Source organism: Pongo pygmaeus, chromosome 9, assembly GCF_028885625.2.
Source record: "Pongo pygmaeus isolate AG05252 chromosome 9, NHGRI_mPonPyg2-v2.0_pri, whole genome shotgun sequence".
Lineage (NCBI taxonomy): Eukaryota > Metazoa > Chordata > Mammalia > Primates > Hominidae > Pongo > Pongo pygmaeus.
The window spans coordinates 12,553,629-12,619,644 of NC_072382.2; the positions used below are offsets into that span (position 1 = coordinate 12,553,629).

The 66,016-nt window shown below is 45.5% G+C and overlaps 2 protein-coding genes across 2 annotated transcripts; both read left to right on the forward strand.

Annotated features, from left to right (window-relative positions):
- The first annotated feature begins 4,697 nt into the window (after nucleotides 1–4,697).
- LOC129027222 (mammaglobin-B-like) lies at nucleotides 4,698–8,573 on the forward strand. Its single transcript, XM_054473862.1, has 3 exons — nucleotides 4,698–4,814; nucleotides 6,118–6,311; nucleotides 8,353–8,573. Exons 1-3 carry the CDS (start codon nucleotides 4,760–4,762, stop codon nucleotides 8,389–8,391), a joined length of 288 nt encoding a protein of 95 aa, XP_054329837.1. The 5' UTR covers nucleotides 4,698–4,759; the 3' UTR covers nucleotides 8,392–8,573.
- A 21,488-nt stretch (nucleotides 8,574–30,061) lies between these two features.
- LOC129027228 (ADP-ribosylation factor-binding protein GGA2-like) lies at nucleotides 30,062–60,747 on the forward strand. The gene is made up of 17 exons (XM_054473860.2): nucleotides 30,062–30,141; nucleotides 30,734–30,809; nucleotides 31,654–31,752; nucleotides 33,298–33,421; nucleotides 36,357–36,460; nucleotides 38,300–38,380; nucleotides 38,938–39,075; nucleotides 42,122–42,203; nucleotides 44,347–44,472; nucleotides 45,232–45,354; nucleotides 46,199–46,221; nucleotides 46,606–46,736; nucleotides 50,045–50,202; nucleotides 54,856–55,025; nucleotides 56,033–56,143; nucleotides 57,337–57,353; nucleotides 58,279–60,747. The coding sequence occupies exons 1-17, from the start codon at nucleotides 30,077–30,079 to the stop codon at nucleotides 58,364–58,366; spliced, it is 1,716 nt and encodes a 571-aa protein (XP_054329835.1). The 5' UTR covers nucleotides 30,062–30,076; the 3' UTR covers nucleotides 58,367–60,747.
- Nucleotides 60,748–66,016: the final 5,269 nt, after the last annotated feature.

Below are 66,016 nucleotides of genomic sequence, written 5' to 3' on the forward strand. Positions count from 1 at the left end.
CATCACGTAGTTCTCGTGCTGTGGTTTTCAGCTCCATCAGGTCCTTTAAGGACTTCTCTGCCTTATTCTAGTTAGCCATTTGTCTAACTTTTTTTCAAGGTTTTTAACTTCTTTTTCATGGATTCGAACTTCCTCCTTTAGCTCAGAGTAGTTTGATCATCTGAAGCCTTCTTCTCTCAACTCGTCAAAGTCATTCTCCATCCAGCTTTGTTCCATTGTTGGTGAGGAGCTGTGTTCCTTTGGAGGAGGAGAGGTGCTCTGATTTTTAGAGTTTCCAGTTTTTCTGCTCTGTTTTTTCCCCATCTTTGTGGTTTTATCTACCTTTGGTCTTTGATGTTGGTGACATACTGATGGGGTTTTGGTGTGGATGTCCTTTCTGTTTGTTAGTTTTCCTTCTAACAGTCAGGACCCTCAGCTGCAGGTCTGTTGGAGTTTGCTGGAGGTCCACTCCAGACCCTGTTTGCCTGGGTATCAGCAGCAGAGGCTGCAGAACAGTGGATATTGGTGAACAGCAAATGTTGCTGCCTGATCGTTCCTCTGGAAGTTTTGTCTCAGAGGAGTACCGGGCCATGTGAGGTGTCAGACTGCCCCTACTGGGGGGTGCCTCCCAGTTAGGCTACTTGGGGGTCAGGGACCCATTGAGGAGGCAGTCTGTCCGTTCTCAGATCTCAAACTCCATGCTGGGAGAACCACTACTCTCTTCAAAGCTGTCAGACAGGGACATTGAAGTCTGCAGAGGTTTCTGCTGCCTTTTGTTTGGCTATGCCCTGCCCCCAGAGGTGGAGTCTACAGAGGCAGGCAGGCCTCCTTGAGCTGTGGTGGGCTCCACCCAGTTTGAGCTTCCCAGCTGCTTTGTTTATGTACTCAAGCCTCAGCAATGGTGGGCGCCCCTCCCCCAGCCTCACTGCTGCCTTGCAGTTTGATCTCAGACTGCTGTGCTAGCAATGAATGAGGCTCCATGGGCATAGAACCCTCCGAGCCAGGCGTGGGATATAATCTCCTGGTGTGCCGTTTACTAAGACCATTGGAAAAGCATAGTATTAGGGTGGGAATGACCCAATTTTCCAGGTGCCATCTGTCACTCTTTTCTTTGACTAGGAAAAGGAATGCCCTGACCCCTTTTGTTTCCTGGGTGAGGTGATGCCTTGCCCTGCTTCAGCTCATGCTCGGTGCACTGCACCCACTGTCCTGCACCCACTGTCTGACAATCCCCAGTGAGATGAACCAGTACCTCAGTTGGAAATGCAGAAATCACCTGTCTTCTGCATTGCTCACGCTGGGAGCTGTAGACTGGAGCTGTTCCTATTCAGCCATCTTGTCTCCACTGACTTTCTCTTAAACCTCACTATTTCTTACCAAAGACTATCATTCTTTCTAGAGACACCAGCTCACTCCAGATAGAGCTTGTAAGTAGTTTATCTTTGTATTGTGCTTGTCACAGCAGGTGATGAATAAATATTAGTGAAACCAAGAACAACACTGAAGGACACTAGAATTCTCCAGTTTGTGAACTTCGTTAAGAGACCCAAGCAAAGACCCTTTGTGAAGAGAAAAAACTGCACCAGCAACACGATTATGCTGAGCTCTGCGGCTCTCCTAGTTCTTCCTGGGAAGGCTGCATTGCCAGTGAGTGTTTTTAGGCTTAATTACTGTTATTTGACTCATGAGAGAATAATCCCCTTCAGATGTCCTGATGGAGGTTAAAGAAAACACAACCTTTTTAGTGTGGGCACCTGCACCTGTCACCTCTGGCCCAAGAGGTGACAGAGCAGGGCCATGGGGACTGTGGCATTAGGCAGACACCCAGTAAGTCTCAGCTAAAAAGACAATGCCCCATTTCCTGATCAAAGTTCTTCATGTCCCCTGGGAAGGAAGGATGCCAGCCATGGCCAACTGTTTACACAGGTAAGTACACACCCTTCTACTTTCTGTCCTCCCCAAATTAGGTTTGTTCTTGGCATCTGAGGCCCTGGCTGAATGATGGCAAAAATATGTCACAAGTAATCCAGACAGCAAATAATGCATTCATGAGTAATTAAGAAGGGACACATCATTCTGGCTGTCTCATTTGTTCCTGTTAAACTTGAGCCAGCTTTGTGTTTCTAGTATCTTTTGCCTTTATATTATTCCTAAATAAACTAGGGTTGGTTTCTATCATGTTAAGCCATCTTGTCCACAAAAGGTACACGTTCCCTACTTTCCTTGACCTTACCAAGTACTCTCTGCCCTCAGGTCTCTGTACTTGCTGTTCCCATCCTGGAACACTTCCTTGGATGTGTTTCTGTATGTCACTGTCCATTCATTCAAGTCTCCCTGAAAGAACACCTGCTTCTCCAGGGTGCCTGGGGCTGTACAGGACACTGCCCCTCACCCTCCAGTCCATGACAGCATTCTGCCATTATGGATATTCTGCTGTTCCTTGCAGCAATTCTGACTTCCTGATATCTCTGATTCATTTGTAGGGTTATGTTTGGCCTTTCTTCTGGGAAAGAAAATTACATGAAAGCAAGGACTTCATCAAATGTTTGTCTACAATGAAATTTGTCTGGCCCAGCTCATCGGAGAAGCCCATGGGTTATGGGGTCAACAATAGATGTGTACACAGATGAAAACCGCCATTTATTCAGAATTCTCTTATGCTACACCATGTTATAAAAACTTGGCATAGAGTATCCATCATCACTCCAAATTGTAGCATGGTATACCTATACCCATTTCACAAAAGAGAGAAAAAAATCCTAGAGAAACCAGCATTGCAATTTGCCCAGAGACATGGCATGACTACACATGGCCTCCAGGATCTAAGCCCACATGTGCATGAGCCTAAATCCCATCACTGCCCACTGCCCAGCACTGCCTGCCCAGGAAGTCAGTTACTCCATTAACTCACAGCATCCTTTCAAACAGTGAGAGGGAAAACTTAAAAAGCTACCAAATAGGCTGGGCACAGTGGCTCATGCCTGTAATCCCAACACTTTGGGAGGTTGAGGCAGGTGGACCACGAGGTCAGGAGTTCAAGACCAGCCTGGCCAAGATGGTGAAACCCCGTCTCTACTAAAAATACAAAAATTAGTTGGGCACGGTGGCAGGTGCCTGTAATCCCAGCTACTTGGGAGACCAAGGCAGGAGAATCGCTTGAACCCAGGAGGCGGAGGTTGCAGTGAGCCGAGACCGTGCCACTGCACCCTAGCCTGGGTGACAGAGCAAGACTATGTCTCAAAAAAAAAAAAAAAAGCTACCAAAGAGATAAACAAACATTAATTCATAGATTTCTACTACAGTGAATTTGTCAACTTGGGTTAATTTCTTATTTTTAAAACATTGAAAATTTCAGTGGCCAAGAAATACATGAAAAATAGCTCAACATCACTGATCATTAGAGAAATGCAAATCAAAACCACAATGAAATATCATCTCACATCAGTAAGAATGGCGATTATTAAAAAGTTAAGAAACAACAGATGCTGGTGAGGTTGCGGGAAAGCAGGAATGCTTTTACGCTGTTGGTGGGAATATAAATTAGTTCAACCATTGTGAAAGACAGTGTGGTGAGTTCTCAGAGATCTGGAACTGGAGATAACATTTGCCCCAGCAAACTCATTACTGGGTGTATACCCAAAGGAATCTAAATCATTCTGTTACAAAGATACATGCATGTGTATGTTCATTGCAGCACTACTCACAATAGCAAAGACATGGAATCAGTCCAAATTCCCAGCAATGATAGACTGGATAAAGAAAATGTGGCATATATACATCATGGAATGCTATGCATTTATAAAAAGGAAGGAGATCATGTCTTTTGCAGGGACATAGATGAAGCTGGAAGACATTATCCTCAGTAACTAACACAGAAACAGAAAGGCAAGTATCGCATATTCTCACTTCTAAGTGGAAGCTTAACAGTGAGAATACATGGACACATGGAGGGACACAACACTTACTGGGGCCTGTTGTGGGAGAACAGGAAGGGAGAGTATTAAGGAAAAGAGCTGGTGCATGCTTGGGTTAATACCTAGGTGATGGGTTGATAGGTGCAGCAAACGACCATGGCACACGTTTACCTATGTAACAAACCGGCACATACTGCACATGTGCTCTGGAACTTAAAAAAAAACAGTAAAAAACCCAGAGATTAGATATTAATGTATTTCCCTTTGAACTTGAAACATCTATAATGAAAAAGGAATGACTCTGGGTGAGGAAGGACTACCTCCCAGAGGGAGATACAGGTATCACACTTACTCCAACTATAATAGTTCCAGGACAGACAGACATACAGGATATGAAGCTGTCTGCACCTTGAAGAACAGGAGGAGAAGAAGAGGTGAAGAGAAGCAGAAGAAAGAGTTGAGGTGGCAGGAAGCTCAAGGCAGGAAGGAATAGAGAACACACAATTATAATCACAACAATGACGAGAGTACAAGGCCACACTGTTGGGCTTTGCTTTAAATTTTGAAAAACACTGTCACATCCAATTTACCTGAAGCCATGTGTCATTATGGCAGTCCTCAAATTGTCAGGGGTCTGAAAATACTGCCTTCTTGGTTTTTACAAACAGAGCACAGGCTGGCTGGGTTCCCCTTGGTGTACACTATTGTGTCCTGGTCCCATGCCAGGTTGACACATTGCTTCATTCCTGGAAGGGACTTAGGTGCCTACCTGGGGAATAAATAGAGCAGGGCTGGGTGCTCACCTCCACAGCAGCTTCCTTGATCCCTGCCACACACGACTGAACACCGACAGCAGCTGCCACGCCATGAAGCTGTTGATGGTCCTCATGCTGGTGGCCCTCCCGCTGCTCTGCTATGCAAGTGAGTTCTGGGTAGAGAGGGCTGCCTCAGAGTTAGGGGTTGTCACCTGGGCCCCTGTTAAAGAACTCCCAGACCCCAGTTCCTAGCACAGGTCAGCCTCAGTACAAAGGGTCAGGGTGTGACAGGCCTTAGGGTTCCCTTTAGATCCTGACAATCAAGCAGGCAGTGCCTTCAGGAGCTGTCCCCTGCATTGGAGCCTCAAGCTGTGTGTCTGGCACTCAGGGTCCCACCATGATCACAGTGACCATAGAAACCAGGATGAGTCTCAAGATTGAATATTGGAATTAGGTATTTCAGTGTTGCGAGAGAGAGACATGAATGAAGGCCCCATGACATATGCGTCCACAATCAATGCAACAATCATGGGTGTCCTTGAATGTGTAAAGAAACAGCAAACCTCTTAAAACAGAAGTCGCAGGCTGCAGAGGGTAATCCAGCATCTTGCGTTCTGTGGGCCTCACTCTGTGTTCTCAGAGTTTATCTGAGTTCTCAGGGTTTATCTGAGTCATTCTGGGATGCCCTTTCCATCCCAGTTCCTTCAGGCCCAAGGCAGTCTGGGGGGGAGAATTCACACCCCCTGAAGTCTTCTTCCAGTGCTGAACATCCAGTGGGAGGAAAAAGCCCAGACAGCTGGAATCAGCACTGATAGGTCCCGTCAGTGGCTTGCCTTGTGCAATTCACAAAGCTCACCCTGCATACTCTGCCTCATTTGTTGCCAAAGTAGGTGCAAATGGGTCAATAGCTAACAAGCTTACAGTCAACTAAATAGAAAACAGCAGAGCACAGAGCACAAGAAGCTCACAGGAATCCGAGTCCTGAGCACTTTCCACTCCCCGAAAGTGGGGGCCACCTCAGATTCTATCATGAGCAAGAAGTTCTGTTTCAGGCTCCTTTTTATTGCAGTAGAGTTAATGGAACTAATGGGCAATGTCTTAGACCCATTCATCTGAAGTCATTGAACCCCTACTTGATGCTGGGAATGATAAAAGGGAAGCATTGCACGATTCTGAACCAAAGAAGCTCAAGCAGTGTTTGGTGTGTGTCCCCAGTCAGAGCACCTCATTTCCCAAGGGTCCTCTTCACCGAGGATGCACAGGGTTGGGCTTATCTGAGCTACAGAGGTTGGGAGAATTTGCACAGACTGAGTTTATGCTCCTAGAATTGAGAACTTGGCATGCTGCACCATAATCTTTCTGAACCTTGGTCTCTCCTGGGAGGTAAAAAGATGACCAGCCTCACGGCTCATGCCCAAAATGAGTTCACCCCTCTGGGGATGGCCCATGTTCTTGTGTCTTTTTCTCAGGTTCTGGTTCTGGCTGCCAACTGCTGGATGATGTGGTTGCAAAGACCATCAATCCTGAAGTGTCTTTATCAGAATATAAGCAATATTTGCAAGAGTTCGCAGACAGTGATGCTGATCAACAGGCTGTAGGTGAACTCAAACAGTGTTTCCTCAACCAGTCCAATGAAACTCTGCAGAATTTTGATTTAATGATGGTAATTTCATTTTTTTCCTTATGTGCCCTTTAAAATCACTGTCCAGAAACAAACAGGCTCTAAATGTGCCACAAGGAGTGTTAAGCATCTGGTGAACAAGCTTTCTTTGTACATCATTTAATTTAATTTTGTCCTTATGGTGCTTTGACACTTCACTTTGAGAGTCTTCAGGGAGTGATAAAAGGAAAAGGCAAAAAAAAAAAAAAAAAAAAAAAAGCAAGCTCCAGAAAAGGCAGAGCAAATCATCAGCTCCCCAGTCCATTCTCTGTCTCTCACACACACATAGAAACATGTAGACACACACACATAAAAACACACACACACATAGAATCAGAGACACAGATGCACACGTACGTAGAAACACACACGCATGCACATAGACACACAAAAAGAAACACACACAGACTAACAGGCACACATGCACACACACGCACACACACACACTTTTCCTTCTTTCTTTAATTTTTGTGAGACAGGGTCTCACTCTGTCACCTAGGCTGGAGTGCAGTGGTTCAATCTCGGCTCACTGCAACCTCCACCTCCCAACTTCAAGGGATTCTCCCGCCTCAGTCTCCTGAGTAGCTGGAATTACAGGTGCCCGCCACCACACCAGGCAAGTTTTGTATTTTTTGGTAGAGATGGGGTTTCACCGTGTTGGCGAGGCTGGACATTTTCTATCAAGAGGAAGTATCTGATTCTCAAAGAACCGCTCACTACTAGGAGCAACCAACAATGTAATTTTTCCCTTTCACAATAATAAATAATACAAATGTTCTCAAAATTATTTTGCACAGTCCAGAAAATACCATTTGTGCAAATGCTACAGATTCTAATATAAAGAATTTAGAACTCATGCCCAGATTTGCTAGCATACATGACTGGGAATCATGCACCATTTAATTAAGCACCTCAGGAAATGGGAAGTGCACGTCATGGATGCAAAACAGCATGAGTGTGGGAATTCTTTAAAATAAAACTCAGTGGTTATAACAACAAGTATTTCTGCCTATTTTAAAAAACATGCTACCTACAGATTCTATTTTTAACATTTACGTAATATTTCAAAATTCCATTTGAAAGATTTTATGGTAGAAAATTTAAAGACCTACCAAACATTTGTAGAATCATTTCTTCTTTAAAAACCTGGAGCAGACTAATCATACCTAGCTCCAATATTTTTAAATCTATATCAAGGTAATGGTGGAGTGCCTCAGACTGTTACAATATTTCTCACTTGTAAGGCCACACAGCAACTCCAAACCATCACATTCATATATTTGAGCTGAGGTTTTTAATGATTCTGTGTTGAAAGAGTGGTCTCAGAATCAGTTTAAACTGGCAGGTCTTCATCAAATAGTGCATGTCACATATTTATTGGATAAACTATTTCAAAGAATAGGATTTCTGGAGAAGAAAATATTAAGGGGATCCTGTCAGGGAAAAGATCCTAAAACCCTGACCCCGGTTAGCACCCCTGTAGGAATAAGTGTCTCCCAGGCCTTGTGTGGTGCCTCATAACTGTAATCCCAGCACGCTGGGAGGCTGAGGTGGGTGGATCACCTGAGGTCAGTAGTTCAAGACCAGCCTGGCCAACGTGGTGAAAACCCATCTCTACTGAAAATACAAAAATTAGCTGGGCATGGTGGCAGCCACCTGTAATCTCAGCTACTTGGGAGGCTGAGGCAGGAGACTGGCTTGAACCTGGAGGCAGAGGTTGCAGTGAGCTGAGATCGGGCCACTGCACTCCAGCCTCGGAAGCAGAGGAAATCTTTGTCTCAAAAACAAAAACAAAAAAAACAAAACAAACAAGCAAAAAACCCAACAACACAAAACAAACAAACAAAATATAAAGGTGTCTCCTGGATGACAGAATAAATGAAAAGAGAATTCTTGTTTTGCTTCCAGTGCAAATTTTCCTGAGTGTTAGATGTTCATGGACAAATGCAGGAAAACAACATGAAGAAAAGTTTCTGTATCTTAATATTTCACCTTCTAAGAGTGATTTACAAATCTAAGTTGTCTATTTGCTTTTGTTTCCCAGCAAACAATATACGACAGCTTTTGGTGTAAGCACTCCTAACTTTATACAAGACCTTTGGCTCAGACATGACAAGAGAGAAGATGGCCAGAAAACTGTGGCCTACCGCTAGAAACTGCCATTTTTCTTATTTTCTTTTTCCTTTGAACCTTTTTTGTGAAAACTGCAAGGAAACTGTTGAAACCTCAAATTCATTCTCATTTCAATAAACTAACTGCAAATCATCAAGTTCCTTTTGTTGTTTCAGGAAAGGGAGGCTTTCCAGGCCTCACAGTCAGGCTGCCTGTGGGAGGCAGACACAGACAGGCCACAGACAGGCCTTGCAAGTGCCAGGTGAGGGACCGAGGCTTCTGTGAAGCACTTGCTTTCTCATCACCTCTTGCCCAGCATTGGGCCTCTCTCTGAAGACTGTTTCCTACCTCCATCCCACCACCTCCACACTTGACTCTCTCTGGGGTCCTCAGGCTCTAGGTTCTGAGGTGGAGTCCTGCTCAGAGGCCCTGCTTTCATTCCAGTCCTCTTGTGTGTGCTGAGCCCTGCTGGCCATGCCAGGCTCCTCTGCACTGTCCCTGGGCCTCCCCCAGGTGTGCAGAGTCCAGACAAGAGCCAGCCAGGGAGGGGAGATCTACAAAGCAGGGTGGATGGTGTCTGGCTTTTAAATTATGATTTTTGTTCATTATGGATGTTGGCCTCAGATTCAATTTCTTTAAATGTTGCATTAAAATATCATTTATAATATTATATTATTTTAGACATATAAAAATATAATTACCGAGTTTCATAGCACCCTCCTTAAATTATTGAGTTTCCCTGAGTCATGTCTCTGCAGTAAGAACGTGGTCCATCCTCCCCTGCCACACAGTGAGCTGCAAAGGCAATGAGGGTTGAGGGGAGTGAGTGTGCCATGCAGGGACCCAGAACAGCAGGGGATGTTTAAATGGAACCTGGGGTCTCCTTCATGTCCTGTCCCCAGCATTCCTGTCACCAGGGGTAGGCTATTACCACCTCTTCTGCTCTTGCTACAGCCTTACCCTCTTCTTTCTGGGGCCATCCACTCACCCAAGAAGACCCTATCTATTTCTCAGGACAACTCAGCTCCACTAGGGCTGACTCTTTTCTCAGGCAGGCAGGTGCAGGGATCCAGGCCCACAATATCTCTAAGGGACCATAAAAATGAAATAATTTTAAAGAATCATTTCCTAAAGTGAGTATAACAGTGATGAATATATATCAATGAATCTAGCCAGGAATATATACTCTATGTTACTAATGTAGTTGTAAAATACAAAGTTTAATTTTTTTTTGTGGATAAACAGCCTATGAAGGCAGTAAAATAACCGTGACCTGCAAAAGTCGCAATGAAGCCTTACGCCCAACAACTTCCAAAAACCACAGGCCACCCTCTTTGGTTTAAGGTCCTGAAAGAGAGGAAAAGGGCAAAGAGATTCAGAGCTAAGAACTAGAAGTTGGGCACATGGTAGCAGAAAATATAAATGTGTATAGAGAAGGCCCTGGCCCATTTGGTGAGGGGGCCATATACATTCCTGAGAGGCAACAGGCTGTAAGGGAAGGGGCCACTCCAGGATACTCATGCCACATGGGGAACATCTCACATCCAAAACCAGGCTTGCACTGGTGGATGAGCCTATGTACGAGCATGTCAGACCTATGCAGTGGAAAGGGGACCCTGTGCATGGTAGGTGACAGACATAAGAGCTTCTGAAACTGCTGACAAAATGAACATTCTCAAGAAGAGGTTTTTTTTCCCTTTGGTTTTTGTTATTTTTAAAGCATAACGAGTTCATTTAATCAAAGTTTTACTTGACATGGAAAGCTTCAGAAATGAAGTCACAAAGAACCAAGGGAAAACTGTTCATTTTAAAACTTAGATTTAATAGACAGTAACAGCCATGTAGAAATGTGATTGGAGAAAAAGGGAATAATCTCATGCGAATAGATGGAGTGGGAAAATCCAGCAAGGACTGCTGTTCAGATTCTTCTTGGCTTCTCTGTGTGGCATTCCCAGAGAAGGGCCTTAAGCAAACTTGAGGGTGGTGACAAACTATGCGTCAGATCTTTCGGGCATAAGGTAACCCACACCCAGAACTTCTTGAAGACCCCTGAGAAACCCATCACTGTTGCCCCCAGAGTGCTGGTCTACTATAGACACGGGACTCCAAGTGGCTAGACGGGGAACCAGGTGATACTCCAAATTGCTTAGAGGAACCATCCTGGGTGACTTAGGAAAACCACTGCCCTTTCTGGAACTGATTTTCCTAAGCAGGAATGACAGCCTTCACACTGCACACGGCCCTGCTGGGCTGCTGGGTTCTGCAGGTTCTGCTGCCACAATTACTGCAAGAGGCCATGTCAGAAGCAGAGAAACATGACTCCTGCCTCCTCCCAGCTTCCAGTCTCCCAGCAATACCTTCCACTGGAGACTCACAAGGAGCCAGCTGCCATGCGGTTGTGGGATGGGAAATACACAGGCCTCTACTTTAGCAATAGGAGGATACATAGGAAAAAGTAAATCTGGACCTAAGGAAAAATCAGCCTTATCTGGCTTCCCATGATGATAATCTAGAGTCTTGGTCTTAATTTTTCAGCCTGTTGGAGGCCATTTATCTGACCTATTGAAGAGTTAATAGCTGGAAAGTTTGTTGCCTACAATATAATACATGAGGCTTAATTAGCTCAATAAATACCTCCAAGAACAACCACAGGAGGCTTAACGGGCAATAACCAGATATTAGATCATCCTGGAATAGGAAAAAATTATGCAAATTTATGCCTTAGTGCCAAAGGGTGGCTGACCTACAGCCAGAGGCTGTTCAGGGAAGATGCTACATATGGCTAGGTGTACATAAAGTATCAGAGCTAATGGAATTAATGGAGGCCAATGACAAATAGCACAAAAGGTTTTATTGTCCACTTCATTGCAATGCACTTTATAGGAAGAAAGGGCTTTCTGCTAAGTAAACTATCAAGTTCAGTAAACTGTTTCTAGAAACCCACAATGAGGATCAGCCCATGTTTCCTGCTCTATCTCACATATCCTGAGGTTATTTATTCTGCTTCTCCATGCAGCTTTTCCAGAATTCATACAACGCTGCATCCAACCTGTTGTGGATGTCACAGGGTAACTGCTTTCCTCTCCAGAAAAAGATGGAGAAAATCTATTTATTTTATCTCCTAAATGGCACCTGTTTTGGCAAAGGACTCAAATACCCGCCTTTTCATTTGGTACCTTCAATGTGGTTGTGGTTTGCTGTTCTCATGTGTGTTGTTTACATGAGGGGCCAACTTACAAAGACATACAGGTACCTCATAGGTGGGTGAGCACACTTTATATACTGTGGGGATGGACAAGAAGAGGTGTGAGGACCCAACCCAGGTCACTGCTAGGCAGTTCTTTCTCTGGGATTCCTTATGTGGAAGCAAGGAGGTAAACATTGAGAACCAGGGTGTGATGGTTAATACTGTCAACTTAGGCCAGGCATGGTGGCTCATGCCTGTAATCCCAGCACTTTGGGAGGCCGAGGCAGGCGAATCACGAGGTCAGGAGATCGAGATTGTCCTGGCTAACATGGTGAAACCCCATCTCTACTAAAAATACAAAAAAAAAAAAAAATTAGCCAGGTGTGGTGGCAGGTGCCTGTAGTCCCAGCTACTCGTGAGGCTGAGGCAGGAGAATGGCGTGAACTCGGGAGATGGAGCTTGCAGTGAGCCGAGATGGTGCCACTGCACTCCAGCCTGGGCAACAGATCGAGACTACGTCTCAAAAGAAAAAAAAAATACTGTCAACTTGATTGGATTCAATGAAACAAAGTATTGGTCATGGGTGTGTCTGTTAGAGTGTTGCCAAAGGAGATTAACATTTGAGTCAACGGACTGGGAAAGGCAGACCCACTCTTAATTGAGACACTATCTAATCAGCTGCCAGTGAATATAAAGCAGGCAGAAAAACTTGAAAAGGAGATACTGGCCTAGCCTGGCAGCCAACATCTTTCTTCTGTGCTGGATGCTTCCTGCTCTCAAACATCGGACTCCAGGGTCTTCAGTTTTGAGACTCGGAGTGGCTCTCCTTGCTTCTCAAGCTTGCAGACAGCAGACAGCCTATTGCAGGACCCTGTGATCATATAAGTTAATACTTAATAAACTCATATAAATATAATATATATTAAAATTCTATTATATATAGTATATGTTATATAATAACAAATTCATATATATATCTATATATATCTACATATATCTATATCTATCTCCTATTAGTTTTTACTCTCTAGAGAACGCTAATACAGACTTTGGTACCAGGAGTGGTTCTAGAGGAACAGTATATTAAGGACGAAGTTCTTTCATTGTTTTGGGGGTTTCTGGAGTTAGCTACTTAATATAATTCAACCCCAAAGTGCTAAGGACTCTACTTCTAATAGTATGGAGAACACTGATAGTCTTTGGTGTAAACTGTTTAGAGACTTATACAAAATAAAAAATAAATGCATTTGACACTCCTGATTCACCACTCATGAGAGGCAAGGAGTTTAGTGCTGCTGGATTTAGTTTGCCAGTATTTTATTGAGGGTTTTTGCATCAATGTTCATCAGGGATACTGGCCTGAAATTTTCTATGACTATTTTGTTGTGTCTCTGCCAGGTTTTGGTATCAGGATGATGCTGGCCTCATAAAATTAGGGAGGATTCCCTCTTTTTCTATTGTTTGGAATAGTTTCAGAAGGAATGGTACCAACTTCTTTTTGTGCCTCTGGTAGAATTCAGCTATGAATCTGTCTGGTCCTGGATTTTTTTTTGGTTGGTAGGCTATTAATTACTGCCTCAATTTCAGAACTTGTTATTGGTCTATTCAGGAATTTGACTTCTTCCTGGTTTAGACTTGGGAGGTTGTATATGTCCAGGAATTTATCCATTTCTTTTAGATTTTCTAGTTGATTTGTGTAGAGGTGTTTATAGTATTCTCTGATGGTAGTTTGTATTTCTGTGGGACCAGTGGTGATATCCCTTTTATAATTTTTTATTGCATCAATTTGATTCTTCTCTTTTCTTCTTTATTAGTCTGGCTAGTGGTCTATCTTTTTTGTTGATCTTTTCAAAAAACCAGCTCCTGGATTCATTGACATTTTGAAGGGTTTGTTGTGTCTCTGTCTCCTTCAGTTCTGCTCTGATCTTAGTTATTTCTTGCTTCCTGCTAGCTTTTGAATTTGTTTGCTCTTGCTTCTCTAGTTCTTTTAGTTGTGATGTTAGGGTGTTGGTTTTAGATATCTCCTGCTTTCTCTTGCGGTCATTTAGTGCTATAAATTTCTCTCTAAACACTGCTTTAAATGTGTCCCAGAGATTCTGGTACATGCGTCTTTGTTCTCATTGGTTTCAAAGAACATCTTTATTTTGCCTTCATTTCATTATTTACACAGTAGTCATTTAGGAGCAGGTTGTTCAGTTTCCATGTAGTCGTGTGGTTTTGAGTGAGTTTCTTAATCCTGAGTTCTAATTTGATTGCACTGTGGTCTGAGAGAGTGTTTGTTATAATTTCCGTTCTTTTGCATTTGCTAGGGAGTGTTTTACTTCCAATTATGTGGTCAATTTTAGAATAAGTGTGATGAGTTGCTGAGAAGAATGTATATTCTGTTGATTTGGGGTCCACTTGGTGCAGAGCTGAGTTCAAGTCCTGAATATCCTTGTTAATTTTCTGTCTCATTGATCTGTCTAATATTGACAGTGGGGTGTTAAAGTCTCTCAGTATTATTGTGTGGGAGTCTAAGTCTCTTTGTAAGCCTCTAAGAACTTGCTTTATGAATCTGGGTGCTCCTGTATTGGGTGCATATATATTCAGGATAGTTAGCTCTTCTTATAGCATTGATCCCTTTACCATTATGTAATGGCCTTCTTTGTCTCTTTTGATCTTTGTTGGTTTAAAGTCTGTTTTATCAGAGACTAGGATTGCCACCCCTGCTGTTTTTTTGCTTTCCATTTGCTTGTTATATCTTCCTCCATCCCTTTATTTTGAGCCTATGTGCATCTTTGCACGTGAGATGGGTCTCCTGAATACAGCACACTGATGGAACTTGACTCTTTATCCAATTTTCCAGTCAGTGTCTTTTAAATGGGGCATTTAGCCCATTTATATTTAAGGTTAATATTGTTATGTCTGAATTTGATCCTGTCATTATGATGCTAGCTGGCTATTTTGCCCATTAGTTGATGCAATTTCTTCATAGTGTTGGTGGTCTTTACAATTTGGTATGTTTTTGCAGTGGCTGGTACTTGTTCATTTCCATGTTAGTACTTCCTTCAGGAGCTCTTGTAAGGCAAGCTTAGTGGTGACAAAAATCTCTCAGCATTTGCCTCTCTGTAAAGGATTCTATTTCTGAGGCAGGTGGATCATGAGGTCAGGAATTCGAGACCAGCTTGGCTGAGATGGGGAAACCCCGTCTCTACTAAAAATACAAAAATTAGTCAGGTGCGGTGGTGGGTGCCTGTAAGCCCATCTACTTGGGAGACTGAGGCAGGAGAAACACTTGAACCCGGGAGGTGGAGGTTGCAGTGAGCCGAGACCGTGCCACTGCACCCTAGCCTGGGTGACAGAGCAAGACTACGTTTCAAAAAAAAAAAAAAGCTACCAAAGAGATAATCAAACATTAATTCATAGATTTCTACTACAGTGAATTTGTCACTTGGGTTAATTTCTTATTTTTAAAACATTGAAACTTTCAGTGGCCAAGAAATACATGAAAAATAGCTCAACATCACTGATCATTAGAGAAATGCAAATCCAAACCACAATGAAATATCCTCTCACACCAGTAAGAATGGCGATTATTAAAAAGTTAAGAAACAACAGATGCTGGTGAGGTTGCGGGGAAGCAGGAACGCTTTTACACTGTTGGTGGGAATGTAAATTAGTTCAGCCATTGTGAAAGACAGAGTGGTGAGTTCTCAGAGATCTGGAACTGGAGATACCATTTGCCCCAGCAAACTCATTACTAGATATATACCCAAAGGAATATTATGATACCTTTGACCATATGTGGAGAACCAAGGAACACAATGAAGCTGGTTGGTTACTCCTAAGTTCAGTGGACAAAGTGATGAAAGAAAATGATGAACTCAGGGATTCTGTCTCCTGGGTTCAGAAGCAGATACTGAGCCTCCAATCTGCTAAGATTGCCCTGAGTGAGAATCTTATCTCCTGTAGAGACAGAGCTGAAATTGTGGAAAAACAGACACAAGCTCTTATTACACAAGTGGCTGACATGTAATGAAAGGTGCATGCACCGCCTCACCAGGTGTCCACTGTTAAAGTGAGGGCATTGATTGGAAAAGAATGAGACTCTGCAACTTGGAATAAAAATGTGTGGGAGGACCCTGATGAAGCTGGGAACACTGAATTCGTAGACTCTGATGAACCTTTTTTTTTTTTGCCAGAAGGAACAGCTTCCCCATCCCCAGTAAGTGACAACCTTCCCTCCCTGACCCATACTGCCATCAGCCTTTCCACATTTGTCTGATTCTATTTCTCCTTCGCTTATGAAACTTAGTTCAGCTGGATATGAAATTCTGGGTTGAAAATTCTTTCTTTAACAATGTTGAATATTGGCCCCCACTCTCTTCTGGCTTGTATGGTTTCTGCAGAGAGATCTGCTGTTAGTCTGATGAGCTTCCCTTTGTGGGTAACCCAGCCTTTCTCTCTGGCTACCCTTAACATTTTTTCCTTCATTTCAACCTTGCTGAATCTGATGATAATGAGTCTTGGGGTTACACTTCTTGAGGAGTATCTTTGTGGTGTTCTTTGTATTTCCTGAATTTAAATGCTGGCCTGTCTTGCTAGGTTGGGGAAATTCTCCTGGATAATATCCTGAAGAATGTTTTTCAACTTGGTCCCACTCTTCCTGTCAATTTCAGGTACACCAATCAAACGTAGATTTGATCCTATCACATAGTCCCATATTTCTGGGAGGCTTTGTTCCTTCCTTTTCATTTTTTTCTCTCATCTTGTCATCTCGCTTTATTTAATTAAGTTAATCTTCAATCTCTGATATCCTTTTTTCCACTTAATCAATTCGGCTATTGATACTTCTGTATGCCTCACGAAGTTCTGATACTGTGTTTTTCAGCTCCATCAGGTCATTTATTTTCTCCTCCAAACTGGTTACTCTAGTTAGCAATTCGTCTAACCTTTTTTCAAGGTTCTTAGCTTCCTTGCATTGGATTAGAACATGCTCCTTTAGCTCAGAGGAGTTTGTTATTACTCACCTTCTGAAGCCTACTTCTGTCAACTTATCAAACTCAAAATCTGTCCAGTTTTGTTCCCTTGCTGGTGAGGAACTGTGATCCTTTGGAGGAGAAGGGGAATTCTGGTTTTGGAATTTTCAGCTTTTTTGCACTGGTTTCTCCCCCATCTTTGTGGATTTATCTACCTTTGGTCTTTGATGTTGGTGACCTTCAGATGAGGACTCTAAGTGGACATGCTATTCCTTTCTGTTTGTTAGTTTTCCTTCTAACAGTCAGGGCCCTATGCTGCTAAAGTGCTGTTCAAGTGATTCTCCTGCCTCAGCCTCCCAAGTAGCTGGGATTACAGGCACCTACCTACCACTGTGCCTGGCTAATTTTTGTAGGTTTTTTTTTTTTTTTTTTTAGTAGAGACGGGGTTTCACCATCTTGGCCAGGCTGGTCTTGAACTCCTGACCTCTTGATCCACCCGCCTCAGCCTCCCAACGTGCTGGGATTACAGGCGTGAGCCAACGTGCCTGGCTGAAACAACTAATATTAACTATATATCCAGTGATGACAAAACCACGTAGAGAACTATTCCAAGTAACTTTAAAACACAGTAATTTGTACCATACGGTCCTAGTAGAATATATGCTATGGACAAAAAAACTACCAAATAAGTCTTAAGCCATTTTCAAATACTAACATTGTTGGTGGTAGTACTGGGATTATTATTCTGAGACTTAGGAGCATACTGTGGGATAAGGCAAACGACAATTTACGCTGGTGCTACAAATAGGATTTTCAGCATGGGAGGAACGAGCCACAGATATAAGACCAATGAGGGTCAATAAAACCCCGAAACCCTGTATTGGAATAATCAATGTGAATTCATGATTTAGCTTTAAAAGAAATCACCCCTTTCTTAGAAACCATGTGCATCCCTCATGCCTCAACTGTGGTCTCTCGGTACCACCGTACCAAAGGAACCTGATTCCAGTATCTGGAAATGACTAATTCCAGATCTGGTGCAAGAAATGATGAGCCTGGAACATCTTAACATCCTTGCATTCTCGTTTGACATGCCAGGCTACTAGTACAGTGTCAAAACGACTTGAGAGTCGACTTGTCCCACTGGACAAAAATGGGACAATTTTGAGCATCAATAAGGTTAAAAACTATAACTGACTGAATACATCAAATATGCTTAAACCCATGAGCTCATAAGGTTACAAAAATTCACTAAACACAACTGGAAATCAAGTAATAATTTTGAAAACTGGAAAATAAAGGAGGGGGAAAAATCAAGCTTTTATCTAGCCTTTCTTCTGCAAAATTTACTTCAGGGAAACCAAATAACTGGACAAGAGTCTCTGTAGAAGTGTTCCAGTTAACAAGTAAAAAAGGAATGTTAGAATTATAATTTCACCACTTTCAACCCTTAATAAATTAACGGGTCAGGGAACAATTACCAGTGATTCTTGGCACCACAAGAGATAGAACCAAACAGTGCAGGCTTTCTGATGGAAGTTTATAACACCACGCACAGAAAGTTTTGCCAAAAAGAGAAGGAGAAAAAAACCTCAAACGAGTCTCTAAACCTCTAGGTCTAACTACCATTTTACAGGAAATACATGGACAGAGGAACATCTTAATTGAAGTTACTGGAATATAATACAAAAAATCAAGACTATGAAGTTTCTGTTGCCAGTCCATGATGAGATTATAGAAATTGAGAGTAAGCATTTAGAAGTATTTGCAAATTAAACAATAACTTTATGTCTTCTGAATTTAACAATTTTTTTAATGGGGCTGGTCTTACATATGCCTTTTTAATGTCACTTTTCTATTAATTCATTTGTATTGTATTTTACAAACAGCCCACAATAGATTGGAAATTTTAAAAATTAGTCCTAAACCACAAATAATTTGAAGAGCTCTGCTCTACTAGACAAACATGCATTCAACAAATAAACTGCCAGAGGAAAAATGAAATAAATGAGAGAGAGAGGATGTGAGCGACAACAGATGTATCAATCCATTGAAATTCTGGAAACTTATTTGGATCCTTATATAAAGTGTAGGAAATATATATGCACAGTTGTACACATATATGTGTACGTATATATGTGTGTGACAGACAGAAACAATATCAGAGAAATATGAACACTAATTAAGGAATATTAGTTTTCCTTAGGCAGATAATGGCATTATGATTTTTCTAAACCATCCTTATCTTTTAGAGATATATACTTAAATATTTATGGATGAAATACATTTGGAAGCTGCTTCAAAAGTTTGGGGAGAGTAAAGGCAAAGGTTATATAGATGAAATAAAATTGCCCACAAATTTGTAGTTGTTGAAGCTGGGTGACAGGGAAATGCAGGTTCATCGTACTGATCTCCCCTCTTAGTTATATATAGTTGAAATGTTCACAAAGAAAGGTTTTCTGAACATTTGGCTATTATTACTATTATTTAAACATAACTAAGAAAGAAGTGTACAAGTACTTTAACATGGTTCCATGTAAAATGTTACCTGCTTTCAAATGAGGAAGCCATAACGTCCAACTACAGGGGCTAGGGGAACTTTAATGTAAGAGCAATTTCTAAAACTAGTAAAGTGGGGGTGTACTCTGGACCCAGGAAGGAGAAAACAGAAAAAGCACTACAGGTGGGAGGGTATAGGGAACAAACAATAGCCAGCAAAGTAGTCAGGGGACTGTGAAATAATAATGCTAACAGATTTCTCTATACCAGGCACCATATTAGGCACTTTACATACATTTCTCACCTATTCCTGGTTATCAATCCTATGAAGAATGCATCACTTGCCTCAGGTCTCAGAATCTGAACCAAAGTCTCTGATGCTACAGCTCTTTCCTCTGCCTTTCCGGGACAGGGGGGAAGACAAGGTTTCATCATGAGAAAGCTTAAATACCAAGCTAAGAAATTTGCATGGTACTTTCTGTATAAAAAAGCAATGGCAATTTTTGAAAAGAAAAATATGTAATTTCAAGTAAACTTTAATAAGATTCATCTGGCAGCAACCAAAACTATCAATTAGGCCAGGCGTGGTGGCTCACGCCCATAATCCCAGCATTTTGGGAGGCCAAGATGGGAGTATCACTTGAGGCCAGGAGTTCAAGTCCAGCCTGGTCAACAAAGTGACATCCCATCTCTAATATTTTTTAATATAATAAATAAAATTTTAAAAAAGAAAAACTACCAATTAGAAAGGACAGAGTTTAGCAATAGTGGAGGGGCTAGAAGACTACTGCAATTGTGTGACTGAGACATAATGAGGGCCAGAACTACAGGAGTTGGAATTATGTGCAAAGACAAATGCTTTCAATCAAAGTAATCCCCTCTCCCTGCTGAAAGATTCCTCTAGGGAGTCTTCCACCACCAACTCTAGACACGCTACAGTTTGTCAGCCCAGAAATTACATGATATCCTAGGTTTCCAGAATGACACGTAAACATAAAATCCTAGGTGTGGTCTGCCAGGAACAGCACTATCACCCCCCACCCCAGATCAAGATACTTCTTTGAAGGTAGCATAAAAACCTTAAACATTTTTGACAGATACATCAGCGTAAGTCACGTGCTAGTAACACACCCAGGTCCTTTCACATAGGTGCTATGGGGTAGTTAGTTCATTTTTGGATCCAAATGCAAGATGCAGGATTCTATTCCATTTTAGCCGTTAATTTTAATTAAAGATCTTAATGGACTTGCATTCTCTAACTTGGTGTATATGCTATACCCGTCAAGACATTTACAAATTCAGCTGGGCGCTGTGGCTCACGCTTGTAATCCCAGCACTTTAGAAGGCCAAGGTGGGAGGATCACTCAAGGTCAGGAATTTGAGACCAGTCTGGGCAACATACCCTACCTCACAAAAAAATACAAAAATTATCCAGGCATGGTAGTGTTGTGCACCTGCAGTTCTAGCTACTCAGGAGGCTGAGGCAAGGGATCTCAAGCCCTCCAATTCAAGGCTGCAGTGAGCTATGATCGTGCCTCTGCACTCCAGGCTGGGCGACAGAGCAAGACTGTCTAAAAATAATAACAATTTAAAGTTGTATTTTATTTTAGTTTTGTAGACACAGGATCTTGTTATGCTGCCCTGGCTGGTCTTGAACTCCTGGGCTCAAGCAATCCTCCACCCTCAGCCTCCCAAAGTGCTGGGATTACTGTCATAAGCCACCATGCCCAGTCAAATTTTTGTAGAAGACATTTACAAATTCAATTAATATACCTAGGTGAGGTCCTCATCCAATTCACTGGCAAAAATGTTGTTGGGGACAGGATCAAACACGGAAACCTGTTGTGTCACTAGAGTACTAAAGGACTGAAATGAGCAAGCAGTAAAATGAGCGTAGCAACGAATGGGAGGGCATTTGATGCTGAAGAACTCTAATGAACCATAAAAGGCACATGGAACCTGCCATCATCAGCTTGCTTTTCTCTCTGGGCTTGTGTACATGAATTCACTTTGTAAATGATATGGCCCTACACAAATAAGCGGCATTTCCATCACTGTGATTATTATTGTTTCTTAAATCTCCTGACAATCAGATGGCTCTCTGCCTTGCTTTTCAAGATCAAAAGAATACCAAAAATTAAAGCCAAAACATGTACTGAGCTAGTAATGCGTTTACAAAGAAGGGTTCCTTCCAGTAGAAGCAGATACCAACAAAGGCATTTCCTGACCAGTCCTATGAAATCTTCTAAAGCGTGAACTGTTTATTTGTGGACACACTGTTTGCTACCATCCGAACCCAACAGCTGGAGGGAAGAAGCAACAGATGTTCAGTGACTGGCCAATTGCACTAGGAAATGCCACAGTCCATGGCTTAAAACAATGATTTCTCCCATCCAAGTACTAACCAGGCCCGACCCTGCTTAGCTTCCGCGATCAGACGAGATCGGGCGCATTCAGGGTGGTATGGCCGTAGACAAAACAATGATTTCTAAATAGAGAAAGATCACAATCAAATGAAAGACAAGATATCCCGACGTGCTCCACTGCAAAAATGTTGTTTGTTAAACATAAAAGGTCATTTGAGGAACAGCCAATGAACAATTAATTAGCAGAGCAAACAATATTTTTGAAGGAAGAAGCAACAGAGGCCATAACTTTAAATTACTGAATTTTGAATGATTTCTTTTCCCCTACTAAATATAAAAGGTTTTTTTTTTTTTTTTTTTGTGGAAACTATGAGGTCATTGTTTTCCAGAGTCTTTACTATAGGAAACAGCTGTGGGGACTACACAAACAGAGAACACTGCCCTATTTAGCAGCCCCTCATTGTGACAAGTGTATAGAGGGGGACAGGAAAAATCCATCAAGCCACGCACAAATAAAACAAAAGTATCAGAGTCAAACTAAAAACTTTAAGTCACACAAAGGAAGATGTAAAAAACTAACTCAGGAAAAGCATCTATATGATTACAGCTGTATCTTGATTTAAGAGATAGTTCCATGTTTAGACTAGATCAGTTCCTTTCTACACGGGTCACCAAAAACTTAAATGATTCACATTGCACAGTACCTGAAAATGGTAACATTCAATAAATATAGCTTTTAATAAAAGTTTTCTTGGGATTCTTATGTTCAAATACTATATGACCCAACCAAAACGAAACTTATCCACCCACCTCCAGAATGGCTTTCCATTTTATTTTTCCAATCGTCAAGAGTGCCATCCCCAAACACCCTGTTTCAAAACCTCTGATATTTTCATCTCTTCCTCCTTATCCACTCTTCACACACCCATAAAGCTGCCAAACACTGTCAACACTGCTTCTAACATACATTTTTATAAGCTCAAAAGTCAGAAGAAAGCAGCAAGAGACAAAGAAAAGAAAGTAAGTGAATCCAGCCCAATCCACTATGAGGCATGTGACTGCCCCTTTACAGTATCACCCAAGACTCTGCTTAAGCTTGTGCGATGATAGGAAAAATACTATTATGTGAGGCAGCTCATCCTATTTTCAGACAACCTGCTCAGAAATCCAGTATACGAGGCCTGCCATTTCCTTTTCTAATTTCTCCTCTCCCCTCTCAAAGCTTAAAGCCCAAGAGTAATCACAGTCCTCAAGTGAGGTCTGACCCAAGCCCACAACAGAACTGGCCCACCACCAGCACATCTACATTTATAACATCAGAGGCTGGGGCTGGCTGCTCTGCAAGCTGTCTTTGGTTGTGCCATGTTCCTCTCAGATTAATCAACACATCGTGCACCTCCTACAAACCAGGCACAGAGATTCGATGTTGAATAAGACATAATCACTGCACATGAGGGAGTTGGGGGGAGACGGCAATGGATTTAGGAAACTGAATCATTTTGCCTCTGACAGTGATTTTTCTATGTTTTTAAACAGTTCATACAACATGGGGATTATCTGATCCTTGGAAGAATGCATGAAAAAATCCATCCAATCCTGCTACCCTTTGAGGGAACAGGCAGTTCTTTAATAGCTTTCCATTTCTTCCTCAGTTATCAGTCAATTCAGGCTTTCCTACTATAGCATTTTTAGTTGCTATTTTGTGGAAAGTTATTGATTTTATCAGTGACAGGCAGGCATTCAGCAAACGTGGTTACCTGCCCCAAATTAATGCATAGATTTAACATTAAAATTCACACAGATTGGCCAGGCGCAGTGGCTTATGCCTATAATCTCAGCACTTTGGGAAGAAGAGATGGGCAAATCACTTCAGCCCAGAAGTTCAAGGCCAGCCTGGGCAACATGACAAAATCCATCTCTACAAAAAAATACAAAAGTTAGCCAGGCATGGTGGCATGCACCCGTAGTCTAAACTACTCGGGGGGCTGAGGTGGAAGGACCATTTGAGCCTGGGAGGTCAAGGCTACAGTGAGCCAATATCATGCCACTACACTCCGGCCTGGGCAACACAGTGAGACCCTGTCTCTCACACACACACACACACACACACACACACACACACAAAATCGAACAGATTACTTTGTTTTTGAAACTTGACGAAATGATTCTAAAATTTGGAGAAACTTTAAATAGCATGAGAAAGAAGAATAAGCAACAATAACACCATACAGCACCAGTAAAAGAATTGATGAAACAGAATATGAAATTCAGAAATAAACCATAACTCTAAATACAGAGAAACCTTTTGTAAATAAGCAGGATGATCATAAGGTTGGAGTAACAATGGTAACAACATCAGTTAGCTCTCAGTGAGCCCTGATGGCATGCCAGGCCCCCTGCCAAGTTTTTCTCTCATTTATTTTCAAAACAGCCTTATAAAACAGATATACTCTTATCTCCACTTTACAGATGAGGAAACTAAGCCCAAAGAGTTAAGCGCCAAAGGTCCCGAGGCTAGCAAGTGGTGCAGCCAGGATCTGAGCACTAACCACTCACTATACTACACGAGATGGGAAATACCAAACCTTAAAGGAAATCCTCACTGTACACATGCACCAAAGTAAACTCCATATTCTAAAGAGATAAATATTTTAGAACACAGTAGAAAAAAAGCTAAAAAAAAAAGAAAGAAAAATTATCCTATATACAAGAATACCATTTTCAGCTATATAGTAATAAAAGCAGTAAGGGAAAAGGTCAGGTTAAAAAATATAAATTAAAACTTTCTGTAATATACAAAAGTACCAAACTAAAAGAGCAAGAGAATGAGGGAAATATTTTTATCAAATGTACCAAATGTTTAAAGTTGTTACTTTATAAACACACACACACACACACACACACATTCTATAGAGAGCTCCTATAAAGTTTAAAAATCAAAAACAGTCTTCAAAATCTAAATAGACATCATAATCAAATGGGATTTATTTCTGGAATGAAAGGAGGTTCAACATATGAAAATTGATCGTAACATTAACAAAATAATAAGAAAAAAGCAAACCATGATCATCTCAGTTGACGCAGAAGAAAGCATTTGACAAAATTCAACACTCTTTCATGATTTGAAAAAAAAAAACACTCAACAAATTGAGAATAGAAGGAAACTTCCTCAACATGATAGAAGCAGCATATAAAAAAGCCCCCAGCTAACATCATACTCAATGGTCAAAGACTAAAAGCTTTTCCTCTAAGCCCAAGAAACAAGACAAGGATGCCTACTTTTACCACTTCTATTCAACATAGTATGAGAAGTTCTAGCCAGAGCAATTAGGCAAGAAAAAGAAACAAAAGCCGTTAAAAATGAAAAGGAAGAAGAAAAATGATCTCTTTTCACAAATGACATGATCTTGTATGTAGAAACACCTAAAGATTCCACACCAAAATCTGTTAGCACTAATAAATAAATTCAGCAAATTGCAGGATACAAAATCAACATGCAAAAATCAATTGCACTTTGATATACTAGTAATGAACAATCCAAAAATAAAACAAAATAATTCCATTTACAATAGCATCAACAAGAATAAAATACTTAGGAATAAATTTAACCAAGGAAGGAAAAAACGGTACCTAAATCCGACTGGGCAGGCTCCACAGCAGTGGGGTGTGGGCTACTGCCACCTCCGCCTGCATGATGTTATAGCTGCCGGGCGGTTCCACCCACCACACCCTGCACTGGCGTTGCTTGGGGCTGGCATTGGGGAGCAGTATGTTCCATCTGCGGCGCCTCTGCTTCTCTCTGCCTTGGCCTGCACCATTGCTTGACGCTGCCTCATAGATGTCAGCACTGCAGGACAGCTCCCCAGGCCCCCCACGCTGGCCCCGCTTGGGGCTGGCATTGGGGAACAGCATGTTCCATCTGCTGTGCCTCCGCTCCTCTCTGCCTTGGCCTGCATCTCTGCTTGCCACCGCCTCATAGATGTCAGAGCCACAGTACAGCTCCGCAGACCCCCTGGGCCGACCCTACCTGGGGCTGGCATTGGCACTCAAGCAACAGCTCAGCGTGTTCCCCATGAGGCAGCTCGGCTCCTGGCTCCTCTCCGGCAGCTTGGGCCTTCCCTTGCTTCCAAGTCTGCAGAGCTCAGCACTTATACCTCTTCCCAGCAAAGGCACGCCGGCAGGGCCAGCCCTTGGCTGTGGGGCTACTCCCCACTAGCAGCCCGCACCCTGCCTCAGCTGCTTCCCCTGAGCTGCCTTGTCTACAGGGGTCCCTTGGAAACCTGTTTGGTTTCCTTAAAATGGGTCTAGATACAACAAGCCTGAGAGCTGTGATTGCGGAGAAGAGGGCACAGAGGGAGCTCCTCTTCCTTCCACTGCTTCCCACCAACTGAAGGAGGTTGCCCTGCCAACCACCAGAGCTCCGTCCTGGTTCCCAGGAACCAATCAGGCCCAGAGTCTCCTCCACATGCCCCGTTCCCTACATGACGCGGGAGCCTAGGCACGTGGCTCACCAGGCCCCGCCCTGCCAGCGGCCCCGCCCCTACCTTTCATTCATTGCTGGCTGCTGGGAGTTTTCAGGTTTCTACACTGTGAGGAAGATCTTATGGTTTCAACAAACTAAGAGGCTTATGTAAAAGAAAACCGAGCCGGGCGCAGTGACTCACATCTGTAATCCTAACACTTTTGTGGGGCCAAGGCGGGCGGATCACGAGGTCAGGAGATCAAGACCATCCTGGCTAACATGGTGAAACCCCGTCCCTACTCAGGTGATCTTCCTGCCTCGGCCTCTCAAAGTGCTGGGATTACCGATAAATCTTGATTGAGTCCTCATGTTACAAGCTCTAGCAAATAAGAAAGAAACCTCCTTACATTTTGTGGGTTGTATTGCTGCTTGGCCTTGGTTAAGGGTTTGGAATGTAATTTAACCTCAGAGAGGTTTTTTCTTTCTTTAAGAAAGCTGGTGCCGGCCAGGCGCGGTGGCTCACGCCTGTAATCCCAGCACTTCGGGAGGCCGAGGTGGACGGATCACGAGGTCAGTAGTTCGAGACTAGCCTGGCCAATACAGTGAAACCCCATCTCTACTAAAAATATGAAAAATTAGCCAATCATGGTGGTGGGCACCTGTGATCCTAGCTACTTGAGAGGCTGAGGCCGGAGAATCGCTTGAACCCGGGAGGCGGAGGTTGCAGCGAGCTGAGATTGTGCCACTGCACACCAGCCCGGGTGACAGAGCGAGACTCCATATCAAAAAAAAAAAAAAAAAAAAAAAAGATGGTGCCGGTCAGTGCTTTCACTTGGCAGCCAGGGAGGAGTGAGAAGGCTTTGGATTCTGTGAGGGGAGCTTGGGCCATGTCTCCTGTTCTCTGCCTCTCCTGTCCTGTCCCTGCCTCCCCTCCCCCTGTTCTCTCCCTGCCTCTCCTCTTCTCTCCCTCCAGGTCCAGTCCCATGCTGAGGTCACAATTCTTTTGAGGTGTCAACCTTGACCTTGTAGTGAACTGAAACAGAAGCTTAAATGGTATAGACTTCAGGTGATTCAGACACATAATCGCTGAGAATCACTGCTTTAAATAATTTATTTGATGAGTTTCTATGTTGTACCTATGGGTAAGGCACTGTAGGGAAGATACGGCTTCTGCCCTTAAGATTTCATTCTCTTTAGGTAGGACAAGACATGTCTACATATTACAGTAAAAGCCAGAGACTGTACGTAATAATAAACAATTATCCTTCGTAGACCTCTTACTGCATGCTGCTGTACTAAGCATTTTAGACACCTTCCCCTTTAAATCACATGACAGTCCCATGAGGAAGGTACTATTTTCCTTGTTTTATTTTTTGTAAATATATTTGTAGAGATGGGGCCTCACTATGTTGCCCAGGCTTGTCACAAAGTCCTGGGCTCGGGAGATCCTCCTACCTTGGATTACAGGCATGAGACACTGTGCCCAGACTGTTTTTATTATTATTTTTGAGACGGGCTCTCATTTTGTCCCCCCAGGCTGGCGTGCAGTTGCACAATCATAGCTCACTGTAGCCTCAACCTCCTGGGCTCAAGTGATGCTCCTGAGTAGCCAGGACTGCAGGTGTGTGCCACCATGCCTGGCCCTTTTTTTTTTGGAGACAGAGTCTCACCCTGTCACCCAGGCTGGAGTGCAGTGTCGCGATGTCAGCTCACTGCAACCTCTGCCTCCCGGATTCAAGCGATTCTCCTGCCTCACCCTACTGAGTAGCTGGGATTATAGATGCACGCCACCACGCCCAGCTAATTATTTGTATTTTGGTAGAGACGGGGTTTCACCTGTTGCCCAGTCTGGTCTCCAACTCCTGAGTTCAGGCAATCCGCCCTCCTCAGCCTCCCAAAGTGCTAGGATTAAGGCGTGAGCCACTGCGCCCAGCCTTCTGACTAATTTTTTAAAAAAATTTCTGTGGTGATTGGATCTCATTATGTTGCTCAGGCTGGTCTCGACCTCCTAGGCTCAAGCAGTCCTCCTCCTTTGGCTTCCCAGAGTGCTGGGATCATAGGCATGAGCTGCAGCACCTGGCCCTATTTTCTTTATTTTATAGTTGAGGAAATTGAGGCTCAGAGAGTCCAAGTACATGTGACTAATGGGTGTAGCTGGAGATCCCTATCAGAGAAGGGGCAGATAAAATATCTGTTCAGAGGAGGAGGAGACAGCTTTTGTTTTATGGGGGTGGGAGATAAAAAGGTCAGAGAAGTCTTTAGGGTGGAATGTGACTTGGGACTCCAAGGGTAGATAGGATTTTAAGATACGGAACATGGGGAGAGAGCTTTGTGGGGGTAGGGAGGAGAATGTAGGAATCAATCACTGATCCTTCCCTAGCCCTTGTGTTCTCTCTTCACTTAGAATGGAGTCAGTGGGCAGGAAGACGGTGATTACCTGTCCGTTGACTCTCCCTATCTAGACACATGACTTCCACGTGCCATAAATGTGACTGCAGTCAGGAAAAATTCAACTCTGACTGTGCTGTGTTGAGTAATCAGAGGAAGAAGCAGTGGGGCTGGCACAGCGGGAGGAAGTTTTCTGCAGGAGCTGGAAATTCGATGGGTCTGGAAGAATATGGATAGGGCACTGAGAGGCACAGAGTGGACACTCGGGCCAGGAGAAGAATAATGTCAGAAGTACTGCCCCGAGAAGCAACGCCTCATTTCCAGAGCCTAAAAGAGCTGCTCTGTCAGAACCAGTACGGTTTCTTCATCGGAGAGGCTGGGCAGGCCAGGACCAGATGGCCAGAGGGGAGTTGGAAGGGTTGTTTTTTTTGTTTTTGAGACAGAGTCTTGCTCTGCCGCCCAGGTTGGAGTGCAGTGGCATGATCTTGGCTCACTGCAGCCTCAGCCTCCCAGGCTCAAGCAGTCTTTCCACTTCAGCTTCCTGAGTAGCTGTGACTACAGTCACATGCCACCACGCCCAGCTAATTTTTTTTTTTTTTTAAGATGGAGTCTCACTCTGTTGCCCAGGCTGAGTGCAGTGGTGCCATCTCAGCTCACTGCAACCTCCACCTCCTGGGTTCAGGCAATTTTCCTGCCTTAGCTGCCTGAGTAGCTGGGATTACAGGAACACTCCCACCACGCCCAGCTAATTTTTTGTATTTTTAGTAGACACGGGGTTTCAGCATGTTGGCAAGGCTGGTCTCAAACTCCTGAACTCAAGTGATCTACCTGCCTCAGCTTCCCAAAGTGCTGGGATTACAGGCGTGAGCCATCGCGCCTGCTCTTAATTTTTTAAAATTTTAGTAGGTATGTGATTTCCCCATGTTGCCCATGCTGGTCTCAAACTCCTGGGCTCAAGTGATGCACCTCAGCCCCATGAAGTGCTGGGATTACAGGTGTGAGCCACCATACTGCCACTGGAAGTTTTATGAACGGGCAGGACGGTATTCCTTCTGGTGGTGTGTTCTTGTCTTCCTGTCACACAGCTGAGACACTTCCAGGTGGCCTCTCTTCTGTCTCCGCTTGTCACAGGCCAGGTGGGGGCATCCCAACTCGAGTGTGAAGACAACACCCGGGCCAACCTCTGCACTAAAAGTGGAGCCACTTTCAGGGGAATAACTTGTCAGTTAATTTTTTTTTTTTTTTTTTTTTTTTTTTTGAGACAGAGTCTCCCTCTCTCCTAGGCTGGAGTGCAGTGGCGCAATCTCGGCTCACTGCAACCTCCACCTCCCAAGTTCAAGCGATTCTCCTGCCTCAGCCTCCCAAGTAGCTGGGATTACAGGCAGGGATCACCACGCCTGGCTAATTTTTTTGTATTTTTAGTAGAGACAGGGTTTCATCATGTTGGTCAGGCTAGTCTCAAACTTCTGACCTCAAATGATCTGTCCACCTCGGCCTCCCAAAATGCCGGGATTACAGGCATGAGCCACTGTACCCAGCCAGCTTGTTAATTTGCTGGTTCATTCAATCAGCAAATATTCAGTAATGGCATACCCTGTGCCCAGTGCTGTGCGGGGTGGTGGCAGGCAGCGCAGGCACAATTCCTCTCCTTCCAGCTGTCTGCCCACTGGTCTGATCCTGCAGATCTGTGATAAGACAGCTCTTGGCCACCATGGTGGGGACGGGTGTAAATTTCTTCTTATTATGTACTCTCTAACTTTATTATTTATTTGACAGACAAAGCCACAGACCCAAGCATGTCGGAACAGGATTGGCCAGCTACCCAGAATTTCTGTGAGCAGGTGAACACCGACCCCAATGGGTAAGGTGACTTCTCACACACATAGTTGACTCTGGGGGCACCCCACACTGAGTGTAGGCCTTTGTCTCTCGAGACTGTTTTAGGGTGAAGCTCTCTAGGCAAGGATCGGTGGCTCATGCCTGTAATCCCACCACTTTGGGAGACCAAGGCGGGAGGATTGCTTGAGCCCAGGAGTTTAATGTTTAATCTGTGTGGTGTCGCATATTTGGCCAGTTTGAACCCAGAGTTTGATCGCACTTTCTGCTCTAGCATTTCCTAGGCATTTATCACAGCCATACAGGGCCTGTGCTGCTGTGGCTATGCATGGGACTGGGCTGGGACTGGCAGCTTGGAGTTTGGGGGCTGGGGGTTGGCTGAGGGGAGGGCAGTGTGCCCTGGGCAGGAGGAGGAGCTTGGGTGCTATAGGTGCAACCAGGATGGGTGCGAGGTGGCCCTCTCCAGGGCCCCCGCGTGGGCTGTTTGTCAGGCATGCTCCACCTCTGCTTTTGGACACCAGCCCTGGGAAGAAAAGTGATTTTACTGAGCATGCTCAGCCACTCGGGTTAGTTTCTTTTTGCCCGCCCAGAGTCTAGGTCTTTTTGTTTCCCTGTAGCCCCACACATGCGCCCTGGCTACTGGCCCACAAGATCCGGTCTCCGCAAGAGAAGGAAGCTCTTTATGCCTTAACGGTGAGTTTGGCTTGTCTTGTAGCCTAAGCTTTCCTGTCCTTGTGCTATAGAGAGCTGAGAGGTACTTTGCTTCCACGCAGATCCTTTTCACTGGGGAAGGGAGGTCCCCCGAGAGGTTTACCCTCACAGCAGGTTGGAGGAGGGAGATCTGGGCCAGGGTCCCCACCCTTCTTCCTCCTGTTTCTCATCTGTTTCTTCAGGGCAGCATTGAGTCTACTGTGGAAGAAGGAAAGGAAGGTTTTCTTTCATTTGCCCTTCTTAGACCAGGGTTGGCAAGTTCATGTGCCCTGTCTAGAGAGGGCAGTTCTAGCACAGGGCCCACTAGCTGTTGGCAGGTATGAGTATGGGCTCAGGATTGCTAGTTTAGGTCTTTGTATATGTTTGAGTGTTTAGATGTTGGTGACTAATTTGCAGTGTTGAAAGCCACAGTATGAACCAGAGGAGGGGTCTGCAGGCTCAGCTTGCCTCTTGAGTGCCAGTGGGTAACATCTGGCTGGTCTTGGGCACTGGATACCAGATTTCTGCCTCTGGGGCGGAGTTGGTTCTTTAGCCACTTTCCCCTCTCAAAGGGTCTCCTTAAAAGGCGGGGTGACCTCAGGGTTTGACATACCCCACTAAGCTATCTCCTGGGCATAAACCTCAGGCAGGTATAGCCAGATTGAACAGGGGACATTTTTTTCTTGATCTGAAAACATCCTCTTCATCAAAACTTCAGTGTCCTCATAGGCTTGAGGCAGGGTTAGCCTTGGTTCCAGTGCAGTCTCCAGCAAGTGATTACCAGCCTGGAGGGGAGCCTGGGACCACTGGCTTTCCACATTCTCATGGGGGTCCTGTGTCTGTGCAGGTGCTGGAGATGTGCATGAACCACTGTGGGGAGAAGTTCCACAGCGAGGTGGCCAAATTTCGTTTCCTGAACGAACTGATCAAAGTGTTGTCCCCAAAGGTGAGTACCTGGGCTTGGCTCTGCTGACTGTGCCGCACCTACGCCCACTGTCAAATGCCTGGCTCCCTCCTCAGGCCAGAGGCAGGCCCACGCATGGACAAAACCCGCTCCTGCCTGTGAAAGAAGCGCTCTCCTCTCCAAGCTCTAGGAAGAGGCTCTGCTCATTAGCTGACCCCTGCCCCTTCACAGTTCCCTTTTAAGAAGGCCTTGGGGGACATGTGGCCTAGAGGAGATGAGGAACTCCAGCTTGGAGGCACAGGTTCCTGGTAGAGACAGTGAGAGATCCCAGGGGTGGCCTGACATTTCCTATCACCTCCTGCCTTGTCCTCTGCACCTATCCTCCTGGCACCTGTCTTAGCTCAGCCAGTCTCAGGTAACCAACATTGAGCCCTACCTTGCTGTGTTCCCACAATAGTGCTGATGCTGGCCATGGGTCCTACAGTTCATTTCAGTTCTGACACTCCCCAGAGTTGCATGCTACCTGGACCCCACGCAGTGAGGGCTCAGTGCTGCTTAGGCTTCCTGTGTTTCAGCTGCCAGCCGTGAGTCTCATGTGTCCTCAAGCTGCTGCACTTCTGCATCCCCAGCTGCAGATTCAGGGGTTCCCATGACCCCCACCGCCCCAGATTCCATAATTCCCTAGAATGATTCACGTACACAGGAAAGCACTATACTTTCTATCCCTGTTTTATTGTAAAGGATACAAATGGAAGCAATACGTAGGCAAGGTCTTGGTGGGGCAAGAGGGGACAGAGCTGCTGTGCCCTCTCCTGGACTCTGAGCTTGCCATCCTCCCAACGTAGGTTCAACTGAGAGGCTCTCTGAGCTTCCTTGTTTCAGTATTTTCATCTGAGGTTTTTTTGTTTTATTTTGTTTTTTTACATATCATTGCTGACTTGAACTAGCACTAGGTTTTATTACCTAGGCATGATCGGTCAAATCATTGGCCACATAGTTGAACTCAATCTCTAGTTCACACCCCCCTGCCTGCCCCACCACCTTCGTGGGTGGGGGGATGTGAGGGCACGGGTCAGGGGATGGGGCTGAAAGTTTCAGCCGTCTGATCACAAGGTTGATCTCTTTGGAGTGGCCAGCCCTTGAAACTCTCTAGGCACTCACTGTAAGTCATTAGTGAAAACTCAGGTGCACCCTGCGAGTGTGTCTCTTGAATAACAAGACACTCTTGTGACTCAGGAAATTCCAAGGATTTTTGAAGTTCTGTGACAGGAACGGAAACAAAGACCAAATTTTATTATTATATTCTTGTCCGAGGCAAAAAATGACTGTTCCCAGTGGTGTAGAACAGGCTCTGACCTGGGCTCCTGCATGGTGGGGTTTAGTGTGAGTATTGGGGAGATGAATTCCTTGAATCCCAGGAAGGGCTCCGGGGCTGGGTGCCAGATGGCGTGGCCTCTAGTCTCTCCTCACATTCATACCGCGCCTGGGAGCTTGTGTCTCTGGGCCTCAGCAGCTACCTCTTTAGTTAAAGTGTCGGTCTCCCAAGTCCCTTCCAGATCTAGAATTCTCTTTCCTTTTTACTTTCAGTACCTGGGGTCCTGGGCCACAGAAAAAGTGAAAGGAAGAGTCATTGAAATACTCTTTAGTTGGACAGTCTGGTTTCCAGAAGACATCAAGATCCGAGACGCCTATCAGATGCTGAAGAAACAAGGTCTGACTTGCGTTACTGTGTCTTATTTCCTCTTGTCTAGGCCTGTATCTTCTTGCTATTTCATCTGCCTTATAGTTTTTTGTTGAAAGCTGGACTTCTTATATAAGCCATAGACACTGAGGTAGAGTTTTGATTTTTTTTTTACGCAATAAATCTTTTATCTGCTTACCTTTAAAAGCCATAGGGCAAACCTGGAAAGATGATGTAGGGTTTGCTTTTTTCCCTGTTGCCTGGAAATCATAGGAAACCACAGCATGAAAAAGGTCAAAATACAAGCTACCTATGTCACTAAAGCACTTATTTATCTTTTAAAAGTCTTGTTTGCTTAAAAACTAACCTTTTGGTTTTTTTTTTTTGAGACAAGGTGTTGCCCTGTTACGTAGGCTGGAGCACAGTGGTGCAGTCATGGCTCACTGTAGCCTCGACCTTCTGGACTCCAGCCATTCTCCTGCCTCAGTCTCCCAAGTAGCCGGGACTACAGGCATGTGCCACCATACCCAACTAATTTATTCATTTATTATTATTCTCCCACCCGCACCCCAACACACACACACAAACACACACACTCTCTCCTCTCTCTCTGTCTCTGTCTCTGTCTCTGTCTCACTTGCTGTCTCACTTACACCAAATATTTTTATTTTTTGTAGAGGCAAGGTCTTGCAATGTTACCCACCCTGGTCTCAAACTACTGGGCTCAAATGATCCTCCCACAGCCTCCCAGGCATGAGACACCATGTCCATCTTTAACCTCCTTTCCTGAAATAGTGGAACCTTACTATGAAGTACAGATAAATGCTACCTATGAGCTAGAGTTTGAAAAATACTATTGTGATAAAAGTAACAATGTGCAGACATATAATATTTTATAGTTACAAAAGATCTTTCAGTTCATTTAGTGGATTTATTTTTATTTACTTCTTTTTTTTTTTTCTTTTGAGACAGAGTCTCACTCTGTTGCCCAGGCTGGAGTGCAGTGGGGTGATCTCTGTTCCTTGCAACCTCTGCCTCCTGGGTTCAAGTAATTCTTGTGCCTCAGCTTCTCGAGTAGCTGGGATTACAGGCACCCGCCACCATGCCTGGCTAATTTTTGTATTTTTAGTAGAGACGGGGTTTCACCATATTGCTCAGGCTGGTCTCAAACTCCCAACCTCAAATGATCCGCCTGCCTCAGCCTCCCAAAGTGCTGGAATTACAGGCGTGAGCCACCGCTCCTGGCCATGGATTTATTTTTAATTGACACATACTTATACACATTTATTGGAGTACAATGTGATATTCTGGTACATGCATACAATGTGTGGTGATCAAATCAGGGTAATTGGCATATCCATCAGTGAGGTAAGGAGTTTTTAATCCCTGGAATTGGGTAGAGCTTTCCTTTTGGTAGACAGGATTTGAGCTGGGTGTGAGATTTGTTGTTGCTGTAGTTATTATATCAGACTTCAGATTCCTCTAGTGTTAGCCGATGTTTAGGTTGGGGGCTAGTTTGTTAGTTTTCTTCAGTATCTGTTCTCTCAGCTGTAGGTCTTCACTTTCCTCTGCACCTCAGAGAGAGCCTTTCTCCTTGTTCTTGCCACTCGTAGCAGTAGACAGCCATCCCCTGTCAGAGGGATAGGGTGACGGGCAGGGCCAGTCTCTGTTCTGATTCAGCCTGGTTCTTAGGCAGGCACTGCATCCTGGGTCTTGGTAGGATCTGTTTGTGATCCTGCCTCACCCCAGTGTAGATCTGGGCCCAGGACATAATTCCTGCTCCTCCTCCAAGGGTATTAGGGTTTGTTTTTGTTTTTTCTCCCCTATTTTTTCTCTAGCTGCAGTGGGTTCCACCAGTGCTCTAAGGCTGCAGGGTTTGTTACTCTTCTCCCTCTAATCCCGCCTTCAGGCCTTCCCGCTGTTTTCGTGAGCTTATTTTCTTTTTGTTGCAGCCTCCAGAAATTCTGTATTCTCTTGGTAGCTCACACTGGCCTGTAGACAATTTTTAAATAATTCTAGCTTAGTTGTTACTATTGGTATTGCCTTTTGTCAATCCTTGGAGGTTGTTTTTTTCCTTAGATTTCAGGTTACTTGGTTGTTGCCCTGTGATCTGAGCTCTCTGATGGATTCAGGGAAGCTGTAGGCTGGGCATGGTGGCTCACGCCTGTGATCCCAGCACTTTGGGAGTTTGAGGTGAGGAATCACTTGAGGCCAGGAGTTTGAGACCAGCCTGGGCAACATCGCGAGACCCCATCTCTACAAAAAATTTTTTAAAAAATTACCTGGGTGTGGTGGTGCCCACCTGTAGTCCCAGCTACTTGGGAGGCCAAGGTGAGAGGACTGCTTGACCTTAGGAGTTTGAGGCTACAGCAAGCCATGATCACACCACTGCACTCTAGCCTGGGAGACAGAGCAAGAATTTGTCTCAAAAATAACAAAAATGTTGTGAATTTGCACACTTTCCAGTGTTTTGTTGTTGTCACGGTGGGGGTGATAGTTCCTACCTTTGTGTGCCCTGTTTGGAAGATGGGAATCTGAATTCCTTTTTATGTTGGACTCTTAAGGAACTCAGGTTCAGGATGGACTGTTGTTCCCTGTCACATACACTCAGCATTTTCTGGAGCTTCATCAGGGACCCTCCAGAAACTTTTGATCCCTGGGAGGATATGTAGCTGGATAAACTGATCCATGTTTTTACAGCATAAGGCCCACAGACTGCAGGCCTTCAGGACTGGCTCTTCTCTGACATAGTTGGCTCTGCTGTCCTGGCCACCATGGTCCCTTGGATTCTCCTAAGAGATGATGCAAAACTTCATTCATACACTGGGTGTTGTCTTTGAAGGCTGTTGACAGTGCTTTGCTAGCATGGTATTAGGAACCAGGGGTTTTCAGACTTTATACTGGATTCTGACTGAAGTTTCTGGGTACCATATCGGCGTCTTAACTTTGTAAATTGCGTTTTTAGGAATTATAAAACAAGACCCTAAACTACCAGTGGATAAAATCTTACCCCCACCATCTCCCTGGCCCAAGAGCTCCATCTTTGATGCTGATGAAGAAAAGTCCAAGGTAAGGAAACAGACCTACATGGTGTCTGATCAGACCTTTTCTCTTAGGCACTGTAAATGCCCTTTGATGCTTGAATCGGAGTGTGGAGGGGGCCAGGTTACATGGGTTCTCCTCTCCAGACAGGCCCTTAGGAGTGAGGTAGCAGAAGGTTTGGGTGCGTTCTTCATGGATAAGTCAACTAATAAGGGCCAGTCTCTGTTTTGATTCAGCCTGGTTCTTAGGCAGACACTGCATCCTGGGTCTTGGTAGGATCTGTATGTGATCCTGCCTTACCCCAGTGTAGATCTGGGCCCAGTACATAATTCCTGCTCCTCCTCCAAGAGTACTTTGTGCCCTCTCTTTGTGCCTTCTCCCTTTTCTGCACAGCCTTCCTTGGGGAAAGAAGGTGCAGAAGGATAGCCCGTGGGGAGTGTGGGTGATGGATGGGTCATGTCCTGTGTGGGTGTGGTGTTGGGGTGGGGACAGTGGAAGAACTTGCTGCTATGTGTTGGTTCAGCTCTTTCTCAGTACCAGTGAGCCCGGCCCTATCCATTTTCCATCCACTATGAACTCCCCAAATTGTTATTCCTTGGACATCAGTATCTAGAGGGACAAGAAGAAGAAGGTGGCCAAGACCCAGGGATAACTATGGTGCCTGTGAGTGGGGAGCCCTTTGGCCTAGTGCTGGCAGTGCTTTTGGTTGTGACTGTTCTTGGTCAGTCACAAGGTCTAGTTCATGGAGCGTCGGAAGGCTACACGCTGTGTACTCATTTCTGCATGGTATGCTCTGCCTGTCAACTGCACCCTCTCCCTATACCCACTCCTTGGGCCTAGATACTCTGTGGCCATCAGGTCCCTGTTGTTAGAACGAGCAAGGCTAGTCTAGGTTCCAGGCCACCTTTCTCCCTGGCTTTCCTCCTGCTTGGTGCCTTAGGTTTGCAGAGGGTGGGAGGAGCTAGGAAGGAGGTGTGGTGTGACTTCTGAGAAAGAATCCTGTGTCACCAGCCCTCATTATGTCCACTTTTCCTGCCATCCGTCCCACAAAGATTGAGCGACTTCTCTGTGCCAGGCATCCTGCTAGGCGCTGGAAATGAAGGGATGAACAAGATCACCAGGGTCTGTCGTGTCATAAAGCACACGGTCCGGGGCAACTGCAGACCTAGTGCCCTCTTGGGCCAGAGAATTCTCTGTTGTTGGGGACTGTCCTGTGCACTGTAGGATGTTCACAGCATTCCTGACTCTACCCACGAGCTGCCAGTAGCACCCCTTCTCTAGTTGTGACAACCAAATTTCTCCAGACTTAGCCAGACATCCTCTGGGAGAAGTAATCCCCCACATCCCCCTACCCCACTGAAAACCAGTGGTGGGCCGGGCGCGGCGGCTCATGCCTGTAGTCCCAGCACTTTGGGAGGCCGAGGTGGGCAGATCGCGAGGTCAAGAGATTGAGACCATCCTGGCCAACATGGTGAAACCCCGTCTCTACTAAAAACACCAAAATTAGCTGGGCATGGTGGCACGCGCCTGTAGTCCCAGCTACTCGGGAGGCTGGGGCAGGAGAATTGCTTGAACCTGGGAGGCAGAGGTTGCAGTGAGCCGAGATTGCATCACTGCACTCCAGCCTGGCAACAGAGCAAAAAAAAAAAAAAAAAAAAAAAAAAAAGAAAAAGAAAGAAAAGAAAACCAGTGGTGTATTGGGATAGTCAGAGTGCCTGCATCGTAGTGTCCTTGGGACCATTTGGTGAGATGGTGCATGTAAAATGTATGCGCTGTTGTTAGTGTTAACTCTTCTGTTGCTGCTGCTTCTACTCTGGGCCTGAGGTAGTTGTGGTCTCACCTACTCTTCTTGTTCACTCTCTGCAGCTTCTGACAAGGCTTCTAAAGAGCAACCACCCCGAGGACCTTCAGGCCGCAAACCGGTTAATCAAGAATTTGGTCAAGGAGGTGGGCATTCTTCCAGTTGGTTCAGTAGAAGCAGCATTTGACAGAGGCTGAAGGACAGTACATATGAGCCTATGATTGAGGGGTAGAGGAACGGTTGCCTAGGAGAAAGAGTGGCTCCTAGCCCTGAACTCTGGGGAAGAGCTATAGGCTCCCTCAAGGGCAGCAAGGTGGTGATTGGAACCAGAAATCCCGCTGCCATACTTCTCAGCTGCTTTCATCCATGCTGCTCAAAGCATTTCCTAGACACCAGCTTGGGTCCCAGCAACAGGTATTGGTATGGACAAAGTCCAGGTTTAGGAATCTGCTTTTCAGAGGGCTTGAGGCTGGTGGCACAAAGGCAGAGGTCACGGTCACCAGTCCCCAAACTGCATTTTCCTCCCCAGGAATTCTGGGCTTCTGAGTATTTTTTCACCCACTATGTGAGTTCTCCCATGCACTTAACATCCTGGCGATGCCCCTGAGCGAGCTCTCTCAATAGTGACTCTTTCCCATCCCTTGTTCAGGCTTCAGCCAGGGTTTCTGCTCCCTCACTCCCATCCTCCTCTTTTTCCCAAAAGGAACAAGAAAAAGCAGAGAAGGTGTCCAAGAGGGTCAGTGCGGTGGAGGAAGTGCGAAGCCATGTGAAGGTGCTGCAGGAGATGCTGAGCATGTACCGCAGGCCAGGGCAGGCCCCGCCCAACCAGGAGGCCCTGCAGGTAATCTTCAGGTGTAACACAGGGTGCTGCACATGTTTACTAAAGTGGGTTTGAAATGCTTTCACCTGTTTGCACCCATGAAGCCATCTCAGAGTCAAGACAGTAAACCTATCTGACACCTCCCCAAATGTTCTTGTGCTGCTTTGTCCTCCCTTCGTCTCTCCCTTGCTCCCCAATCCCCAGGCAGCTGCTAATTTGCTTTCTGTTCTGATTGGCTGACAACTTCCAGACTCTCGTATAAATGGAATGACGCAGTACATAACCCTCTATTTTTGCTTGGTTTCTGGATCTCACTTGAGAGCCATTCACGTTGCTGTGTGTAGCAGTAGCTTGTTTCTTCTTATTGCCGGGTACTGTCCCGTCACCTGGATGTACCACAGCGTGTACCTGTTGATGGGCCTTGCGTTGTTTCCAGCTTTGGGTGATTATGAATCATGCTGCTGTAAACAATTGTGTACGGGATTTTGTGTGAACATCTATTTTCATTTCTTGTGGGTAGATGTCTGGGATTACTAGGTCATGTGCTAAGTATATATTTAACTTGTTAGGAAACAAAGTGGCTAAGCTATCTTCACGGGTGATTGCACTATTTTATGGTCCTAACAGCAGCATATGCAAGTTCTAGCTTCTCCACATCTTGAGATCTTGGATCTTATATAGCATCTTTATTGAGATAATTAACATACCATAAAAGCAACCATCACACCTACCTAGTTATAGAATTTCTTAATCACCCCTAAAAGAAACCTTGTACCCATCAACAGTCATTCCCCCTTTCCCAAACACCCCTTTCCCCAGTCCCTAGCAACCACTAATCCACTTTCTGTCTCTCTGGATTTGCCTATTTGGATGCTTCGTCCAAGTGCGGTTACACAATACGTGGGCTTTCGTGTCTGGCTTCCTTTACATAGCCTAATGTTTGCAGGTGCATCCATCTGGTAGTATGTGTCACTGCTTCATTCCTTTTCATGGCTGGATAGCGTTCCATTGTGTGGCTATGCCACATTTTGTTTCTCCATTTACCAGCTGATGGGCATTTGGGTTGTTTCTACTTTTTGGCTATTACGAATGATGCCTTTGAATTATTCATTACGAATAATGACTTCGAACTTTGTCCAAGTTTTTATGTGAACATAGATTTTAAATTCTCTTGGGAATATACCTAGAAATGGAATTGCTGGATCTTGGGGTAACTCCATATTTAACATTTTGAGGAACTGCCAAACTGTTTTCCAAAGTGGCCGTGCCATTTTGAATTCCCAGCAGCAATGTATTGGCTCCAGTTCTCTGTATCCTGCCAACATTTGCAGTTATCTTTTTGATTGGAGCCCTCCTGGAGGGTGTGAAGTGCTGTCTCATTGCAACTTTCTGTATCTTGATGGCTTATTTATTTCCTATGCTTATTGGCAGCTTGTACATCTTAGGAGACATGTCTGTGCAAATCCATTGCCCATCTTTTGGATTGTCTTTTTATTTTTGAGTTACAAGCGTTTTTTTTGTATATTCTGGATACAGGTTCCTTATCAGACAGTTTTCTCCCATCCTTTGGGCTGTCTTTTCACTATTTTGATAGCATCTTTTGAAGCGGGAAAGTTTTGTTTTGTTTTGTTTTTTGAGACAAGGTCTCGCTGTATCGCCCAGGCTGGAGTGCAATTGCTTGATCTCAGCTCCCCACAACCTCCACCTCCCGGGTTCAAGCAATTCTCCTGCCTCAGCCTCCTGAGTAGCTGAGATTACAGGAATGTGACAGCAGCCTGACTAATTTTGTATTTTTTTTTTTTTTTTTTTTTAGTAGAGACAGGGTTTCTCTATGTTGGTTAGGCTGGTCTTGAACTCCTGACCTCAGGTGATCCACCCACCTCAGCCTCCCAAAGTGCTGGGATTACAGGTGTGAGCCACCGTGCCTGGCCAGTAGAGACAGGGTTTCACCATGTTGGCCATGCTGGTCTTGAACCCTGACCTCAGGTGATCCACCTGCCTTGGCCTTCCGAAGTGTTGGGATTACAGGCATGAGCCACCATGCCTGGCCTTTTTTTTTTTTTTTTTAATGTCTTGCTGGTGCTTTTGTTATCATATCTAAGAAACCACAGCCCAGCCAGGCGCAGTGGCTCATGCCTGTAATCCCAGCACTTTGGGGGGCCGAGGCAGGTGGATGACCTGAGTTCAGGAGTTCAAGACCAGCCTGACCAATATGGAGAAACTCCGTCTCTACTAAAAATACAGTATCAGCCCGGCATGGTGGTGCATGCCTGTAATCCCAGCTACTCAGGAGGCTGAAGCAGGGGGAATCATTTGAACCCGGGAGGCGGAGGTTGTGGTGAGCTGAGATCACTCCATTGCACTCCAGCCTGGGCAACAACAGCGAAACTCTGTCTCAAAAAATAAAACAAACAATCAAAAAGAAACCACAGCCTGTCTGTTCCAGGTTCAAGGCAGCCATGCTGTTGGACTCCCTTGGAGCTCTGTTCTCCACCTCCTTCTGCAGGTCTGTTTCAGCCATCTCTCTCTGCATTCCAGTTTTTTTTTTTTTTTTTTTTTTTTATGTTTCTCTGCACAGGAGGAGAGCCAGCCTCCACATAACTTCTTTATTTACCTGTCCTTCCACTTCACAAGATTAGTAGAAATGAACTACTGTCTTTCCAAATTCCTAAGAGAAAGCCTCCCGAGTACCTGGAATTACAGGCACCCGCTAACTTTTGTATTTTTAGTAGAGACAGGGTTTCACCATGCTGGCCAGGCTGGTCTTGAACTCCTGACCTCAGGTGATCTGCCCACCTTGGTCTCCTAAAGTGCTGGGATTACAGACATGAGCCACTCTGCCCGGTCAGATTCTTTTATTTTCAAAAATCATACACTTGTAGCCTGTAGTCTTTTCCTGAAACTCTGCCATGTTACTTCAAAACTGCAGTCTCTAAGTCAGGACCAATGGGAGGCCTTCTGAAGCCCCAGACTCTGCCGTCTGCCTGATCGGAGGCTCCTGGGGCCCTGGAGGGGGGCTTTATGGTGTGCCCGGGCATGTGTCATGAACCAAGCTCTGCTCTTTCAGGTCGTGTATGAGAGGTGTGAAAAGCTGCGGCCCATGCTGTTCCGGCTGGCGAGTGACACCACTGATGACGATGATGCACTCGGTAAGTTTTCTTTCCTTGGGTGTAGCTAGCAGTCCAGTTGCAAGACAGACTCGGTCCCTCCTGTCACACTGCTGTGCCAGGAACAAGACAGAGTGGACTTTAGGTTCCGTGGAGTTTGGGCTTGGGGAGGGTGTGGCCTGAGTTGCCTCAGAACTGACTTCTAGCAGGATCCAGGCTTCAGTAAGAAATCAGCAGCAGGTCTAAAGCCTGAAAAGGGGTGGAAATTGGCCATGGAGATTGGGGTGTGAGAGGTAGAAGAAAGATCCCACTGGAGGCTTCAGGAAAAGCTGACCAATCGCAGGGGCCAGAGAAACAGCTGCGGGTGGTGTCTCCAAGGGATTACGGGCTTTTGTACCTTCAGGGGCCAGGTAGGTCACCTAAGAGGGCCAGGCCGATGGGAAATGGAAGGTACATCTGTAAGGAAGTGGAGAATTGTCCACAGTTACTAAAAAAAAATGTTAACTCTTTATTATGGAAAATCTCGAAACATGAGAGAGGGGAATAGTAAAATAAATCCTATGTATTCTTCACTCATCTTTAATAATTACCAGCTCATAGCTGATTTTTTTTATCTTGTGTCATCTGTACCTCTGTACCCACCCATTCCCTAGTCTGTTTTGAAGCAAATTCTAGACGTTTCTTTTTCTTTTAATTATTTTTGAGATGGAGTCTCGCTCTGTCGTCCAGGCTAGAGTGCAGTGGTGCAGTCTTGGCTCACTGCAACCTCTACCTCCCGGGTTCAAGCCATTCTCCTTCCTCAGCCTCCCAAGTAGCTGGGATTATAGGCACCTACCATCACGCCTGGCTAATTTTTGTATTTTTGTAAGATGACGTTTCACCATTTTGGCCAGGCTGGTTTCAAACTTCTGGCCTCTAGTGATCCGTCTGCCTCGGCTTCCCAAAGTGCTGGGATTACAGGCGTGAGCCACAATCCCCGGCCTCTGGACATTTCAAAATAATCAAAGATTCCGTCAGTGTTCAGATTTCCCTGATAAAATTTCTCCTTAATCATCTCTTGCTAACTTAAAAAAAAATTGTTCTAAGTCAGACATAAAAGAAAAGCCATACTGTATAATTGGTTTATATTTCTTCAGTCTCTCTTAGTGGATAGCACGTGCATGCCCTCTGCAATCCTTTTTCCTTTTTTTGAGACAATCCCACTCTGTTGCTCAGGCTGGAGTCCAGTGGCGTGCTCAGCTCACTGCAGCCTCTACAGCCTTTATGTCCTGTGTTCAAGCTATTCTCATGCCTCAGCCTCCTGAGTAGCTGGGACTACAGTTGCGCACCACCACACCTGGCTAATTTTTGTACTTTTAGTAGAGATGGAGTGTTGCCATGTTGGCCAGGCTGGTCTCAAACTCCTGGGCTCAAGTGATTTGCCCACCTTGGCTTCCCAAAATGCTGGGATTACAGGTGTGAACCACCACGCACAGCCTTTTTTCCTTGAGTGAAAATAGGCCCTCAGAATTGAGAGTTCTCTTGGTCTCAGTTTTGTTCGTGGCATCCCCCATGATGCTGCTAATGTTCTGTTTCTGATATTTCTTTTTTTTCTTGAGATGGAGTTTCGCTCTTGGTGCCCCGGCTGGAGTGCAATGGCGCGATCTCAGCTTACTGCAACCTCCGTCTCCCGGATTTAAGCAATTCTGCCACCTCAGCCTCCCGAATAGCTGGGATTACATGCACCCGCCATGGCTGATTTTTTGTATTTTTAGTAGAAACTGGATTTCACCATATTGGCCAGGATAGTCTCGAACTCCTGACCTCAGGTGATCCACCCGCCTCGGCCTCCCAAAATGGTGGGATTATAGGCATGAGCCACCAGCTTCAAGTTCTGAGTTAAAGTTAAAAGTTTGTTATTGAAAGGGCCTTAATTTGAGTGCTTACTGCTGGCCATTACTCTGGACAGTACAGGTGTAGAAGGTGAACAGATTTGCTTCCTTCTGCATTGAGAACTACTAACATGTTAGGACTCGGGTTAACTGACTAGGCCTGATAGGGTCCGATGACACAATCTGGGGACAGGAGGTGTGGATAAACTGAACATAGTCGAGCCATATGAAGGCTGTTTTATGGAAAAGCTTAGAAAAGACTGAGATTGTTGGTTGCCAAACCAGGGGGTTCTGAGTCTTCCCTCATTCTTCAGCGGAAATTCTCCAGGCAAATGACCTCCTCACCCAAGGAGTTCTGCTGTACAAACAGGTGATGGAGGGCCGGGTCACCTTTGGAAACAGAGTGACCAGGTCATTGGGAGACATCCCTGTCTCCAGAGGTATGTTTGAAAGCTTCTCCTTGCCTTCTCTGCCTTGGGGCAGCCTGCAATTCCCAGAAAAGAAATGGGTCCTAAACATATTCTGGGTTAAGGAATAGAAATGAGAGAACTCGCCCTTTGTTCCTCTTCCTGTGAAAGTGGGTTTCATGATGCCACGCCCAGCCTTAGGAATTGTCATGAGCTGGTTGCCAGGCTGGACCCCAGCTTTGACTACACACAAAAGCAGATGGCTAAGCTGTGCCTGCGTTTGAATTCTCATAAATGCTTACATACAGGAGCTAGAGACAAAAGAAATGGTCTTCCTTAGTGGTTCCTAGTGCCAGGTCAGCTGTATCAGAATCACCTGGAGCACTGGTTGAAATGCGGTCCCTGGCTTGGACCTTCTGAATCAAGACTGCTTGGAGCTGGGCCTGGAGGTCTGCGTCTTTCCAGCACTGTGGGTGATTCTGATCAGCTGTGGTCAGAAGCCTCAGAATGGCCTGAGCTGGAGAAGGCTGAATCTGCTTTCCTCCAGGGTGATGGGACCTTTGCAGGAGGGCCGGTGATCTCTGGGGTAGGAAGGCAGGCCTTGGCTCCCTCTTGTCGTGGATGCCAGCTGAGCTGTGTGTCAGGACACTCAGCTTAGTGGAAGGTTCTTGGAAGGGCAGGGAGGGCATTACCATTTGATTGGGAGGTGGCCTGAGGGAAGCTGATAGGATTTATGTGGAGACTTCGCTTTCATGTCCAACTGACTTCTCTTCCTAACCCTGGGCTTTCTAGTCTTTCAGAATCCAGCAGGCTGCATGAAGACCTGCCCCCTGATTGACTTGGAGGTGGACAATGGACCTGCGCAGGCGGGGACTGTGGTGCCATCTTTGCTTCATCAGGACCTGGCAGCCTTGGGTAAGGGCAGGTGCTTGTGGGGAGTAGGCACAGGATGGGTGCGAGTAGGGGAGTGAGCTGGTTCCCTTCGCAGAGCACATGCCTGCTGCTGAGGGAGTCGAGATGGTTGTGAATAGCTGGTTCCCTCTGGGAGCATGTGCTTGCTGCTGAGGGAGTCAGGGTGGGTGTGAGTAGGGGAGTGAGCTGGTCCCCTTGGGAAGCACATGTCTGCTGCTGAGCAGTCAGGAAGAGTGTGAGTAGGGGAGTGAGCTGGACCCTTGGAGAACACGTGTCTGCTGCTGAGGGAGCACATACCTGCTGCTGAGGGAATCAGGGTGGTTGTGAGTAGGAGAGTGAGCTGGACCCTCAAGGAGCACATGCCTGCTGCTGAGGGAATCGGGATGGGTGTGAGTGGGGGAGTGAGCTGGTTCCCTCTGGGAGCAAGTGCCTGCTGCTGAGGGAATCAGCAGGGTTCTGAGTAGGGGAGTGAGCTGGTCTCCTCAGGAAGCACATGCCTGCTGCTGAGGGAATCAGGGTGGTTGTGAGTAGGGGAGTGAGCTGGTCCCCTCAGGAAGCACATACCTGCTGCTGAGGGAGTCCGGGTGATTGTGAGTAGGGGAATGAGCTGGTTCCCTTGGGGAGCACATATCTGCTGCCGAGGGAATCAGGTGTTCTGGGCAGTTCAGAGGGTCTCCCTTGCACATATTAGTCACAGATTGGCCATGGACGAGTCGCATGACCTTCAGTAAGTTGCTTATTTGTCTAGACTTTCTGGATGTCCTAGAAAGGATGGGTGTGGCATTACTCTTCATCTTGAAGCAGGTGGAGTTACTGTTAGGCATCTCACTCTACTCCTTTCTTACAGGAATCAGTGATGCTCCTGTTACGGTAAGGATGCCCTTCCCAGGGCCTGGAGAGAGAAGGGGAGGGTCTCAGACCTGCCCTTGTGAGGCAGCACTGCCTGGTAAGCAGAGAGGTGCTCCTGCACTGTCCTGGTGGGATCATGGCCTTGGAGGTCCAAAGCCTCTTCCTCACCCATAACTGTCTGGCTGGTACCCTGGAGGGAGACAGGTTGCACCAGTTGCCTACTTCCTGGAGGTCTGCCCAGGAGCTTCATGTGATCTTGCCCTTTCTTTCCCCTCTTGCCCCAAGTGATGTCACCAGTCTGGGCCACAGCAGCTTGGGTGGGCTCAGGAGAGCTGTGCCTTAGTTTTACTGTGGCTGATGGTCATTCATACCCTGGTCTTATTTTAGCCATTCCTGATTTGACAGGGTTCTGGTCAGAATTGCTGTGAGGAAAAGAGGAATCCCTCCCTCATGCTGCCAGGCGGTGACGTTCAGAACCCTTCTGCAGACAGGAATTTGCTGGACCTCCTCTCACCACAGCCAGCTCTGGGCCCTCTGTGAGTCTTCTGGGCAAGGGGACTGGGAGAGTGTGGCTCCTGAGTGCGGTTCCTTCTCATGGGACAAGGGCCAGAGAATGGTGCTCTAAGACAGCCTCTCGCCCTGGAGAAACATCTTTCTTTCTTTTTTTTTGGTCTTTTTTTCTTTTTGTTTTAGACGGGGTTTCACTCTGTTGCCCAGGCTAGAGTGCAGTGGCACAATCTCGGCTCACTACAACCTTTACCTCCTGAGTTCAAGCGATTCTCTTGCCTCAGCCTCCCAAGTAGCTGGGATTACAGGCACGCGCCACCATGCCCAGCTATTTTTTTTTTTTAATTTTTAGTAGAGACGGGGTTTCACCATGTTGGCCAGGCTGGTCTCAAACTCCTGACCTCAGGTGATCCATCTGCCTGGCCGAGAAATATCTTTCTATTGAAAGTTTAGGCCAGGTGCGGTGGCTCATGCCTTGTACTTGTTTTCACACTGCTGATAAAGACATACCCAAGACTGTGTAATTTAAAAACAAAAAGAGGTTTAATGGACTCATAGTTCCACGTGGCTGGGGAGGCCTCCCAGTCATGGCGGAAGGCAAAAGGCGTGTGTTTTCTTTTTTTCTTTTTTTTTTTTTTTTGAGATGGAGTCTCGCTCTGTCGCCCTAGGTGGAGTGCAGGGGTGCGATCTCAGCTCACTGCAACCTCTGCCTCCCAGGTTCAAGCGATTCTTTTGTCTCAGCCTCCTGAGTAGCTGGGATTACAGGCGTGTGCCACCACACCCGGTTAATTGTTTGTATTTTTTTTAGTAGAGATGGGGTTTCACTGTGTTAGCCAGAATGGTCTCGATCTCTTGACCTCATGATCCGCCCGCCTCGGCTTCCCAAAGTGCTGGGATTACAGGCATGAGCCACCGCACTCAGCCAAAAGGCATGTCTTATGTGGCGGCAGACGAGGGAATGAGAGCCAAACGAGAAAGGGTTTCCCCTTATAAAACCGTCAGGTCTCATGAGACTTACTACCATGGAACAGTATGGGGAAACTGCACCCATGATTCAGATATCTCCTACTGGGTCCCTGCTACAACATGTGGGAATTGTGGGTGCTACAATTCAAGATGAGATTTGGGTGGGGACACAGCCAAACCATATCATACCTGTAATCCCAGAACTTTGGGAGGCCAAGGCAGGTGGATCGCTTGAGCCCTGGAGTTCAAGACCAGCCTGGGAGATATGGCAAAACCCCATCTCTACAAAAAATACAAAAATTAGCCAGGCATGGTAGGTCATGCCTGTAGTCCCAGCTGCTCAGGAGGCTGAGGTGGAAGGATCACTTGAGCCCGGAAAGTCGAGGCTGCAATGAGCCATTACCATGCCACTGCATTCCAGCCTGGGCAGCAGAGTGAGACCCTTTCTCAAAAAAAGTTTAATATGCTGCTTCCCTTTTCTCATTTTACTTCTTTTCCTAAGTCATAGGAAAATACCTGCTTTGGCCAAGACATCTGAAAAGAGGTTTATTTAAGGACTAGGAGTAGTAGAACATGAGGTTTTTGCCATTTGTTTTCGTTTTCCCTTCTAATAACCATATAATTGAAGTTAAGCAAAATTTGATCCATGGAGAAATATACAACAAAGTGCAAAGTACCACTCCCTAAAAACAAGGTTGAATGTTCCTTCTTTGCTTTTTTTCTATACGTGTAGTGGTACATTCCTGTGTCTTGTTACACAAACAGGATTTTAATTTATAAACTGCACTCCAGCATGACCTTTTCATATTATATTATATCTGTGATGCATTTCATATCAGTTTCTATAAATATGCGTCAGTCTTAATAGCTACATTACAATTTATTGCATGGATGTATTTGATCATTTCCCTTTTGTGGACATTTACATAATTTCCAGTTTGGAGGTGCTTGGGGGAGTGCCTTATAGTATAGATCCCTGAAGGGAGAGGTTCTCTAAGGTGTGAATATAACAACATTTTCATAGATACTGTCCCTTTGCCTCTGGAAAAGTGCAGCTTACCTTCACCCAAACAGCCTGAAAGTGCCCATGTTCCTGATAGAAACCACCAGGCTCTGGCAGAAGTGGGATGTTCTGGGAGTTCATTCCCATTTGCCACCCAGAGGTCATTTCTTTCAGTCTTCTTTTTTTCAGCCACTCGGGCAGGGTGGGTTATTTCTCCTCTCGGGACTTTAGTTTTCTAAAATGTTTTCAGTTTGTGTCCCAAATGGACAAAATCATGGAGTGGATAGTAGCTGGTGTAATTTGTGTATCATCTGCCTGGCTCAAGTCCCTCTGTGATCACACCTGGGAAACAACCTAACTGAGCTACTTATTGTCAGGGACTGCCTGACAGGTACAACACAAGCAACCTTCATAACAAAGGCTCTAGGTTATTGGGTTCTTATTATGTGTGGACATTTTAAGTGCTTTTCTTTCTTTCTTTCTTTTTTTTTTTTCTGAGACGGAGTCTCACTCTGTTGCCCAGGCTGGAGTGCAGTAGTGTGATCTCGGCTCACCACAACCTCCGCCTCCCAGGCTCTAGCCATTCTCCTGCCTCAGCCTCCTGAGTAGCTGGGATTACAAGCGTGCGCCACCACCGCCTGGCTAATTTTTTATTTTTTATTTTTTTAAAATTTTTGTATTTTTAGTAGAGATGGGGTTTCACCATGTCGGCCAGGCTGGTCTTGAACTCCTGACCTCAAATGATCCACCTGCCTCGGCCTCCCAAAGTGCCGGGATTACAGGCATGAGCCACCGTGCCCAGCCTCTAAGTGCTTTTCATACATTGTCTCATTTGATTCTTATAACAGCCCTAGGAGGTAAATTACTTCTGTTATTCCCATTTAACAGATGAGGAAGCTGAGGTATGAGTTCGATTACTTGACAAAAGTCATATAACATCTGGCGCATTAGCTCATGCCTGTAATCCCAGCACTTTGGGAGGCCAAGGCGGGCGGATCACCTGAGGTCAAGAGTTTGAGACCAGCGCGGCCAACGTGGTGAAACCCTGTCTCTAATAAAAATACAAAAATTAGTCGGGCGTTGTGGCAGGTACCTGTAATCCCAGCTACTCAGGAGGCTGAGTCAGGAGAATCGCTTGAGCCTGGAAGGCAGAGGTTGCAGTGAGCCGAGACTGTTCGACTGCACTCCAGCCTGGGCAACAGAGCGAGACACTGTATCAAAAAAAAGGCATATGACATTTAACTCTGCGTGTCTGTGTGTGTCTGTGTGTGTGTGTTATTTTTTCCTTGTTCTTTAATAAGCCTAACCCAAATTCCAGGAAATCGGTACAATTTTTGCTGATCTTTGATATTTTTTATTTCTTTGTAGGAATTATGTTTCGCAGAAAAGTGTCCCCAAGGAAGTGCCACCAGGTACTAAGTCCTCTCCAGGTTGGTCCTGGGAGGCTGGCCCGTTGGCTCCTTCCCCATCTTCACAGAATACACCTCTGGCTCAAGTGTTTGTCCCTTTGGAGTCTGTTAAGCCCAGTAAGTACAGTTTCACTCCCCACCTTTTTTTTTTTCCTGGGAATCTATTAGACTCCCAGCTTTTTCCAATCCAATTTGGTAGAAGTGGCCCTTAAATTTGGTTGATAAATGGGAGAGATTTTGCATGAGGGCAGAAAGTAAGAGGTTGTGGCCAGGTATGGTGACTCATGCCTGTAATCCCAGCACTTTGGGAGGCTGAGGTGGGAGGATCACTTGAGGCCAGGAGTTTGAGACCAGCCTGGGCAACATAGCCTTGTCTCTATTTGGGGGGGAAGAAAAAAATTGGGAGGCCAAGGCAGGTGATCACTTGAGGCCAGGAGTTCCAGACCAGCCTGGCCAACATAACGAAGCCCTCTCTCTACAAAAAATACAAACATTAGCTGGGCATGGTGGTACATGCCTGTAGTCCCAGCTACTTGGGAGGCTGAGGCAGGAGAATTGCTTGAACCCAGGAGGTAGAGGTTGCAGTGAGCCAAGATCATGCCACCACACTCTAGCCTGGGTGACAAAGTGAGAGTCCGTCTCCAAAAAAAAAAAAGTTTGCTTCTTTGTCTTTTAGCTGATTTCTTAGCCTTCGTTAGTATTGACACTGTCAAGGATATGGGCAGGCAGAATTTAATGAAAAGGCTTACTTAGGCACATAATGTTCATTGATTTGGGATTAAGAAGGGAATGTTTAATGTGGCCTGAAATGACTGGCAAGAGGTAGAATTCAAACGAGTGGATGAATTTGGCTAGTGATCCTCCTTCTCTAGGGATCCTCATTAAAGCAGAAAAGTGGATATTATCTCTGTTAAAAGGGAAGGAAATGGAAGGCTCAGCTAATTAAGGTGCCTACCATCTCTACACTAGTATGCAGAGCAGGACACAACTCAGGTCGTCTGTTCCAGGGCCTGGGCTCTTTAGCACAGAGCCCTCCTATGGCTCTTTGTGGTGAGGTTAGATTGCAGAGAGCCCTGAAAGCCAGGCAGACAAATGTATAAATAAACAGAGTTGGTAAACAGTGGGAGCTCTTTGCACATTTCTTTACTGATTTTTGGTTTAAGAAATAATACATGTTCAATGTTAATTTTCTGAATTCAATAATTGTACTGTAGTTACGATGTTTACATCTGGGGAAGCTACATGAAGCGTATATAGAAATTTTTGTATTAGTTTTATAACTTTTTATAAGTCTGAAATTATTACAAAGCAAACGTTAAAAAATAAAAAAGTTAAAAACAAAAATACGTGTTCAAAATGTAGAGTTTTATTAAAGATAAAATAGGCCAGACGCAGTGGCTCATGCCTGTAATCCCAGCACTTTGGGAGGCCAAGGCGGACAGATCACTTTAGGTCAGGAGTTCAAGACCAGCCTGGCCAACATGGTGAAACCCTAAAAATATAAAAATTAGCTGGGTGTGGTAGTGTACACCTGTAATCCCAGCTACTCAGGAGCCTGAACCAGGAGAATCACCTGAACCCAGACGGCAGAAGTTGCAGTGAGCTGAGATCGTACCACTGCGCTTCGGTCTGAGCAACAGAGAAGACTCTGACTCAAAAAAAAAAAAAAAAAAAAAAGATAGACTAGAAAAGTAAAATCATCTATACCATTACCAGCCAGGGATGGAAATTCTGTTCATGTCTTGATAGATTTTCTTCTTGTCTTATCATGTACATATATATGTACATACAGTTCTTAATAACTTGATACCACAGTATATATAGAATGTTTTATACTCTATTTACTGTTACTTTATAAGCCTATACCATTTTTATGCCCTTAGTTGTTCTTTAAAAACTTGATTTTTAATGAACTTATATATATGCACCATTAAGTAGAGGTACTGTAATCTGTTTATTCAGTCATTTTTTTTTTTTTTTTTTTTTTTTTTTGAGACAGAGTCTCACTGTCGCCCGGGCTGGATTGTAGCGGCATGATCTCGGCTCACTGCAAGCTCCACCTCCTGGGTTCACACCATTCTCTTGCCTCAGCCTCCCGAGTAGCTGGGACACAGGTGCCAACAACCATGCCCAGCTAATTTTTTGTATTTTTAGTAGAGACAGGGTTTCACCGTGTTAGCCAGGATGGTCTCGATCTCTTGACCTCGTGATCTGCCCACCTTGGCCTCCCAAAGTGCTGGGATTACAGGCGTGAGCCACCGCGCCCAGCCCTATTCAGTCATTTTTTTTTTTTTTTTTAAATTTTATTTTTGAGGCAAGGTCTGGCCCTATCACCCAGGCTGGAGTGCAGTGGCGCCATCTCAGTTCACTACAACCTCTGTCCTCCAGGCTCAAGCCATCCCCCAACCTTGGCCTCCCGAGTAGCTGGGACTACAGGCATGCGCCACTATGTCCAGCTTATTCAGTCCTTCTCTGAAGGTCAATTTCTTTCTACCTGTTTACTGTTAAAAACAGGGCTACAGGCCGGGTGTGGTGGCTCACGCCTGTAATCCCAGCACGTTGGGAGGCCGAGGTGGGTGGAGCACCTGAGGTCAGGAGTTTGAGACCAACCTGGCCAACATGGTGAAACCCTGTCTCTACTAAAAAACACACAAAAAATTAGCCAGGCGTGGTGTGGGCACCTGTAGTCCCAGCTACTTGGGAGGCTGAGGCAAGAGAATCACTTGAACCTGGGAGGCGGAGGTTGCAGTGAGCTGAGATTGCACCACTGCACTCCAGCCTGGGTGACACAGTGAGACTGTCTAAAAAAAAAAAAAAAAAAAAAAAAAACCCAGGGCTACAAAGAACATCTTTGGATGCCTTTCTTTATACCTTCCTTTTATACCTTCCTGATTATTAGGAGATCATAATACCAGTGAAATGCCACATGTAGACATTTAAAATTTTGATCTGCATTACCAATTTCCCTTCTGAAAAGGTTGCTTTTTTCCCCATACTCTTGCCACCATACCCCACTGGTATTTTCAGTCTCTTAAATCTTTGGTAGTTTCATTGTTAAACTGTGTTTTAATTTTTTTGAGATGGGGCTTCGCTCCATCGCCTAGGCAGGAGTGCGGTGGCACAGTCATAGCTCACTGCAGCCTCATATTCCTCCTGGGCTCAAGCAATCCTCCTGCCTCAGACTCCCAGGTAGCTAGGATGACAGGCATGCACCACCACATCCAGCAAATTTTTATTGTCTTTTTGGGGGTGGGAGGCAGATCTCACTGTATTGCGCAGGCTGGTCTTGAACTCCTGACCTCAAGCAGTTTTCCCATCTCAGCCTCCTGAGTAGCTGGGATTATGGGCATGAGACACCATACCCAGCTCTAAGCTATATTTTAGTAATGTATATTTTGATATTAAGGTTTTTCCCAGCTGATTAACCAGTCTGAGTGCCATTCATTGAGCCAGCCCTGATTTTTGAAGGATATGTTATGTTACAGTCTCATTTAGATTTGTTCCGCACGTTTTATGTCACTTTACTTGAATTGTAATTTTATCTGAGTATTTGCTATAGCCCTGCCCCCCTTTTTAAATTTATTGGTTAGTCTTACATAGTTTTTCCCCCTCAAATAAACATTAGAGTCACTCCTTAGCTAAATTAAAAGTCTCTTTAGAATTTCCATTGGAATGTTATTAAACTTATTAATTTGAGGTGATTTGGTATCTACGGTTTTGTACAATTAAATATAAGGTGGTATATGTGTGTGTGTGAGCATATGTGTGTGTTTGTAGTCATACAAAAAAGACCAGAAGGAAGTAAGTGGTTGTTTCTGGGTAGAATTAAGAATGCATTGGCTGGGTGTGGTGGCTCACGCCTGTAATCCCAGCACTTTGGGAGGTCGAGGTGGGTGGATCACCTGAGGTCGGGAGTTTGAGGCCTGAACTCCCCCAGCCTGACCAACATGGAGAAACCCCGTCTCTACTAAAAACACAAAAATTAGCCAGGTGTGGTGGTGCATGCCTGTAATCCCAGCTACCCGGGAGGCGGAGGTTGCAGTGAGCCAAGATCATGCCATTGCACTCCAGCCTGGGCAACAAAAGTGAAAGTCCATCTCAAAAAAAAAAAAAAAAAGGCATTTATTTCATTTTTTAATGATAATCCTGTTTGTGTGTGTGGTTTTTTGTTTTTTGTTTGTTTTTTTGAGACAGTCTCGCTCTGTCACCTAGGCTGGAGTGCAGTTCACTGCAACCTCCGCCTCCCGAGTTCAAGTGATTTTTGTGCCTCAGCCTCTCAAATGGCTGGGATTACAGGCGTGTACCACCATTTCCGGCTAATTTTTGTATTTTTAGTAGAGATGGGGTTTTGCCATGTTGTCCAGGCTGGTCTTGAACTCTTAACCTCAAGTGATCCACCCGCCTCAGCCTCCTAAAGTGCTGGGATTACAGGCGTGAGCCCCCACGCCTGGCTGATAATTCTCTGTTTTCTATAGTGTTCGTGCATGATTTTAATCATGATCATATCTTCCTCAAAAATGTGATTTTTAATAGCTGGTGGTGTGTGTATGATGGTTGGATGGTGGAGAAAGGTCAGTTTGAAGGGTCATAGGAGTCCAGCTAGAGTCCAGCTAGGACTTGAATTCTGGTAGTGCAGAGGAATTCAGTCATGGACATGTTCTGCATGGAGAAGCAACAGCATCTAGGGATAACATGTACATCTCTTTCCAGCCTGGCTGTCTGGGGGGTTTGTAGTGGTGTTAACCCTTCTGCTCGCGCCCTCTCTGCCAGGCAGCCTGCCGCCTCTCATTGTGTATGACCGGAATGGATTCAGAATTCTGCTCCACTTCTCCCAGACGGGAGCCCCTGGGCACCCAGAGGTACAGGTGCTGCTCTTGACCATGATGAGCACGGCTCCCCAGCCTGTCTGGGATATCATGTTTCAAGTGGCTGTGCCAAAGGTGAGTCATCTGTTGAGGATTTCTCAGTAATGGCTGTCGTTTTTGAGTGCCAGGTTCTTTGCTGGGACTTATCTGTCGAGTGTCAAGGAAAGAATCTTCACTCAAACTAACTGAAGATAAAGTGGGAATGTAATGGCTTACCTGACTGGGGATTCCTGAATATCTGGCTTCAGATATGAGTGGATCCAGATAGGTTCTTAAACGATGCCTTAAGAATCTGTCTGTATCTCTTGACTCTGCTTTTCTTTAGCACCATTCCGACAGTTTCGCCACAAACAGGAAAGTGGCTACCCACAGCTCCAGGGTTGCATGGTCCTTAACCCTCTTTATCTCAGAAACTCTCACCAGGCATGAAGCATGTATGTTGATTACCCAGGAAAGGGCTCTGATTGGGCTTGTTGGTGTTACTTCCATACCTTGGACCAGGAACTTGTATCCTGGGATATGAGACACTTGGCCAATGTGAGATAACATATCCACCCCTTTTCAAGGGAAGTGGGGCCCTACTGATCAACAGGCACCCCACAGTCACAGGGGAAGGGGCCTGTCCTGAAAGGAAAAGATTCGAGACAGACAAAAATATGACCTGCAGTCTCTACTTCTTATGGTAGTCCTGTGGGCAACGTTCTGCTACCACCTCTGTGTTATAAGTTAACCCGAGGCTCAGAAATTAAATATTTTACTCAAGGTCACAGAGCTAGTGAGAAGCAGAGTTACAATTCAACCCAAGATGTGCCCTGGCTGTTGATGCTGCCTCTCAGATGCCGGTTATTGACCGCACAACTCCTGATCCATTCTGTGTGTGGAAGGAAAGGCCTCTTAGATCCTTTTATCAATTAGTGGGAGTCTGTCTGCTTGGGCTCCCATAGGTGCCTCGGGGTACCACGTCTAAGAGGGCCATTTCCTCTTGGAGGGGTGTTGGGGAGGTCCAGCTCCCCCTCACCTGATCTCCGTCCTGGAAGCTGTGGTTAGGAATGAGTTACATGCTGGTTTTCTTCCCCCAATAGTCAATGAGAGTGAAGCTGCAGCCGGCATCCAGCTCCAAGCTTCCTGCATTCAGTCCTTTGATGCCTCCAGCTGTGATATCTCAGATGCTGCTGCTTGACAGTCCACACAAAGTATGTTCCAGTGTCTGTGGAAGCAGGGAGATGGGGGCCTCTGAACTGTAAGGGGAGGTAACTTTGTGGGTAGAGAGAGACACATTGAGGCCTTGCTCTAAAGTCTCTGGTTTGCCGGGCACAGTGGTTCACCCCTGTAATCCCAGCACTTTGGGAGGCTGAGGCAGGTGGACCACCTGAGGTCAGGAGTTTGAGACCAGCCTGGCCAACATGGTGAAACCCCATCTCTACTAAAAATACAAAAATTAGCTGGGTGTGGGGGCACGTGCCTTTAGTTCTAGCTACTCAGGAGGCTGAGGCAGGAGAATCGCTTGAACCCAGGAGGTGGAGGTTGCAGTGAGCCAAGATCGCACTACTGCACTCCAGCCTGGGCAACAGAGCAAGACTCCATCTCAAAAAAAAATAAAGTCGGCCAGGTGCAGTGGCCCACGCCTGTAATCCCAGCACTTTGGGAGGCTGAGGCGGATGGATCACGAGGTCAAGAGATCGAGACCATCCTGGCCAACATGGTGAAACCCCATCTCTATTAAAAATACAAAAATTAGCTGGGCATGGTGGCGTGCGCCTGTAGTCTCAGCTACTCGGGAGGCTGAGGCAGGAGAATTGCTTGAAGCCAGGAGGCGGAGGTTGCAGTGAGCCAAGATCGTACCACTGCACTCCAGCCTGGTGACAGAGCGAGACTCCATCAGATAGATAGACAGACAGACAGACAGACAGACAGATAGATAGATGAAAGAGAGAGGGAGGGAGGGAGGAAGGAAGGAAGGAAGGAAAAGAAAAAGAAAAGAAAGTCAGTCTCTGGTTTGGTTGGGTGTTAGGGGTATATGTGGAATGTCCCTCGCTGGAGTCTGTCTTTGGGGCTCATTGAAGGAAGATCAGATGGATTGTCACAGCTGGGGACCAAGGGAGGGACACATGAACTCTCCCTAATCCTCTGGAGTCCTCTGAAAGGACAAGGCCTGTTTTCCTTAGCTGGTCTCTGAATTGCAGCCCATCTCAGGATTTCAGGACTGCAGAAGTATCGAAGGGTTCCCAGGATATGTGCCTGTTTCCCCTTGTTTGTAGTCCCAAAGAGAGTATCCCAGGTATTTTGTGTCAGAATTGTTTGAAGCACTCACTTGACTTGAGTTAACATTGACCCCTGTTCCTAGGTTGCTCTCCACTGATAACATCTTCTGTCTATTCTGTCCCAGGAACCTATCCGCTTACGGTACAAGCTGACATTCAACCAAGGTGGACAGCCTTTCAGCAAAGTAGGAGAAGTGAAAGACTTTCCAGACCTGGCTGTCTTGGGCGCAGCCTAACTTTTCACAAGATGGACCCTTCATTTCAAGCTTAGGCTGGCATTACTTTTGCTGTCTAGTCAGGACTAATCACAGTGTTTCAGTTGAGAGTGCCAAGAGTCCTATCCTGATGTCAGGCTCTGGGTGTCAACCTCTGACTTATTCTGCAGATGCTTTGTGTGTGTGTGTGTGTGTGTGTGTGTGTGTGTGTGTGTGTGTGTGTGTGTGTGTGTGTGTGTGTGTTCAGGGAGAGGGTGGTAGCACAGGGCTTGGGATATCGGCATTGTGGGAAATGCGAAGCATTTCTCATCATCATCATCTCTGCTACAGTCATGTTTCTGCATGTCAGCGAGCGACACTGTCCCTGCCTCAGGTTGGAGGTTCTATCAGCCAGAGTGTTTTTTTCATGTATTGTTCGTTCCATTCATCCACTCTGTGCCTTGTCAGCCTTTGAAAGTCTTGGTTGCTCCCAGGCTGCTGTTCTCAGGGACCTTAAAAGGGACCTGGTTAGTCTTGGGGCAGAGAGTACCTACTTGGGCACTCTCTTCCAAGAAAGACCTTGTCTCCATTTTCATTAGACAATGCTTCTTGTGTGTGTTCTGGAAGATCTTCTAAATGGAATGCTTGTTGCACTGTTACCAGGCGAGTGGCTGCCATGAGACCTGAGGACCACACTTGGGGGACCAATCATGTCCTTCACCACTGTGCCTTAGAATCACCCCTGGACAGACCTCCTGGGCAGAGGGGAAAGCAGCTCCCAGGCCTTACTCAGGACTCAGGTCCATGGGTTGGGCAGCCAGTCTGGGCCCTTCTCAGGATCCTCATCTCCATCCTCATCCTCTTCCTTCACAGCATTTACTTGGAGCTCTTTGTGACACACCATGTCAGTCATGGTGAATCGGCCAACAGCAAGCCCTTGCCAGTTGATGTCACAGTCTAAGATGGGAAACTGTGGTACAGATAGACGTGAAGAGAGCTTAGCAGTGATTGAGGTGGTGACTAAATATACAGTCATTGAATAAATACCATGTAGCAAATGTACTTTGTGGAGTGTTGAGTAAGTGGAAAATGGAAAGCCAGTTGCATTTAGAGATGATAGGCCTAAAGGGAACTGTCTTCTGTCGAGAAGTAAAGGAAACTTCATGAAGGATGTAGAAGCTTAGCTGCCTCAGTGAAGAGAGAACCTGAAGATCTGAGGCAAGCTGGACAGGAGAGGTGGATATTTGTTGATGGAAGAATTCAAGTTTATAATCAATTCCCACTTAGCACCTACTGTGTGCTAGGAACTTGAATGTGTATGTTTGACAAGTCCTGCTTGGCCTGATCTGTGGGAGAAGGAATCTGAGCCTGGCTGAGATGGCCAGGCGGAGGGCTTTGAAGTCCAAGCAGCTGAACTGGCTGGGTGGGTTTCTACCTCCGAAACTGCAAGACTTGTTTGGAGCTCTTAATTACAATATCTGATATTTTTACAGTCTGATCTTTTGACTTCTACATATAGTGGAAATCTGCCAATACTAATTGGTGGAGATGGGAACTATAAAAGATCAAGTATGCTAATTTTAAGCAAATGTAAAAACTCATAAAACAGATAAACAGTGGGGTGATTTCATTTGCCATAATTCACATAAGACGAATTTTAATCTAAAAGTACTTTCTTGCTTGTGTTCTGTGTGGCTTTTTGTTTTTTGTTTTTTGAGGCCAAATCTCACTCTCACTCAGGCTGGAGTACGGTGGTATAATCTCAGCTCACTGCAATCTCTGCCTACCAGGTTCAAGCTATTCTCGTGCCTCAGCCTCCCGAGTAGCTGGGACTACAGGCGTGAGCCAGCACGCCCAGCTAATTTTTGTATTTTTAGTAGAGACAGGATTTCACCATGTTGGCCAGGCTGGTCTCGAACTCCCGACCTCAGGTGATCCGCCTGCCCCAGCCTCCCAGAGTGCTGGGATTACAGGCGTGAGCCACCGCACCCGGCCTCTGTGTAGCTTTTATAGACTCTGTTGCTGTTGCATAGTCTTGAAGAGGTACCCATCATAATGACAGCATCTCCCTCTGAAGGGTTTTGGTCAAAATGAGTGAATGAGACTTATACATAAAGACAGGTTTTCTCCCCTATAGTTAAGAGGTGAACTCACACGTGTGTACCTGAACATTCTTGCTTTTGAGGAGACAGACTTCCAATGGTACTACTATACTTAGGTGTTGGACAGGATAAAGGTACAAGGAGAGGAGGCAGGCTGCTGTCCTGAAAGTGGCTGTGGTTTATGGCATCACTCCCTTCTAATCAGCAAGTCCAGTGGCCACTTACAGCCCAGCTCCTACCTCTTCATTCACTCAACAAGTAGTTATTGGCTGTGCACAGTGGCTCACGTCTATAATCCCAGCATTTTGGGAGGCTGAGTGGGATGATCGCTTGAGCCCAGGATTTCAAGTCCAGCCTGGGCTACATAGTGAGACCTCGTCTCTGTTTTTTTAAAAGCTAGTTGTTGACCAGCTACCCTGAGCCAGGCACCACGCTGAAGGAGCTTCTGTTCCTCTGGGGAGAAGCAAATTCATGATGTGTGTGCTGGAGATCTGGCACTCATGGCCAGTGCTTTCCAGTATCTTCAACTCCTCGGGGGTCCTGTTGACCCCTATTTCGTGACCTACCTCCGTGACTGCTCTTTTTCCTCTGTCTCTTAAGTGTGGTGGTTTTCCAGAGTCCAATCCTCAGGACTTTCCCATCCACACAGAGGCCTGGTAGTCAGGCGGCTCTAAACCATTAGGTGGATTGTAGACCTCTCTCAAGCTACCACCTCCTTGCTGTCCCCAGATCGTATTCAGTCTGTCAGGAGTTATCTGTATCTGGAGGTTCCACTGCTGCGTCAGTCTCAGTTACTTAGAATGGAACCCAGAGTCCTGCCCCTTTCCACCTACATGGTCTTACTTGAAAGTACCTGAGACTTATTGGGTCCCTGATTCCTGCTTCGTCTGTATCCGTGGAGTAGTTGCATGTCATTTGGCCTGTTTTCTAAATAATCCCACATCATGTCCTCCCTGCACTTACATTGCCACTGCTCTGATTTGGGCTTTTTTTGGGGGGGGCGGGGGACAATGCCTCTGTCCCAATTCTGAGTACCAGCTCTGGTTCTTGCCACTACCAGAGTTCTCTGGCAAATCTGAGCATCTGACCGGGTGAAAAATTCTAAATGGCTTCCTGATGCCTAACTTTATGGGATCAAATTCAAGTTGCACACTGGCACTCAGTGCCCTTCTGCTATCATCTGCCAAGACCAGGGCCTGCTTCACCACAGCCACAATAAAGTCCTTTCAAGCCCTGATAATGCCATGTTTTGTCCTAACCTTTTGCTGCAGTTAGTTACTCTTCCTATTATCTTCCACGAACTTAAGACTGGGCAAAAATGTTTCCTTATCTGTGAGCCACTCTGAACACAAACAGGTCACGAAGATAGTGTTGAAAACAGAATAAATGACAACCAAAAGAAAAGTGAATATTACCTAGTAAAAATAGTGTAAATTGAGACAGAAAATGTTAAAGCTAGAAAGCAAGGGCAATATTCTAGAATACAAATAGTGCTTGCCTACTACAATATTAATCCCAAGTCCTTTAAATATACCCATTATAGAAGATGCTTACCCAGCGTCAAGAGTATAAAAGTGAGTTTGTTTGTTTTCTTGAGACAGGGCTTTGCTCTGTTGCCCAGGCTGGAGCGCAGTGGCATGATTGTAGCTCAATACAGCCTTGAATTCCTGTGCTCAGGCGATCCTCCAGCTTCAGCCTCTGGAGTAGCTGGGACTACAGGTGCATGCTGCCATGCCCAGCTAATGTTGAAGTTTTTGGTAAAGACTGGATCTCTGTGTTGCCCAGGCTGGTCTCCTGGGCTCAAGAGATCCTCCTGCCTTGACCTCACAAAGTGCTGGGATTACAGGCATGAGCCACCATGTCCTGACCCCAGTTTGTTTTAAAGCCAAGCAATGCACCAGGATGTTTGTGTGAACATCTGACAGGTAATCTTTGGGTCAGGGAATTATAGATAAATTTTCTTTCAATTTTTTCTGAGCTTTCTAAAATCAGCTGAAAATAAAACCTTATTTTTTTGTGCTCAGTGTCGTCTTTTTTTAAGATAAAGACATTGTCATGATTCAAAATTATGAAAGGTGAAAATTCTTCCTACCCAGTTACCATCCTCTGTCTTTTCAGAGCGATTCTAGGCATGTTCAAGAAAATATAGTATACTGTTCTGTGTTTTGTTCTTTTCACGTAACACCATAGACAGCTTGGAGAGAATGCCATTATCAGTATGAATTACTTAGAAACATAACCCCGCTCTCTTCCCTGAGCTCATATGGTACAAATCAAGCATTTATGTGTTGAAAGTGCTGCATGTTAAAACTCTGGGGTAGCAATTCCCTCACAGTTTCCTTGTATCCTCTCCCTCCCGCTGGCACCATTCCCAGGCAGCCAAGCAGGCTGGACTTTTCCCTGGCAACCCTCTCTTGCCTCAATTCTGGCAGCCCTGTGCGCTAGAGTGAACCCAGTGTGGGCTGGGGAGTCAGGTTTAATTTCTAGTTTTTTACCACCTGTAGCATCTTGGGCAACTCAGTGATCTCTGGGCCTCAGTTTTTATAGCTGTAAATGGTAAAAATGTTAGAAGTCTACTTCACACATTTTGGTGAGAATTTAATGAGGTGTACCAAATAGCAGATAGGATAGATACTCTATAAATTTAGGTGCTATTTCTCAAATCACCTTCACATCTGAGATTTTCTTGACCATTGTAACAGTGGTGACTTCCATTTCATCACTGTTCATTTCACAGCCCCTCCTGCTCTCATAAAACCACAGAAATTGTGCTAAGAATACTGATAACTTATGAACATTTTTATAGGCAGCAAAAAAGGTTGATACTTTTAATAAAATCTGACCATATCAGCTGGGTGTGGCAGCTCATGCCTGTAATCCTAGCAGTTTGGGAGGCCAAGGCGAAGGATTATGAGATTAGGAGTTCGAGACCAGCCTGGCCATGTACTAAAAGTACAAAAATTAGCTGGAAATCGCTTGAACCTGGAAGGTGGAGTTTGCAGTGAGCCGAGATCGTGCCACTGCACTCCAGGCTGGGCAACACAGCAAGACTCCATCTCAAAAAAAAAAAAATCTGACCATACCCTTTGTTAAGATCAGGATCAGCTGCAATAAACAAACCCAAAGTGCCAGTCGAAATATTTATTTTTCTCTGTATTAGTTCCTTAGAACTGCTGTGACAATGTACCGCAAGCTGGGTGGTTTAAGTCAACAGATGTGTTGTCTGAGCTCTGCGGGGTGGGAGTCTAATATTAGGGCCACGGTACTCCCTCTTGGTGATTGCTGGCTTCCACCATCTTTGACTTCCTTAGCCTGTAGCTGCATAACTCCAGCCTTTGCCTTCATTGTCACGTGGTGTTCTCCTTGTGCCTTCTTTACATGACCAGTTTTTTTCTTTTTTTTTAAGAGACATGCTGGAGTGCAGTGGCATGGTCATAGCTCACTGCAGCCTCAAACTCCTAGGCTCTAGGGATCCTCCCACTTTGGCCTCCCAAGTAGCTAGGATTACAGATGCGTGCTGCCACACCTGACTAAGTTTTAAATTTTTGTAGAGATGAGGGCCTCACCATGTTGCCCAGGCTAGTCTTGGACTCCTGGCCTCCCAAAGTGCTGGGATTACAGGCATGAGCCACCATGCCTAGCCTGACCCTACTGCATCTCTAACCATATTTAATTAGTACTGCATATCTTTTTGGATTAAGTAAAATCAATTGCCCTAACATTCAAGTTTCTCTACAGCACAGCCTCATCTCAGCTTCAGTTTCCTCTTTTGGAAATAGAAATACTACCTGCCTTAACTCAAAAGGCTGTGAGGAAACCATGTGGTGGCTTGAGCCTGTAATCCCAGCACTTTGGGAAGCTGAGATGGGAGGATTGCTTGAGCCCAGGAGTTTGAGACCACCCTGGGCAACATAGTGAGACCCCTGTCTCTACAAAAAATTACCTGGGAATGGTGGCATATGCCTGTAGTCCCAGCTACTTGGGAGGCTGAGGTGGGAGGTTGGCTTGAGCCCAGGAGGCAGAGGTTGCAGAGGAGGCAGTGGTGAGACAAGATCACACCACTGCACTCCAGCCTGGGTGGCAGAGCCAGACCCTGTCTCCAAAAAGGCGGAAACTGTCATACTGGATTGAAAACACCAGCACCACCAAATTCCACCTCTATGCTGTCTGCAAAAGGTACACTTAGGTTCACAAATCAGTTGGAAGTAAAGGATAAAAAATTAGCCATGCAAATAGTAATAAGAAAGCTGGAGTGGCTGTGTTAATATCACACAAAAGACTTTTTTTTCTTTTCTTTTTTTTTTTTTTTGAGACAGAGTCTTGCTCTGTCTCCCAGGCTGCAGTGCAGTGGCGTGATCTCACCTCACTGCAACCTCCACCTCCTGGATTCAAGCGATTCTCCTGCCTCAGTCTCCCGAGTAGCTGGGATTACAGGCACCCACCGCCATGCCTGGCTGATTTTTATATTTTTAGTAGAGACAGGGTTTCTCAATGTTGGTCAGGCTGGTCACAAACTCCTGACCTCACGTGATCCACCCACCTCGGCCTCCCAAATTGCTGGGATTACAGGCATGAGCCACCGTACCTGGCCTCCAATTATTATTGGAGTGTGGTGGTGCATGCCTGTAATCCCAGCTACTCAGGAGGCTGAGGTGGGAGAATCACTTGAACCTGGGAGGCAGAGGTAGCGGTGAGCCAAGATTGCACCATTGCACTCCAGCCTGGCCAACAAGTGCAAACTCCGTCTCCAAAAAAAATAAATAAATAATAGGGCCAAGTGCGGTGGCTCACGCTTGTAATCCCAGCACTTTGGGAGGCCAAGGGGTGGGGGGTGAATCACGAGGTCAGGAGTTCGAGACCAGCCTGACCAACATGGTGAAACGCCATCTCTACTAAAAAACACAAAAATTAGCCGGGCATAGTGGCACGCGCCTATACTCCCAGCTACTCAGGAGGCTGAGGCAGGAGAATCACCTGAACGCAGAAGGCAAGGTTGCAGTGAGCTGAGATCACGCCACTGCACTCCAGCCTGGGCGACAGAGCAAGACTGTCTCAAAAATAATAATAATTGGAGATCTAAATACCTTACCTTCAGTAATGACAGAACAACTACATAGAAAATCAACAAGGATATAAAATAGTTGAACAACACTATTAACGTAGCTAAAATATATATGACACTCCACCCAATGACTGCAGATACATATTTTCAAGTGCACATGGAACAGTCTTCAGGATAGACCAATGCTAGGCCATAAAACAAGTCTCAATAAATTTAAAAGAATTTAAGGGCTGAGCACGGTGGCTCAGGCCTGCAATCCCAGCACTTTGGGAGGCTGAGATGGGATTGCTTGAATCCCCAGGGAATTTTGAAACCAACCTTGGCAGCAAAGCAAGAATGCCATCTCTATAAATAATAAAAGAATATAAACCAGCCGGGCGCGGTGGCTCATGCCTGTAATCCCAGCACTTTTGGAGGCCAAGGCGGCTGGATCACAAAGTCAAGAGATGGAGACCATCCTGGCCAACATGGTGAAATCCCATCTTTACCAAAAATACAAAAATTAGCTGGGTAGGCCAGGCGCGGTGGCTCATGCCTGTAATCCCAACACTTTGGGAGGCCAAGGCAGGTGGATCACGAGGTCAGGAGATCGAGACCATCCTGGCTAACACGGTGAAACCCTGTCTCTACTAAAAATACAAAAATTAGCTGGGCATGGTGGCGGGTGCCTGTAGTCCCAGCTACTCGGGAGGCTGAGGCAAGAGAATGGCGTGAACCCAGAAGGCGGAGCTTGCAGTGAATGGATATCATGCCACTGCATTCCAGCCTGGGCCACAGAGCAAGGCTCTGTCTCAAAAAAAAAAAAAAAAAAAAAAAAAAAAGCCAGGTGTGGTGGCAGGTGCCTGTAGTCCCAGCTACTTGGGAGGCTGAGGCAGGAGAATCGCTTGAACCTGGGAGGTGGAGGTTGCAGTGAGCCGAGATCGTGTCACTGCACTCCAGCCTGGAGATGGACTGAGACTCTGTCTCAAAAAAAAAAAAAAAAAAGAATATAAATCATACCAAGTATGTTTTCCAATCACATGGAATTGAATTAGAAATCAACAACAGGAAATCCAAGAAATACCCAACTATTTGGAAATTAAACAACATGCTTCTAAGTAACCCATGGGTTAAATGAGTCACAAGAAAAATTTAAAAACATTTAGAATCAAACAAAAATGAAAACATCAAAATTTATGAATTACAGCTAGAGCAATGCTTCAGAGGAATTTTTTTTTTTTTGAGACAGAGTCTTCTCTGTTGCTCAGGCTGGAGTGCAACGGCGTGTGTGATCTTGGCTCACTGCAACCTCCGCCTCCTGGGTTCAAGTGATTCTCCAGTCTCAGCCTCCTGAGTAGCTGGGACTACAGGTGCCTGCCACCACGCCCGGCTAGTTTTTGTATTTTTAGTAGAGACGGACGGGGTTTCACCATATTGGCCAGGCTGGTCATGAACTCCTGACCTCAGG

Coding starts and splice junctions, on each gene's coding strand:
- LOC129027222 (XM_054473862.1), top strand. CDS start 4,760: ATGAAGCTGTTGATGGTCCTCATGCTGGTGGCCCTCCCGCTGCTCTGC. Junction 4,815..6,117: donor CCCGCTGCTCTGCTATGCAA/GTGAGTTCTGGG, acceptor TCTTTTTCTCAG/GTTCTGGTTCTGGCTGCCAA. Junction 6,312..8,352: donor AGAATTTTGATTTAATGATG/GTAATTTCATTT, acceptor TTTGTTTCCCAG/CAAACAATATACGACAGCTT.
- LOC129027228 (XM_054473860.2), top strand. CDS start 30,077: ATGTCGGAACAGGATTGGCCAGCTACCCAGAATTTCTGTGAGCAGGTG. Junction 30,810..31,653: donor AAGCTCTTTATGCCTTAACG/GTGAGTTTGGCT, acceptor GTGTCTGTGCAG/GTGCTGGAGATGTGCATGAA. Junction 38,381..38,937: donor TCAAGAATTTGGTCAAGGAG/GTGGGCATTCTT, acceptor TTTTCCCAAAAG/GAACAAGAAAAAGCAGAGAA.